Source organism: Alligator mississippiensis, chromosome 1 (assembly GCF_030867095.1).
Source record: "Alligator mississippiensis isolate rAllMis1 chromosome 1, rAllMis1, whole genome shotgun sequence".
NCBI classification, from domain to species: domain Eukaryota; kingdom Metazoa; phylum Chordata; order Crocodylia; family Alligatoridae; genus Alligator; species Alligator mississippiensis.
The window spans coordinates 162,495,492-162,553,577 of record NC_081824.1 but is presented as its reverse complement, the minus strand read 5'-3'; the positions used below and the strand labels follow the sequence as shown (position 1 = coordinate 162,553,577).

At 45.5% G+C, this 58,086-nt stretch overlaps 1 protein-coding gene across 3 annotated transcripts; it reads left to right on the top strand.

Moving 5' to 3' along the window:
• Positions 1–11,833: 11,833 nt before the first annotated feature.
• SRD5A2 (steroid 5 alpha-reductase 2) lies at positions 11,834–56,628 on the top strand. 3 transcript variants are annotated; one of them, XM_019500667.2, is made up of 5 exons: positions 11,835–12,148; positions 46,970–47,133; positions 52,939–53,040; positions 54,299–54,449; positions 55,608–56,628. In XM_019500667.2, exons 1-5 carry the CDS (start codon positions 11,850–11,852, stop codon positions 55,672–55,674), a joined length of 783 nt encoding a protein of 260 aa, XP_019356212.2. In that variant the 5' UTR covers positions 11,835–11,849; the 3' UTR covers positions 55,675–56,628. The 3 variants fall into 3 exon arrangements, with proteins under 3 accessions (XP_059572147.1, XP_019356212.2, XP_059572151.1); XM_059716168.1 differs by lacking the exon at positions 11,835–12,148 and adding an exon at positions 28,686–28,762; XM_059716164.1 differs by lacking the exon at positions 55,608–56,628 and having other exon boundaries at positions 11,834–12,148; positions 53,970–54,399.
• Positions 56,629–58,086: the final 1,458 nt, after the last annotated feature.

Sequence of the window (58,086 nt, the reverse complement as noted above, 5' to 3'; positions counted from 1 at the left end):
CACATTCCAATAAAGTTATATTTCTTTTTTTCTTTGCTCTTAAACTGAATAATATAGCCTTAGGCCCTTAGCATATTAGCAAAGCCTCTAGTTTCTTTTTATCTGAAGAAAAGTGTGTTGTGTTACATGACAACGTATCACATCATTTACACCCCCTTTTTCAAAATCCTAGATCCATCCTGAGGCATCCTGAGGCACTGAAGGAACTGACTAACATCTTTGAAAACTCACTGAGGTTGGATAAAGTCCTTAACAGCTGGAAAAAGATAACTGTAGTGCCCATTTTTACAAAAGGGAAGGAGAAGGATCCAGGGAATTAGACCAGTCAGTCTGATCTTAATACCAATAAATATAATGAAGCAGGCCATCAAGGAATCGGTTTCCAACCACCCAGAAGAACATAAGGTGATCATGAACAGCCAGCATGATTCAGCAAGAAAAAGTCATGCTTGATCAACCTGATTTCCTTTTGCTTTGCTTATTTATTAATTTACTATGCATTTATTTCATATATATGCCACCCTTCCCAACAAAGGCTTAGGGCAGCTAACAATAAGAAGACAGAATACCTTAAAAATAGGCGAATGAAAGGAACTAGAATATCAAGATAAGAGAGACCCCCCCCACACACACACAACCAATGTCTTATTCTAGCTTTATAAGATCTAGTTTTCATCTCTTCTCATCTTCATTTTTCCCAAATAGGAAGGTCTTACAGCATTTCCAAAAGATGCCCAGGCGCAGGCTCTGGTGAGCCTCAGGAGGGAGGAAGTTCTGGAGCTGAGAAGCAACTGTGGAGAATGACCTTCCACATGTTTTTGCCAAGTGGACCTAGCACATTGATGATACTTGTAAGAGGTACCTCTGGGGTGGCCCCAGGGATTGTGATGGGGCATAAGACAGAAGTCAGTCCCTTATGTACATAGGGCTCAGAATGGCTCTTATAGGTCAAAACCAGCACCTTCAAATGCACCCCAAAAGCTACTGGGAGCCAATTCAGACCCTGGTGCATTGGACTTGTGTTCATGGTCACCCATCCCCATCAGAAGGCAGGCTGCCACATTCTATACTGGCTGCAGCAACTGGTCAGTCTTTGCAGTCATGCCTATATTGCAGTAGTCTGTCAGGAGCTGGTCTCAAACACTAGACCTGGAAGCAAGGTAAGAAAGGAGCCCCTTCCAGTCAAAGGTCTCCAATCTCTGGCCCCTGATTGGCCAGGACTCCCTGGATGGGGACTGCCCCCCTTGGCCTATTTAAGGCCTGTACAAGAAGTTGTCTTGAGCAAGAGAGTTCTTCCTGCCTCCAGACTGCTCTGCTGCTTCCTGTGTTCCTGTTCTCAACCCCTGGTTCGATGCACTGTTGCTGACCTAGCTTGGACTCTGATGTCTGCCTCTGCCTAGAGACTTGCTCCATCTCAGAACCAGACTTCAGGTATTGACCTGACTTGTCTCCTGACCTCTGCCTGACCCCTCTGACTCTCTTGGTCTCTAGTATCCTGGCTATCTCCTGACCCTTGACTCCCACATTGCTCTAACCACTGGGATGAACTGCTGAACACTGTTGTGACATCCTTGAGGCTAGGAAGGCATTGGTGATGGTGGCCAGATCAGAGTGAAAGAAAGGGTTGCAGCCATCTCATCAGATGGATTTGGTAAAAAAGTGCTCCTAGTCATGGCAGCCACCTGAAGATCAAGTTGCAGCAAAAGATCCAGGAGCACCTGAAGGCTGCAAACCTGAGTGATAAAGGGAGGCTGAACCTCATCAATGATGAGTATCCATGTCTCCCCTAAGTCATGTAGCCTGATCACTGCCATCATTTCTGTCTGTCTGGATTCAGTTTCAGTTGGTTCACCCACGTCATCCCCAAATGCAGCCAGGCATTGATACTACAGGGCCAGGGTCAGAAGAGGAGAGTTAGAGCTGGGTGTCATCAGCATACTGATGGCACCTTGCTCCAAATCTCAGCACGTTCTTGCCTGGCGGCCTCATATGAGATGGGCGATCACTCACAAATGAGTAAGATTGTCTTCCAAGGATCTTAATAGTGAGTCTGCAGGTGGCTCCATAGCCCAATTCTAGATCCACGTGTCTTGTTGCAGTGAGGACAGGTGTTTTCAGGAGGGGTGGGCACTCTATTGCTGGGTTGGATGTTCTTTTTGCCTGTCCCACTTTTCCTCTTCTGCCTGTCGACGAGCTGTTTCAAAGTGTTGAGGTCCCTCCCAGAGAGCCTTCTCCATTTCAGTCAGTCCTAAGCACAAGGGTCTCCCAAGTGTTGATGTTGATGTTACACCTGTTCATGTTTGCTTTCAGGGTGTCTTTGAAGCGCTTTCTTTGTCTTCCACTACTTCACTGACCTTCTTTCAGCTGTGAGAAAAAGATTCTCTTTGGAAGGCGGGAGTCAGGCATGTGAACATCATGACCTGTCCAGTGAAGTTGGTTTTGGAAGATCATGGCTTCATATACACATTGAACAGGAGGGGTGTCAAAGTGTAGACCTTGGGGACCTCACAGGACAAGATAACAGGTTCTGTGGATGAGGGGAGAGCAGTGGATATGATATACCTTGCATTCAGCAACACTTTTGACACTGTCTCTTACAACAGTGTCATTAATAAGATAAGGAAATGCAGACTAAATTAAAGTACTGTAAGGTGGATGTATAACTAGTTGGGTAATTGTGCTTATCAAGTAGTCCTCAATAGCTCAACGTCAAGATGGGATGAGGTATTGAGTGGGGTTTCCCAGGGGTCTATCCTGGGTCTGGTATTGTTTAACATCTTCATTAACAATTTGTAGGATGGGACTGAATGCACACATAGCAAATTTATGGATGACAACAAGTTCCATACTGTGGAGGATAGGCCTAGGATTCAGAAGGATCTTGCTAAACTGGAGAAATGGTCCAAAATCAATCACATGAAATCCAACAAGGACAAATGCAAAGTCCTGAACTTAGGACGGAACAAATGCATGCACAAATACAGACTCGGGAATGACTGGCTAGGCTGCAGTACTGCAGAAAAAGGACCTAGGGGTTACAGTAAACTATAAACTGAATATGAGCCCTTGTCACAAAAAAGCCAACAGCATACTGGGTTGTATTAATGGGAGTGTCACTTGCAAATCAAAGGAAGTGATCCTTCTAGTCTATTTGGCACTGCTTAGGCCTCACCTGGAATATAATGCCTAGTTTTGGGCCCCACACTCCAAGATGAGAACAAATTAGAAAGAGTCTAGCAAAAATCAGTGACAACTATTAAAGTTCAGGGAAAGATGGCTTATGAGGAAGTATGAAAGAACTGGGATCATTTCTTCTGGAGAAGAGAAGACTGAGGGGAATTTGATAATAGTCTTCAAATACCTGCAGTAGTGTTAAAAGGGGATGAAGACAGACTATTCTCTGTGGCCACATGGGACAGGGTAAGGAGCAATGTTCCTAGATTGCAGCAGGGAAATTTTTGGTTGGTTAGGCACTGAAACAGGCTACACAGAGTTTGTGGAATGTCCATCTTTGGAAATATTCAAAATTTCAATTAGATAGACACTTGGCCATAGGTGGCAGAAAGCTGGGGCTAACAGGGCTTAGCCCCCCACAAACTAATTTTGTGGCAGCTGACAACAGCACCACAGTGCTACTGTCTCATAGTGCGCGCTGCTGCAGTGCTGTACCCAAAGCCCCCATCACCGCTGCCATGTACACCACCAGGACACACCAGCCCCACAATGGCCTTCAGTGTGTGTGCCCCCCCATAATATTTTCTCCGGCTGCTACTGCACTTGGCTTGGATGGTTTAGTCATGGATGATCTTGCCTTGGCCAGAGGGTGGGACTAGATAACTTCCTGAGGCCCCTTCTAATCCTACCTTCCTATAATTCTATGATTTTATCAATATTAGCCATCTGGTACCCAGTACAATGTTACGTTTTCTTAATTTCCTCAGATTGTAATTTCTGAGGAGTGCTTTGAGACGGTGAATTATTGTTGCCATCAAATAATTTCCTCTGAAAAAAAGCTCCTGTACCATTGAGTAATGTTCCCTTTGTAAAACAATTGTCCTTGGAGAGCTTGATACTGTCCCTATATTTTTTGTAGCTCTATTGTAGCTCATTGGCTTTGGTGCAGCAATGTAGCATTGCAGGCTTTCCTGTCGTCCTCCATTTGCTCTGATTGCTATTGGTTGATCTTTGCACTCCAGTGACTACTGGAAAGATGAGAACAGACATGATTCTCTCCTTGGAGGGCAAAACAGACCAAACAGAGCCATGTAGCATTGTTTCTATAATGGAGTCTGGCCTGTATTTTTGTAACCATAACAGGTTACAAAACAGATGCTCACAGATATGAGGCAGCAGCATTTGAACAGAGGTGGGATATCTGGTGCAGATAACCCTGAATAGCGTTTAGCACACTGGTAACCAGACAGACCAATCCAAGTGTGAACCAGTGAACAGTGGAGGACTAGCTAGCAGCATATGGTACAGTATTCTGGCATGGGAATACATTCATATGAACATAGATTCATAGATATTAGGGTTGGAAGGGACCTCAACAGATCATTGAGTCCAACCCCCTGCCTAGGCAGGAAAGAGTGCTGGGGTCAGATGACCCCAGCCAGATGCCTATCCAGCCTTCTCTTAAAGACCCCCAAGGTAGGGGAGAGCACCACTTCCCTTGGAAGCCCATTCCAAATTTTGGCCACCCTTACCATGAAGACATTTTTCCTGATGTGAAGCCTAAATCTGCTGTCAGTTTGTGACCATTGTTCCTTGGTTCTTGTCCCCAAGAGGTGCCCTGGTGAACAGATCATCTCTGATCCCTTGCTGCGCCTCCCTAATGAATTTGTAGGTGGCAACAAGATCACCTCTCAGCCTTCTCTTGTGGAGGCTGAAGAGGTCCAGGTCCCTCAGTCTCTCCTCATAGGACTTGTCCTGTAAGCCCCTAACCATATGAGCGGCCCTCCTCTGGACCCTCTAGAGTCTATCAACATCATTCTTGAAGTACGGCGCCCAAAACTGGACACAGTACTCCAACCATGGTCTGACCAATGCCACATAGAGGGGAAGTGTCACCTCCTTTGTTCTATTTGCCATGCATCTGCTGATGCATGATAAAGCACGGTTAGCTTTACTGAAGATTTCGTCACACTGACGACTCATGTTCATCTTGGAGTCCACAAAGACTCAGATCCCTTTTCTCTTCTGTGCTGTTGAGAGGGTCACTTTCCAGCCAGTAGGTGTGCTGGATATTTTTGCGCCTTAGGTGTAGCACTCTGCACTTGTCCTTGTTGTACTGCATCCTATTGTGTATTGCCCATTTTTCTAACCTGTCCAGGTCTGCCTGCAATTGTTCCCTGCCTTCCGGAGTGTACACTTCACCCCACAATTTGGTATCATCCACAAACTTCACCATTCATCGTAAAGCTGGCAAGTCAGTAAGTAATACAGAATTCGTCAACTTCAGGAAAGCTGACTTTGACAAGCTAAGGAGGCTTGTCAGTGAGGCCCTAAAGGGCCACAACCCAAAGGGGAGGGGAGTTCAGGACTAGTGGTTGCTCCACAAGAGAGCAATCCTGGATGCACAAGCAAAGTCTATCCCGTCTCAGAAGAAAGGCAGCAAAAGGGTACAGCAGCCCCCTTGGCTCTCCAGGGAACTAGTGGACCTCCTACATCTTAAAAGGAAGACCTACAAAGGATGGAAGACTGGAACCACCACCAAGAAGGAATACTCTGCTCTGGTCCAGACCTGCAGAGAGCAAACCAGGAAAGCCAAGGCTGTGATGCAACTCAAGCTAGCTACAAATATCAAGGACAATAAAAAGTCCTTTTTTAGATATGTGGGGAGCTGGAGGAAAAGCAAGGGCAACAATGGACCCCTGCTAAGCCAGATGGGACAACTGACAACAGGTGCCCAGGAAAAAGCAAACTTGCTAAATGAGTACTTTGCGTCAGTTTTTCACCAGACCCATGGGACACCCCTGCCCACTGCGGGACAGGGATGCCCGGGTGAGGGAGATTCCTTACCCTCCATCAATGCTGACCTTGTGAAGGAACACCTTGAGAGACTGGATACCTTGAAGTCAGCCGGCCCTGACAGTTTACACCCCAGGGTACTCAAGGAGCTGGTCAGCATCATAGCTCAGCCCCTGGCATGGATCTGCGAGAACTCCTGGTGCTCTGGTGAAGTGCCTGATGATTGGAAGAAGGCCAATGTGATGCCTATCTTCAAGAAAGGGAGGAAAGTAGATCCGGCAAACTACAGGCCCATCAGCCTGACCTCTATCTTGGGTAAGGTCTTGGAAAAGATTATCGAAGAGGCCATTCTTAACAGACTGACGGCAGTATCCAGAGAGATACCCAGCACGGGTTTGTTGCGGGTAGGTCTTGCTTGACCAATCTCATTTCCTTTTATGACCAGGTGATCTATCACCTGGACAAGGGGGAAGAGATTAATGTCATATATCTTGACTTTAAAAAAGCCTTCCATCTGGTATCCCATGATCACCTCTTGGCAAAACTGGCTAACTGTGGCCTCAACCTCATCATGATCTGCTGGCTGGGGAATTGGCTCTGCGGTAGGACCCAGAGGGTGGTGGTTGATGGAAGTCAATCATTGTGGTGCGCTGTGACCAGAGGGGTCCCTCAAGGCTCTTAGGGCCTATTCTTTTTAACATCCTCATCAATGATGTAGACATTGGTGTCAGAAGTGGACTGGCCAAGTTCACCGACAACACCAAACTCTGGGGCAAAGCATCCACACCTGAGGACAGGAGGGTGATCCAGGTAGATCTTGACAGGCTCAGCAAATGGGTGGATGAGAACCTGATGGTGTTTAACACGCAAAAATACAAAATTCTCCATCTCGGGAGGAAAAACCTGCAGCATGCTTATAGGCTTGGCAGTGCTACACTGGCTAGCACTACAGATGAAAGGGACTTGGGGGTCATGATTGACCACAAGATGAACATGAGCCTTCAATGTGATGCTGCGGCTAGTAAATGCGAGCAAAATGCTGGCTTGCATCCATAGATGCTTCTCAAGCAAATCCCGGGACGTCATTCTCCCCTTGTACTCAGCCTTGGTGAGGCCGCAGCTGGAGTACTGTGTCCAGTTTTGGGCTCCACAATTCAAAAAGGATGTGGAGAAGCTTGAGAGAGTCCAGAGAAAACCCACACGCATGATCAGAGGTCAGGAAAACAGACCTTATGATGAGAGGCTGACAGCCATGGGACTCTTCAGCCTGGAAAAGCGCAGGCTCAGGGGCGATCTGGTGGCCACCTATAAGTTTATCAGAGGTGTTCACCAGGATCTGGGGGAACGTCTGTTCACCAGAGCACCCCAAGGGATGACAAGATCAAACAGTCACAAACTCCTCTGCGACCAGTTCAGGCTGGACATAAGGAAGAATTTCTTTACTGTCCAAGCCCCCAAGGTTTGGAATAGACTGCCACTGGAGGTGGTTCAAGCACCCACTTTGAATGCCTTCAAGACACATTTGGATGTTTATCTTGCTGGGATCCTATGATCCCTGCAGGGGGCTGGACTCGATGATCCTCTGGGGTCCCTTCCAGCCCAAATGTCTATGAAATTTATGAAACTTGGACAGAATACACTTCACACCCACATCCAAGTCACTGATGAAGACATTGAAGAGTACAGGTCCAAGGATGAAACCCTGCGGGACCCCACTACCCACATCCTTCCAGGTTGATACCGGCCCATTTACTACCACTCTCTGGGTGCAACCGTGTCACAGGACGGGGTCCCTAAGGATGTCCATGTTACCCTTAAGGCCCCTTGACCATGCCAATTTGGCCTGCTGGGCACCCTCTATTCTCACGCGCCACGTCTTGATGGATTTATAGTACAGGGAGGCTGCCTTTAAGTCCTCTTGGACATGGTTTGATAGACTCTCTGAACCCCATGGGGTTCCTGGACCCCTTGTGGGTCCCGCTTCAAACTAGATGTCACAGGACACCCCAGCCTTATGGGCTATATGCATGGCTCCAACCACCCCTTTACCATGCCCAAGCCTCGCAGATGGCATCGACGTTGTCCTGTCTAGGCCTTGCTGTAATTGGCCCCCTTGTCCTCTCCATGGGCTCTCTGAAGCCCTGTTGCCACACCACACTGGCGCCTGGGCTCTCCACAGCCCAAAATGCCGCATCTCATTGGGGCCGGGGTCTGTGCATCCCAAATGCCATGCCTCACTGGTGCCGGGGTCCCCATGCTGCAGTGGGCCCCCCAATGAAGCCTCCTCCTTCCCCAAATAGCCTTACCCAAACCACCGGTCTTATAAACAGAAATCAACCTGCAAGCCCCAAGGCTATAACAGAAACTCAAGCCACCCTGCTATAACATAATTCGAGCCACACAGGGCGTGCTCTGTCCTTCAATAGTAACAGAAGCTGCACTTGCAGTCAGGCCTCTCCCCTTTTCTTCCTCTGGGAGAGCTCCTTCCCCCTTGGGTGCTGGCAGAGAACTGCCCTCCTGCCCTCCTAGCCTCTGGCCTGGGGTTTATATATGAGCCAGGCCCTGCCCCTTCTGGTCAACTGACCGCTGGCAGGTGTGGGCCCACTAGCTCATTCTGGCTGCCCTGGTAACCAGCAGCTGGAGCTCCCAACTCCAGTTTCAGCCCTTTAAAGGAGCAGGGCACCTAAGTGCCACTAAGACAGACTGCTAAGCCAATTTGCCACAGTCAGACCGCTAAGCCAATTTGCCACCCACCAGACCGTTTAAACATCTATGTCACAGCCTCTTAATTTATTTATGAGAATAGGATGAAATACCATATCGAAGGCCTTTCTAAAGTCCAAGAAAACGACATCCACCTCTACTCTTGTGTCTAAGCATTTTGTGACCCTGTCATAAAACAAAAACAGATTGGTCAGGCATGATCTACCTGCTACAAATCCATGCTGGTTTCCCTGGTGCATTATTTTTCCCACTGGACTCCCACAAATATGATCCTTCATAATCTTTTCAGAGACCTTTCCAAGGATGGTGGTGAGACTGACTGGGCTATAATTACTCAGATCCTCCTTCTTCCCCTTCTTGAAAATAGGGACCACACTGGCCCTTTTCCAGTCCTCTGGGACCTGACCCGAGCGCCACAAGTGCTCAAACAGCCATGCCAGTGGTTCTGCTATGACACCAGCCAATTCCTTCAGTACTCTTGGATGCTGATCCAGGCCTGCTGACTTGAATACATCCAGCCCAACCAAGTGACTCTGCACCAAGTCAGCGTTAACAGTTAGTGGGCTGGTGTCCCTCTGATGCTTGTCTAAGAACCCATTAGGAGACTTATCTTGAGCCCTGTTCAGGAACACTGAGGCTAAAAACTTATTGAATAGCTCAGCCTTGTCCCCCCTCTCTGCCAGAAATTGCTCCTCCTTGTTCAGTAGGGGGTCCTATGCTGCCCTGTGCCTTCCTTTTACTCCCTACATACCTAAAAAAAGGTATTTTTGTTGTCTTTAATTTGTGTTGCCAGCTCTATTGTTGCTCTGTAGCTTTAATTTATGTTGTTGCTCTGTAGTTGCTTTGGCCTTTCTAACTGCCTACCTGCAAGTGCGAGCCAAGTAGGTATACTCCTCCTTGGTAGCTTCCCCCTGCTTCCACCACCTATATGCCTTCCTTTTTGTCCTTAGGCTTCCCTGGATTTTCCTGTTTAGCCAAGGAAGTTTTCTGGCTCCTTTCTCCCTTTTCCCTTGTACTGGGATAGTCTCCCTCTGCGCCCAAAGGATCGCTTCCTTTAGGAATGACCACTGTTCTTGGACTCCCATATTGCCAATACTCTTATCCTGCGGTGCGTCATTGACTAGACTCCTAAACACACTGAAGTTAGCCTTCCTAAAGTCAAGCACTTCCACCCTACTCGTTATATTTCCCACCCTACGCTGTATGGTGAATTCAACTGATTGGTGACCGCTGACCCCAAGGTGGCCACAAATCTGCAGCTCCCCTACCAGACCCTCCCCCGTAGCCAACACCAAGTGCAGTAAGGCATTCCCCCTAGTGGGACTGTATACCTCCTGCGTTAGGTGAAGGTCCTGCAAGCAGGTTAAGAACCTATGCGAACGATTGGAGCAGGATCTGTTTGTATCAGATTCTGAACTCTGTGACCTAATGTGTAGAAATACTAATACTGGAATAATGAGAATCGGGGCTTGGCCTGGGGCAACCTAACATGTTGCATTTTAAACAAATACACTGCCCAAGAAAGGTACTTGACACCTTACAAGACCACAGTCATATCCATGTATATCTATACTGCTAACTTACTGCACTGGAGGGTGCTATGTTGAAACAACACAGGGCTGTGTGTGCACCCCATCAAAGTAGTATAGCCATCTTAGTATGGCATTGTGGCCAAGCTAGTTAATTGTGCTGAGAGATAGTATTTTGCTACGTATAGAAGAGACTTGCAGGAGATAGAGGATAGCACAGATCCTGTTAAGCCTGAAATAATGACAAAATGCAGACTCCCAAGAGAGATTTGTTGGGGTCAGCATGACATCTCATTGTATATTGCCCTTGATCAGCTCATGTATCACTGTGGCAACTTCCTCATAGGGTGATTCTGCTGTAGCATATCCCTGGATAAATTCAGGCTTCTTTCTGCCATTACCACACCCTTGGTGCCATTCTGTGTTCCCGCTCTGTATCCCCTACCATGGCATACTTGGCAATGTGACCAAAACCATTGGCAGATCCAGGATTTTGAAAAGGAGGGAGCAGATGGAGGGGTGCATTCTTCTTTCGTATGACAAAAACAGTGTCTGTATCTTTATTTTTGTGTGCTTTGGCGTTTTTGTTAGTTCGGGAGCTCTTGGACATCAGAGACGTTACCAGGGATCACTATGTGGAAGTAACTCTCATTGATTCCCATGGGGTGCATCATCAAATATAACATGACACACATTTTTCTCATTTCAATTGTTATGGTAGCACAAATGCAACATCGGGCAACCTCTTTTCCTGCCTGCGGGTCTGCGTGCTGTAGTGCCACTGAACAACACCTCCCCGGCCCCATGTGCTAAGTACATTGCACTGAATAAGGAACCAAGTTGGGCTGGGACTGGGGGATAAAATCTGCCCCAGATTATGCCAAGCCCCCCCCCTCTGCAATTGGGAGACTCCCCTGAAATAGTCCAAATAGGGCATGGCCCAACCCAAAGCTTGGCTTTCAAGTGGCACAGTGCCACCTTGCAGCTCCCTGAACCTGTGCATTGTGCACTTTACACTGAATAATCGGAGTTGGGCTGAGCCCCACCGTGGGTCACCTCAAATGACACATCTCTGCAATCCGGATACTTTCCTGAAGCCTCCTGGGCAGGGCGCTGCCCAGCTTGAATTCTGGTTTTTCAGTGGCACTTGGCAGCTCCCCAGGCCCGTGCGCCATGGGTACTGACCTGAATAAGGAGCTGGGGTGGCTCGTTTTCTTTGCTGGCTTTTCTTGTTGAACTCCCCTAGCCGGGTGCAGGGGCTGAGCTGGAGCCAGGCTGCAGGGCGGCGGCACACAGGAGCGCCCGGGCCCCCAGGCAGCTTCCCTGCAGGAGCGAGGCCAGCTTGCACAGGGGCACATCCGGCCCTTAGAGAAGGGGGGGGCGGGTGCGTTTTTTCTTTCGTACGACAGAAAAGCTGTCCGTATCTTCGTGCGCTCCGGCGCTTTTTCGGTTCGGGGGCTCCTGGCCACCGGAGACGTTTCCAGGCACCTCAGGGCGCAGAGAGCAGCAGGAGCCGCGAGGTGAAGCGCGTCACGGAGGCGAGGAGCCGGCCCCTAGGCGGGCTGCGGGGGCGGGGCGGGGCCGGGCGCCGCTGTGAGTGCGGCGGGAGCGGGGCGCCGCGCGACCATGCAGTGCTCGCCGGGGCTAGTGCGCGCGCTGAGCGGGGCGCTGGGCGCCGGGGCGCTGCTGCAGCTGGGCGCCGGCCTCCGCCTGCCGGCCCGCTACGGCAAGCACGAGCCGGCGGCGCCCGGGGCCGGGGCAGCCCCCCGCTGCGCCCGCCTGCCCGCCGCCGCCGCCTGGTTCGCGCTGGAGCTGCCGTCCTTCGTCCTGCCCGCCCTGCTGCTGGCGCTGCGCGGCCCGCCCCGCCTCGAGCCGCTGGGCTGCCGCCTGCTCTGCGCCACCTTCGGCGGCCACTACTTCTACAGGTACTACCGGCGCTCTCCCTTCGCTTTTCTGCTTCCCCTTCCCACTAGGTTCCTGCCTTCCCCTTCCCGCTTTCTCGTTTTCTTTCCTCTTCGCGTTCTCTTTCCCGTTTCTGCTTCCCCTTCCCGTTTGCTTCTTCCCACTTTCCCCTTCCCCCTTTCCTGCTTCCCACTTTCTCCTTCTTCCTCTTCCCACTTTCCCCCGTCCCGGCTTCCTCCTTCACACTTTCCCCATCAGATCCATCCTCGTGGTTGCCCAGGGCATCTCCTCCATGACGGCCTGCCACAGGTCTCAGCTGAGGGGCCACAACAGCCTGGGGTGCCTTGGTCTTATCAAGGGTGCTGTGAGCTCCCTTTTCCCTTCAGGTGTTGTCTCCTGCATCTACTCCTTCATGACCCCCAGCAGTGGGTCTCAGCTGGGGGGGTGCAGCACTCTGCGCTGCCTTGAGATCCTGTCAGGGTGCTGCAGGCTCCCTTCTCTCTTCAGGTCCATTCTCGTGGTGGCCTGGTGCATCTGCTTCTTTGTGACGCTCCTCCTCTGCACGTCAAGGGGGGGGGGTCGCAGCACCCCGGGGTGCCATGAGATCCCATCAAGAGTGCACCTTAAGGCAGGCACGAGACATTTTCAAATGGGAATCCACAGGTCCAAAGCATGCTGCCCCCTGGGGTTGTTCTGAGCGCGATGCACGCAGAAGAACGGTTCCAGGATTTTTCTTCAGTCAAACTTCAGTCAAAGCCCAGAGCTGGTATTTACCAAAGGGTGCCTTGACCCTAGAAAAAGGTTGAGAGCCATTGAACTGGAGGACAGAGCAGCTGGCAGGAGTATAGGCACAGCATAAAGCTGGGAGAACTCATGTGTGCTTTAGATTTTGAGGATGAAACTAGAGCATTGTTTTGGTAGCAGGAGCGGGCAGAAATCAAAATGCTGTTCAATAGGGGGAACTGGGAAACTATGTGCATGTGAAAAACTGTGTTCTGAGTCGTGTGTGCGTGTCCCTCACCCCCATATATCTACATGGCTCAATACCTTTGCGAGTGAGCTAGGATGAACTATTAGCCAAAAAAAGTTCACTTACCTGATTGCAGATTTTTAGACAGCTAGTAAGATCCTTAAAAAAAAACCTGTTGAATTTTCATTCATTTTTTTCTGTCCAAACTTTTCTTTCTAGTCAGTATTGCTTATTTTCCTTTGCTTATTATTTTACTTATTATTAGCCTTTTTGAAGCACCAAATATGAGTATTATCTGTTGGAACTACTGGCTGATATTGAAGATTAGACCATCATCCTTGATCTCTCGATAACTCTCACCTTTCAGTCCTGAGGTGACTTTCTCTTTTTCTATCATCGTAAGATCCAAAGTCAAGTTTTCTTATACTGGGTACATCAACTTTGGTGAGAGAGATTTGCCCATATCTACACAATAACACTTCCAGAGCTCTACTGATTATATGCACTGTAGTCCGTATCCTGTGGTACTGAGTTAGCAAAAATTCTGAAGCAGGTAATGATTTCCTTAGAACAAACTGCATCACTCCAGTTGCTATTAGCTACACTATCCCTCCTAAATAGACTGAAACCGGTAATGTTACTATTTCAATCATATAAATCCTATGCACTGGTGATTTTGAAATTTCTCATTGATTAATATTTCCATATTTCCTATTCCCCCCTGCTCTTAGAATTAACATGCAATTAATAACATTCTTTGTCAAATTAACCTAATATGTTCACAGCACATTGAGTTTTTGCTTCTTTAGCAACCTCCTTTGGCATTGTAAAGATACAGTTCGAAGAAAACCTCTATTTCTCGCTTTAATAATGCTCGCTTTTCTCACTTCAAGCAATTCAAAGTGTCATTGACTACTTTAAAATACCAATAAAGGTTTTTGAAAATGACTTTACTATCTATCTCTTTCCTTTTGGTATAGTTGGCATGATATTTAATAAAGCAGTGGTAGTACTACCATGTCACAGCACTCCTGAAAGGATCTCACAGGTTTCCAGTTGAGAACCACTATCTTAGCATCACATCTGCCCCCCTCACCTTAACATTGAACCTTTCTGTTTTCCTATGGAAATAAAACACTGGGCATTTATTGCTGAGTATACATACTGGGCACATCTATACTTGCACTTTAATGCTCATCCTATTTTAATGTGCATCATTTGCACAAAAATGTGCTCATTTTGCTAATGTGCATTCAGATAGGCTAATGCACATTTTCTAGTACTTCACAGTGGAGGTACTAGATTTAATGCACATTACCTAAAGTGCATTAGTGAACGTGTAGACATGCCCACTGTTTCCTAAGTGTGTAGTAAAGAGATTGCTGCATGCTGGGATTATATTGTTGTCAAACTGCATCAGAGCTCTGCACACTTTCTGCTGGTGTGAAGTATTGATTGGGAAGAATATTTTAATAAAAATGAAATGATTCCGGGAACTGGATTAGTATGCTTTCATAGTCTACATGCAAAACCTGGCTTAAACCCAGTTTTTGCATGGCTTTAACTGCTTTGGTGTACAAATGGACATAGGTACATTGATGTATCTCCCTAGTGTAGAAGAGGTATTTATATTGCTAATGCTTATTTTTGGAAATATATGGGAATAAGCTTTACTACAATATAAATGCATTTATGCCAGTATAACTATGCCTTTACAATGGGCTTGAATCACCTTATACCAGTTGGTAAACAGATTTATTTAGACTAGTCCTAAATGTGTACAGTACATACAAGTCTGTACATGTTAGCCGGTATTGTTAACAACTAACTTGAATGCTTTGCATATACCAAAATAAAAGCCACAACAGCATGTTAGCATAGTTCTAAACACAAAGTAGCTTTATCATTATGGTTTTATTCTTTTTCATTGACATGCCACAATGTGAGAACTTACAGATGATTTCCAAAGATCTTCCCGATAGTATCAGAAACTGGTGGGGAAGGAAATAGCCCTTCGGTACTATCTTTTACCATCCATACACACTCCTCTTCATAAAAGACCACCCTAAGAAAGATCCTTTGCATTTTTAGAGCAAAAGGTTTTTAACTGCCAGTGGCTGGCAGGTTTGATAACATTTTAGCTCTCTCAAGTTTTCTCTGGTGCCCAGTGCTGCCTAACTCAAGTGTTCCCCAGGGTAATTTGGTAGCATAATGGAATCCTTAGAGGGCTTCACTGAGTTGAGTTCTCATTCCTCTAGTCATAGGAAGCTCCTCTTGAAGGTAGCGTTTCCTTGGGAGTATTTGGCAATTGCAGATATTCTGAAAAACCTTGTCAAATAGGAAAACCCTTCAGGGCTGTCAAGCTCTGGATTACATTAATCTTCTTTGAAAACTTGTTTCATAGACTAAACAGTTATGTCACAAATGTTTGGTTCTGACTTCCGTGTGCTTTGTGAATTGCTAGTCCCTGAAGAATTCAGTTTTCTTAGAGCAGGAATGGGCAAAATGTGGCCCACAGGCCATATCCGGCCTGCCAATTGATTCTGTCCGGCCCGTGGGCAGTGCAGGCGACAGCTCTGGCCTCTGCTGGCTGCATAAGAAGCACTGATCCTCATTTGGGCCCCAGCGGTTCTGGATACTGCTCCAGCTCCAGCCTCTGCTGGCACCACAGTGGACGCTGGGCAGAAACAGCTTTGCCCTTCTGCCCCGCTCTGTGTGGCAGGCCCCAAGTGAACCACACTCGGATAGTACTGGAGCAGCCTGACCTGCTGCAGCGTGCTCCATGCCACCAGACCCCCACTGCTGCTGCCCTCATGCCTCTGCATTACTTTGCTGGCCCATGTGGCTGCAGCAGCAGTTCTCTCCATGGGTTATCATCAGGGAGGCTGGGGTGGGGGGACATGGTGAAAGGTTAGAAGGGGCCACCCTGTTCAATAGACTGAAGCCACAGCAGCCAGGTTAGCCCCCAGGGCTGCTGGGACTTATAATTCTCCCTGCACCATGCCCCGGCCCAGCCCAACTGCCCTGCCTGGGGGCTAGTGAGCAGGTGGAGGGAGGGAGGCAAGTGTGGGTGCTCACATGCTGGTGCCATGGTGCTATTGCCATTCTCTACCCTGTGGATGGAAGATCATCTGTCTCCTGGCCAGGGGCTCCCCTCAAGAAAGAAGTGGGGTGGAGGCAAGGCTTTCTGCAGGGAAGTCATGTGTACACCCCCCACCTCCATAACTCCCTACCCCCCACGTAAACACCCGACACATACCCACCCCTGACACATATCATATACCCACAGTATACCCTACCCTACCCCCATACCCTGCCCCCACAAACACACCTGCAATATATCATATGCATACCTACCCCCCCGCGCACAGACACCACACATGCACACACATATTCCCCCACATAGATCATCGATGAGCAATGACCACTTTGCAGCAGTGTTCTGCATTGCAACAATGGAGATGATGCCTGATCTTGATTCTCTGGTCAACACACATCGGAGGCTTCATTCTTCCCATTGAATGAGTGAGTTTATTTTACTTTAACTTAATTTTCAATATACAAGAATAAGCCTTTATTTTGAGCAATTATACAATCGCCTCTATGTACAGTACTCAAAAAAAAAAAAAAAAAAGAAAGAAATCAGGGAAAACATTTTTTTTAAATAAAGTATTTTATAGTAGATGTTTGATTTTTAGTATATGATTTGTTTTTAATTTATGTGTTAATACGATATCTTCACCATTAATTTTATGTGTACAGCTTTCAACAGCTCACCAAAACTCATTAAGTGGCCCTTCAGCTGAAATAATTGACCACCCCTATCTTAGAGGGTTACAGAGAGAGATGCAGTAACTTGAGTCCTTATTTTTAAGGCATTGAACAGGACTTTTAACTGGCAGGGACAACTGATTGGTAGCCATTGGAGGAAACAAAACACAGAAATGATACGCTTTTATTTACACAGGCAGCCTAAGCTATATAGGCAGAAGCTTTTAGATACAGTGATTTACAATAGTACAATCTGTACATTACGAATTCATGGATTAGTATGGTTAGGTGCTGCTCTTGGGAACAAAAGTAAAAATTCTAGTAAGCAGATGGAAGGAGGAGAGGATTTCTTGCTATTGAGATGAGATTTCAGACATGAACAAGATTTTCACAGCTCTGACAATGAACATGCCTGCACAAATGCAGATTGGGAAATAATTGGCTAGGCTGTAGTACTTCAGAAAAGGACCTGGAGGTTACAGTGGATCATAAACTGAACATGAGCCAGCAGTGTGCTCTTGTTCCAAAAATAGCCAATATCATCCTGTATTAACAGGAGTGTCTCTTACAAATCAAAGGAAGAGATCTTTTCACTCTGTTCAGACAAGGTTAACATCCCCTTTCACTCTGTTCAGCACTGGTGAGGCCTCCTCTGGTGTACTGTGTCCAGTTTTGGGCCCCACATTTCATGAAGGTTGTGGATAGTTTGGAAAGAGTCTAGTGCAGAGCAGCAAAAATCATTAACAAGATTTATGAAGAAAGGCTAAAAGAACAAGGGTTATATTTAGTCTGGAGAAGAGAAGATTGAGGATATGTGAATTTCCTAACAGTTCTAAAATACCTGAAGGGCAATTAGACAATGGAGAGGAGGTTTTCTCTGTGGCTGTAGGGGACAGGACTGGGAACAATAGTCTCAAGCTTCAGCAGAGAAAATTTAGGTTGGAGATTAGGAAGACCTTCCTGGGCACATCGACACAAGACATTTACTGCGCAGTTGACTAATTAACTGTACAATAAATGTCTCAGCGTCTACACATTTGCCTATTAAGGCCCACAAAACTAATAAATCCCATAGCAGGGTAGTCCCGTAAATTACAAGTACTACCCTGCTGTGGAGTTTTTTTGTGCACAGCAGTGCATGTCATGTGTAGACACTGTCCTGGCTGGCTAGGACACAGGGTTTCTGAGTGCAGGGCTAGCCCCTGTGCTGAGGCACCCCATGCCCCAAGCAGTTGCTCAGCAGCACACGAAGACAGGGGGAGCAGCTGCTGAGTGGCTGTTTGGGGCACTGGAGACAGGGCAATGTTCCCCACGAAAAATCTCAGGAGCACTAAACTCTGGAGTTTATTTGTGCACATTAATTGAATGTGTAGACGTTGGACCAGGCTATGTAGAAAAGTTGTGGAATCTCCATCCTTGGAGACTTCCAAGAGCGGGTTAGATAGATGCTTGGCTGGGATAGGATTGTCCCTGACTAAACTGTCTCGAGTAGCAAACTGGACTAAATGACCTCCTGTTGTTCCTCTCAGCTGTATTTTCCTATGAGCCTATGAATATTGAAGGGAAGAGGTCTAGGTCTTGAGAATGTTTGTTTCTCTCCAACCACATCATTTCACTTTTGTCTGAGCAGTGTTTTCAGATACTGTGACACTGATGCCATCCATGTGATGACATTAGCATTGGCTATAAAATGATCTGCAGCTGGCTGTCATTGGTGTATTGTTGGAAGAAGAACATGTGTTGTCTTCCTAACTCTACAGATGGTTTTATGTAGAAGAAGAGAGGACAGAGGCTAGATAACTACAGAATCCCACAGATGATGATGCTCTGGAAAAAAGACTACTTTCCTATCACAATTCTCTGGATCTTGTAGGGAGGAAATGATTAGAGCCACTGAACTTGTGTAGCAGTAGTTCAGGTATGTCACAGAAATGGTATAACAGCACCTTGTGGTCTCCTGTGTCTAAAGCTGAAGAGAAATGGAGGCACTGCCTATATCCATAGCATTGAGACCATCTTTTAACAGTATCAAGCCTGTCTTTGGGCTGTGCCTTAGTCTGAACCCTGACTGTGAGGGATCCGTGCTGAGGGTAGGTATCACATATCAGTATCTGGTTAATTTGTCACTCCAAGGGGCTTGGTAATGATAAGTAACTATCAATCCATGAATAATTATCAGTAGCTCACCATTTTCAGCTTACTGTGAGACATTAATTTGCTTGCCTTGTCAGCATACAGTAAAGACTGCTTTTTGACATTTATATTGGAAAAATATTACAAAAAATTCTGAGTACAAACTGTGTGCCGTCTGGCTCATTATAGAAGAACAGTATGATTACATAGATAAGCCAGCTAAAGATCAGGAGAAAATCCCATTTAGTATGTGTGTACATTTGGAAATGACTAATTCTACTTTAACAGATGATGAATTAGACAAAGTGTTTTGTGTATAACTCAATAGGTCTCTAATGGGAATTCAGTGCACCAGCTAATAAGATCACCATGGTGAGTTTTCCCAGTGATTAACCAGCAGATTTCACTGTGTTCCTGGAGCATAACAGCTACTAAACTCTAAATGATCTTACTTAGGAATGACTTGCAAAAGCCTTGTGGTTGGAGCACTGTCTTTCTGCAGACTGGGAAGACTGCTTCATTTTTTAAGACATTTGGCAAACTTGCTTTGTTGGCCAGCTTTCTTGTCATGAAGGGAGAGTTTTTTTAACAGGCCTTATCTAACACTGTCGCTGGAGCAATTGCAGGTGTTCGGCGTGGAGCTGGCTTGTCATAAGTTGACCCCAACTTTATTCCAGCTGCTACAGTGAGACAACTACAATGTAATTTTCCCATAGTATTCATTTTTTTTCATATAAACAATTCCTGTGCTTGTACAGGGATATTGTGTGTTCATAAACTGATGGACAGCATTGTAAAATCTTGATTAGCCTGTCAGTCACACTGGAGGCTTCCTATGGCAGTGGGTGCAGTAGGGATTGTAGGAAGGTGTGTATGTAGAAGGGGAGTTAATTTGTCCTGGTAAAGCTGCTTGGTTTTTTTTTCTCCCCACCCCACTCAGCTCCTTGGCAGGGTTCTGGTAGGGAGCTCTCAGCCAGGGACAATACTTGACAAGTCCCTGGCCTCACTTGACTTCTGTTCTTTGGCTGTCTGACTGTCAGCCAAGAAAGCAGGCAGGCTCTTATTTCAACATCTGCACGGTACCATGCATTCACAGTGCCAAATATGATGATGGCTAGGTGGATTCAGAGTACATCCCTGTGACTTGGCAGCTGCCAAAGTATTACCTAGCCACTTCTGAGAAGGAGCTGCTCCCAACCCCTGTCTCGCAGTGTGCAGATGTTTCCATGGAGCATCCCTGAGATGGACCTTGGCTTCATTTATAAACCCTGAGAATCAAGTCAGGTATGTGTTGGGCATGCTAACTTGTATCGTGTCAGAATCCATTGTCCTTCAGTCTTGAAAGCTATTGTAATAGGGTGGGTTAAACCTTGGTGAAACTGGTGGGTGAAACCACTGCCCTTCACACTTTAAGATAGCTGTAAAAGATAGTTAAGCATGTGTTTCTTCCCAAGGCAAAAATACATATGAATCCACTCAAGCATTTGAATTACCTGTGTGAAGGAGCTTTGTTGGGTACTGTTTGACAAAAGGGGGTCTGTGTAGAGGCACACATAAGGAGAAGAACACAGAAAGCAATGGAACAGAAAAGGCTTGTGCATATGCAAGTCCCACTAAAAAAACTATGAGCAATTTGGGTTCAGCGGGTTTGAAAATCAGGTCACTTACTGAGGTGCCTAATTTTTAGGACAGCCAAATCAGAAAGAGGTTAAAACTCACATTTTTCTACCTATCTGCCGCACAGGGATATTGAGAGGCTTAATTTGATACTGCTTGTAAGGTAATTTGCTTATCTATAACATTTTATAGTTGAAGACTTCTAAGCATTCTTATAATAATCCATAAAAAATACTTTCTTAGTACTGAATTGTACATGTCAAGAAGCTTTGGTAAGAATGACTTGGTTAAAAAAAATCTGGATTTGCTTTTATTACATACCAACTAGGCATATTGGAAAGGCAGAGCAGCCTAACTAGGGGTGAGTGACCAGAGTTCCAGGCCTGGCCGCTGATTTAGAGTGGATACCAGCAGTCTATACCGGGGGAGCCTGTGCCGCTGCAGCAGCAGCTGGTGCCCTTGATTCTCTGGGTCAGGTAAAGCTCACTCAGCACTCCTCCCCTCTGGCATCTCTGCCCAGAGCAGCAAAATAACTAGTTACACCTCTGAGAGGCATACTGGGGCTAGATGTATATATTTTTCTAAAACAGTAGCATACATAGGAGTCTAGGATAAGTTTTAATTTTTACATTTTTAAAAACAATATTGGTTCTTCCAAACAAGGACATTACATGATTTACTGATGGGGTGGGTTCAGCACTCTCCATCACTAGAAGCCAAATTCTGCTGTCTTTGCTCTGTAACTTAGACCACTCCTGAAGTAACCCATCTGGACAACAACTAGAAGTAGTCGCCTTCTTTCCCCATGGAGATGGCATTGGGAATGGCAAGTGTTCTAATCATTAGGTTAATGCTTGATTAACTATGAAACTGTTGTAGTCAAATAAGTAATATTGATAGAATTACATGTTGCAATCACACTAGTAGCATCCTCACTACATACAGGAGAAGCAGTTGTATATGATAATCTAAAAATGAAGGCAACCCATAGTGAAATGACACAAACCTATTGCTACTGCCATAAATCCAAAGATCTGAGTTCATCATAGAATAGTATTAAAACATGATTGTGTGTGACCCAGGGGCATAAAGGATGTTGGGTGGGGGGTGGGGAAGATCAATGTAATCAATTATATTACAGTATAAGGCACAATACCAGGTAAAATAAAGCTCCCATCAGATCCCAACTGCTTGCATGTTGTAACAGCATACTGTAATCCACTAGTTATATGAGAACTTAGTGTTTCTTAGCTACTCAGTCTAACTTGGGTGATTACTGTGGTGATGGTAATAATAGAAATCTAATGATGATGGTAATAACTGCTAAAAAGAAATAAGATTTTAGTCAAAATTCCTGATACTAATCTTGGCTAGATTCTGTTATCCCATCTGCTGCTGTGAGTTATCTTTCGACATAGTAGTAAAACTAATGTAATCTCTTGAAAACTACAACTAGATAAAAATACTCTACATGGGAAGGCAGAAAAAGCCAATCTGTGGGGAAAAAACCCCAAAACATTTATCTATGATTTGATATAAGGACAGATAACAAGGCCAATCTAAGGCCCTGGTGTGCAATCCCCACAATCGCACTTCATGCCATGCCACCCATGCATGGCAGGAGGCACGATTGTAAAATTGAGCACCATATCTCATCACACCATATTGCAGGTGCAGGATCCTGGGCTCCCCTGCATTAGCAAGTAGCAGACTTCTGCGGTTGGAAGCCCCAGTCAGCTGCAGGGGTACACCATGAACTGCTGAGGCTGGGAGCCCCAGTCAGCCTGGCCACACATTCAATTAATGGCACGATAGAAACTAGCCATAAAGCTATTACACATTATGTGTAATAACTGTGGCTTATTCCTTGTTTGATCACACCATTAATTGTACTAACATGTGGCCAGGTAACTACTTAAGACGTGACAGGCTGGTTAATCACATCTTAAGTGTAATGTACACCAGGGTGTAAAAGAGACTAAGTTTATCTATCTGGGTGCTTTCGTGGCCCCCATTGCTAGAGTAGCCCACTGTAAAACATCCATTTGGCCATAAAAGTTTATACCATTTCCTTAAATTAACTTCTAAATGTGGCCCATAATCTGTAAAATAAAATTAAAAAGTTGGAAAAGGGTTACTCTTTTCAAATTAAATAAGATGTTCTCAGGGCAATCTTGGTCTTCCCTCCCTTTATTTATTTATTAGAGTTTATTTATTAGTGTTGTAGCAGATCACAACAGCTATAATTAAGGTTACCCAAGACATACAATTATCAGACCCCATTTTTTACTTGTTCATAACTTTCCCAGATTTAAACAACTTGGACTGAAACTTTCCACAAAAATTTTGTAAAATATCACTGATCCAGGGTGGTGTCTGATGGCTCCATGTGGTTCTACAACAGCTGCCAAAGCAGGAAGTATACTTTGACAGGGACTCACCTATAGAATGGACTGCAGTAGTCACCAAAAATCATGGGAATACCTTTACATGCCTTCAGCTGTCTGCCAGATGGCCACAGGAGACTTACTCCATTCAACAGAGATGAAGTAACTCTGGTGACAGAATAGAGGATACTGCACACTTGAGAGTTTTGCTGCAAGACTTTGTAGAGGAACTCTGAGTGCTGTTACTAAAAGCTCATTGCTGAGTACATGGCTGACAAAAGCCCAGGAGCAAGATGGGAGACTTGTTGGCTTTTGATAATCTTGGAAAGAGTAGGTTTTAAAGTTTTGCTAAAGGCAAAATCACCTTAATCTGTATGGAAACCCTTGGGGTGGTGGGAGCCCACTGGTTTGTGTTCAGTTGTGAGACCAGGGTCAGAGAAGGAAAAACATGTTGTTTTGCCCATGTTAAAAAATAAGTAAAAGGACTGTTTTAATTTTTGCGAAGCGTTAAGGCCTCCATGCTTTAACTCTTGGCAAGGGTTGGGGATCAGTCTACTGTCAAAGATGTGTCTTTGGAGAGCTTTTCAAGGGAACAGCTAAACTCAGCCACATTGTTTGTCTCTAAAAAATCTGTTTACACATGCTCAGAGGCTCTTAAAGTATGTTAGCTAAAGTATCCAAAGGATGCTGTTTGTACTGAGTATGCTCTGGCCTTCCTTAGGTCTGAAGTGTGACTAGGCTGTACATCTCTTATCCTCACAGTGAGACTGTGTATGATGTCATCCAGGAGACCTGTGCAGCAGGATTTCCTTGCAATCACTGCTTTTAGCCAGCCTGGATGCTAGAAGCACAGACTGTCACCTGTAGGGCCAGTCTCCATTGCTGGTACTCAGGCAGCACAGAGAAAGATGACGCTGTCTTAAATGTAGAGGAATGAGATGAGGGGAGGCAGAAAAATGAAGAGCATGAGAACAGGAGTTTAGGGGCAGCAACAGAACCTAGGGAGGAGTAAAAAAAAAAAAAAAAAGAAGGGTAAAATACAGAAAGAATGCGATGGGCAGGGACTGGAGTTGTGGAAGATTGAGGTTTGGGCAGGAGCCTAAGTTTGGAGAGAAGCAGCCACAGGTGGGGCTGGGAGAGAGGGAGAAGGAAGCAGTATTTGGAAAAGGAGCTGGGGATACATTATGAAAGCAAACTTGAAACTGATACTTCCTAATTTTGGAGTGCTTGACTTTTCAGCCTTAATTTCAGTGCATCTTTTGGAAGTAAGTGTGTATATCTGAGGAAAAGGAAGATTACTGCAAAGCACAAGGAACATTTGTAAGGTAGCCTTTATTTTCTTCCAAAAAGAATCAGTGTTTAAACCCAATTGCCCTTTGTAATGAAAGTGCACAGTCAGCATCTAAGTTGCTTATGTCAAATTTTGCCTTCCTTTTCACCCATGACTTCAGTGATATCGTATGGGGGCAAATATAATTTGGACCACTGTATTTCAAATGTTTAGCCAAGATTCCCAAGAGTGGGTGCTGAAGAATTTAGAAATCTAAATTCATTTTGATGCCTAAATGTTTATTCTCCCTTTCTAAAAATCTTAAAATTTTGCTCATCACCTACAGGATTTGTAAGTATGAAATTATTGACAGAAGGGCTTTCTTCCATGTGGTATAATGGCAACATCCTGAGACTGACTAGAAAAAAATAGTAAAATACTGAATGCAAATGTTGTAAAGTTAAAACTAAATGTATTATTATTTAAGACCCACAGCTCACACATGAAAATTGGACTTGAAGTCAATACCACTCTGTAATGATTAGATTTTATAAATTTAAAGCAGAATGCCATGATTAGTGTTAGTAATATCTATAGCAAACTTGATGGTGTCTCAAAAAGTTTTTCTAACTTGGCCATGTAAAGGCAATTGGATGCTGCATTAAAAACAACACGGAGAAATGAACTGAGTTCTCTCCTGTTTTGCTAACATTTGAAATTGGTAGTGGATCTGGGGGGGGATGGAACAGTTGCACACCTCCCTTTGGTCCCACCATCTCTTCAGAATCCTACATCTGAAAAGAGGGTGATGGATCCTATAGGCTGAGACACTTATATATCCCTATTGCTTTCAGTGAGGCTTAAATGTAGTTATAACTGAAATAAGAATTTAGTCTTGCAGTTTAAATGGAGTCACTCCTTTTTATAAGACTAGTCAAACTTCTTTTTAAAGCCATGTTGGCAATGCAATGCTAGCAGGGTTAGAAAATGTTGACATATTTTACTATGATGTGACACTGAATTTTACTATGATGTGACACCTGGAGCTGGAGCAAATCTGTTAATAAGACTTGAAGAATTCCCTTGCAGTGGAAAAAACCATCTGTACAACTTGAGACTTTCTAAAATGTGCTTCTAGCTCCTGTGGCTATGGAGAGCATCTTCCTGACATGCACTCTCAGCTGCTACAGTGGCATGTTGCCGAATCTTTGCTGCGTAGAGCTCTCCACTGTGCTGCAGCTTAGCAAACTAATGAATGAACAAGATTTGCAGTTACTCTTCTGATCTCTGTGGGTAACAGTAAAACAACCAGCAGTGCTATCCCTGTTAGCCTGCTGCTTGGGGACAGCTCTTAGTAGCAGCAGAATCAGGCTCTTGAATTGTATGTGGGAGGAAGACCTGAAAAAGAAAGTAGGAGAGGACAACGTTTAAGTGGAAATGTTAACTTTTTCACTAATATTTTCTCTGTATCTAAGCACCAAGCTGCTCTGCTTATCTCGGTCTTAAACTGCTTTGTGCATCTCCTTCAGTACTCATTAGCTATCAACTTCTAGCTTCTGCCTTGGTAATATTTAGAAACGAGCGAGACTGCAGGGGTGGCTGCACCCCCTGCTCCCAACCTGCCCCCCTGCCACCAGGGCAGGCAGAACAGCCTGTGGAAGCAGCAATCAAGGACTTCAGGTCCCTCAGTGAGGTAAAAATCTTCCCTCCTCCCTCCCTCCCATGCTTAGCGGCATTTCCTTTTCCCTCCCCTCCCATTCTCTGCCTCCCCTGCCTCCTGCTGCTGCAGCTGCTTTCCCCAGCTTCCCCAGGGGCGGGGAGGGGGCGCGGAGTTGTTCCAGAGCTGCTCCTGCTCGGTTCCAGCCAGGCTGCATATGGAGCCAGGCTCAGCCAGAGATGGCAGCAGCAGCAGCGGGTGGGTTCCCTTCTCTCACACCTGCTCCCATGCTAGCAGGGCACATCGCAGTGAGACGGGGCAGAGGGGAAGAACCTGCCAGCCCCCACCACTGCTCCAGGCTGAGCCCGCTCTCCACAGAGCCCAGCTGGATGGGCAAGGCAGCTCTATAGCTTCCCCTGCACTGGGGCAGCTGAGGACTGTGGCAGCAGTAGGTGAGAGAGGGAAGGAGATGTGCCACTGAGCATAGAAGGAAAGCTTAGAGAAAGAACAGTGATCAGTGCAAGAAGACAGGGGTAAAGGAAAGGCTGAACAGGAAGGTTAATAAAGACAGAAAAGGAAAATAGAACCAAGAATGTAAGGTTAAGAATGAAGACCCTTTAAGGAATAGGAGACAATTGGACACAGTGGAAGAGGCAAAGTAAGGAGATTTTTACAACAAAGACCCTATTGGAGATACATTTCCTCAAGAGTTTCCCAAAATATAATCACTGTAGGGTAGAGTTGGACTGAGATTTGGCCTTGGATGCATCACCCAAAGTGGATCGTTTATGGAAAGTAACTGCACTTTCTCTGATAAATGGAGTTTTAAGAATAAACATTTGCTTGTATGCAGTTTCCAGTGTAGATGAGTCCTTTTGTTTGACTCCTACTTTGAGGCCTTGTGAATTCTCAACTCTGTTGGAGCAACTATATATTTTTTTGAAATTCAGTGCACTGCGTCTTGCTAAATTGTCAGACCCTGGGGTATTTTTCATGGTTTTTTTGGCAGATGCACATGTTTTAGCACTAGGTACAACATGCTCTAACTATAAATATCAAGGGTTTATTTCTGGAGAACATTAGGATGTATTTCAATAATAAATCTCATACTTGTGTTTCTGAATTAAACATGCATTTGCTGGATCACTGCTTAGATAAAGTTATGCTTAGTCTCATAACAGCATTCTAGTGCAGCTGTATTCAAATACTGAAAACACTAGGAAGCACAGGCAGGCTGGAAGTACAATGTTATCAGTGGATAAGTCTTCACTGGGTGTTATTCCAGGCTCTTCACTCAAGATCTGCCTCTAGGTCTTTTCCCATCCACATAGACTCAGCTGACCTGACCTGCTGGCCCACATCCTGGTGTACAGGCTAAAACCAAAGTGAGTCTTTCCTTGCTCCAGTTCCTTTGCCCAGCCCAACCCCACATCTCTGTCTGTACATATGGTTCCCAGACTTCCTGGTCAGCCACTTGCTATCTTGACCCCTATCCCAAGGCTTCTCATCCCAATTTTCTGCACCCAGGTCCAGTTTGTACCCCTTTGTTCAAATCTAGCAGCTTTCTGCGTGCTGGCAGGCCCTGCAGGGACAAGGCCAGTAATAGTACAGGGGAGACAGGCTGTCTGCTCTTTGTTCCACTGTCCAGCCCTGGCCTAACCTGCAGCAGCAAGTGCAGAGAAAAGTCTCATCAATCTTTTTAAACTCAAGGTACCTCTCGTTAGACTGAAAGCACCTTTCAGAAAATGCCAGCTCATAGCCTTCACTCCTTTTTTGACTACAGGAAAGAGCATGGCGATTCTGTTGCAGAGAACTCAAAAAGAGCACAACAGTTCAGAATGTTTCTGACACTACAGCTTCTTTTTTTAAGAACTTGGCTTTATCCTATGACCGTGTGTAGGTGTTTGCATATGTAACCCAGGCAGTACTCCAAGAGGTTCCCCCTCTCCAATTGAAGGGATCGAAGCAGGTGCACAAGTGCTGTGGGAGGTGTAGGGACTCTCATCCCCCTGTAGAGCAGAGCCAGACCACCAATGGGGACTTACCTATATACCTTTTAATGAAAGAACAGTACTGGGAACATAACAGGCATAAATCAGGGGGTATAGGGGACACTACAATGCCCCAAGAGGGCAGGATTCAACAAAGGTTAGACACTGACAATCATTGACAAAAGACAGGGTTAACAAAATATAAAACACAAACAGCAGAGCAAACAATACTGGTTGGTGAAGTATAAAAAGGCACAAAATACAAAATGTCAAATGACAAGGAATATAGGACCTAGATACCTGGAGGGGGAGAAAGCATAATGGCCCCTTTCCACTGCAAGAAAACTTGCTCCTTATTAGCTCACTCACCCCATCTGGGACTTGAACTCAGCGCTCCCACATGATAGGCAGAAATGCTGCCACACATCCACCACTAGTGGTGCTACTTCAAGCTGCTAGGGGTCTTGACCTTCCCAGAGCCCCACCCTCACATGAGCTGCTGGCCTCTGATTGGAGGGGCTGGAAGCAGAGCTGGGAACCTCTCAGGTCGCTGCTCAAATCCTTGCTGGAGCTGGGATCCCTAGCCCTGTTACTAAGAGACAGGGTAGCCCCTTTAAATCTAGAACCTTCGGGCCACGGCTGGCCGGTCAGGTAGGGGTTAAGGCCCAGGTCTGCCAGCCGGTCAGGTGACAGGAAGGGGAAGGCCAGAACCCTATAAACAGCGAGTGGAGAAGACCAGAGGGGCAGCAGAAAAGGGGACTCCTGATGACCATAGTACCATGGCTGCAGCCTCGTCCGGGAGAGTACACCCCGCTGTGAGTCAGAGACATGATCACCTAAAGTAAGCAGGCATGTTGCTGCTCCTATTTTTTTTTTTATTATCATTTTTAAGTTAAACTGGTGGTTTGGATGAGGCTATTTGGGGAAGGAGGAGGCCTCATTTGGGGTCCTACTGCAGCGTGGAGACCCCAGTGCCAAAGATGGTGTGGTATTCGGGGCAAGCAGACCCCAGCACCAGAGAGGGCACAGAAGTCCAAGTGGGTTTTGAGAGCTAGAGCCTTGGAGCCAAGCCCCGATTAGTGGGTTGGGTATTTTTGTAGCTGACAGGCCTAGCTAGAGAGAAGGGGAGTAAGCCCACAGCGGCTGAGACCCCAACGTAAAGTGGAATTTATAAATACCATCTGCGAGGCTTGGGCTGCGGTATAGGGGAGGAAAGGAGCCACAGATAGTGCCCCCTGGCATCGGGGCAGAAAAATGGGCAGCCTCCCGCCTAATTAAGACAATTAATTAACAACAAGGTATGGCAGGAGAGAAGGTGGGCGGCTGGCCCAGAAACAGGTGGGCGGGCCAATGGAAAATCGGCCTTCCCAGTAGTGCCTGTTACAGGGGACATAACCCACTTTGTGGTTGTTCGCTAAATTGGAAACATTTAATAACAGATATGCAAACAGAGAGAGATTACTAATGGCAACTCACTGATGGCTTCACTGATACTATTGTTCATTTAACTTTGAAAAGGCAGTAATATTGAAGCACAGGGCTTGATTCCCCCATACATAGGAGCCCATGACAAAGCTGACATAGATTCAATATTTCAGGGTCAGGCTGCTAAAGCATTGAACTTCACCTACTGGCTGGAACTAGATGACCTGATAGATAAAAAATCTTCCAGTGACTACTTCAGAAATAATCTGAGTGGGGGGGGAAATATCACTTACAGATAAACCTGAGGAAAACATTTTGAAATTTGGTTGCTATTCAGATGAATCCACAGGGCTAAAATAATTATCTTGGAATCAAGCCCATACAGTGCTACAGATCTTTCCTTTACTTATTAATGAAAAAATCTAATATTAGGCTTTCATCTGGGTACATTGCAAGAACTGGTGCATCATTGAGACTTGGGGTTAGGTAGCCTTTTATTTGAGACAGTTTGAGGTGGGAGTGGGGGCTGCTTTTAAACCAGGATAGATTTGTCCCCTATGGCTACTTAGAGAAGGTCATCTTTTTCCAGGAGGGCTTGGAGGTGATTAATGATGTGTCTCAGATGTTCAAGACAGGAACTATAGGTAACAACCAGAGACTCCGTTATCTTTGTCCCAGGGTTGGTACTGGAGCGAGGTCAAAGTGGCTACATTTTTGGGATCGTATTGTAACTACACAAATCCTTGCTCCAAATCCTTAAGGTGAGCATCCTGGTTGGTGGGATCAGAGCAGATTTGGTTGTACTGCAGAGCTTGGCTTTAGATGATGTTTGTGTACAAAGATGTAACATCCATAGTTGCTAATAGGGTATTAGCTGGAAGCTTGTCAGTGAAGGCCAGTGTCCTTAAGAAATCTGTGGCATCTTTCTAACAGCTGGAAGATCTGGGACTAGGATAAAGTTAATGTAGGCAGAATCTCCCTCCATTATGGTGCTAGTTTCCTAGGTTGCCAGGTTTGTGGATCTTGAATAATAAGTAAAAGTTGCCCAGCCTGGGCTTCCAGGAGGTAGAAGTTGTCCTCTCTTGTGTTTCCTGAGTAGATCCTGTAAGAGTTTTCTCCTGGTATTGTATCATGTACTCCTCTGCCAGGAGTTTGTAAAACATCATGTTGAAAGTTGTCTCTTGGCTTCCTGTATGTGTGTAGCTTTGTCCAAGACACCAGTAGTACCCACTTTATTAGCCTATTGCATGATAATACCTAGTTTGTTATTAAAGCTGATCATAGCTGTCCATTCTGCAGGCCTACAGCTATAGCATAAATGTTGTTGATTTTTTGAAAACTCAAGAGTGGGCACAGAGGCAGAAACAGTTTATATACAGGTTCAGAGTGGGGCTGTGGCCCTCATGTGGAGTCCAGGAGCTGTCCATCTTGTGTATGTGTCTGGTCTGCAGCAGGTTGATCATTGTATAGCCTCTTGTCATGGACATAGTCCCTCAGTTTTAGTCAGTGGAAAAAAGCCTTGAAGTCTTCATACAGCTGCACTGTATTGAATTGTGCACTAGGGCAGAAAAAAAGACCACAGAATAGCACAGACACATCAGTCAGACCGACAGCATGGTTGGATAGGTTGATGCCTTTACCATGGATTGTAGGGTTGTTGCTGGAGCATGCAAGTTTGGGGAGTTTTGCATCCTTCTTAAGGAGTGAAGTTGTTTATAAGAAACTTCATGGATGGATGCAGAGATCTTCTCCTGGTAAATGGCTGTTATCTGTTAGGTTATGTCAATCTGCTCACTTGTATGTAGCCACGTACTGCTTGACCAATGCATAGCCTACTAGGTATATGTGCATATGTTTATGCATTCACAGTGCAGGGGTAATAGAATTTCAAATGTACATCAGTGCCAAAAAGGCCACTGACATGGCTGAAAAACTGCATTTTAGGCATGGAAAGGGTAATGTTATTTTTCTCCAGATGTTTCAAAGGGTTATAGTGACCACAGGTTTATCCAGAAATCTTTGGAGGAATTTGAGAGGAGGGAAAAAAAATATTTGATTCACACTTTGTATTCACAGCCAGATCAGTTAATCTTCCTAATAAAAAACCGGTCTCTGTGCCTATCAGAATCATTAGCCAGTGATTTAGAGCATTTGCTAAGGAGAAAAATTCCATTTTTTTTACTTTCTCCAACGCCTTCCTCTCCAAGTGTTCCTCCATAGCTCAGAGTCTCTGCCCACTCTAGCATTGAAATCACCAAGAAAAAATGATCTAATTTTCTTTGGAAACAGATGACAGGACATGGTTGAGTTTAGAACAGAATTAATTTGTCTTGTCATCTGAATCAAGGGTTGCAGCGTATGTACTGAGGACTCTTGCATGTCGTCTGTTAGTTCAAAATGAAGGGTTGTGAGACACTCATTGATGCCAGCTGGACATTCCCTCATCTGAGCAATAATCTTGGTCTTGATAGCAAGACCAGGATTGGGGATGTGTCTCTCTTTCAGCTTTTCCCTTCTGTGTCAGGGCATTGTTTGTGCCTGCCACTTTAAGGGCCTGAGCCTTGCAGCCAGCAGGTGCCTGATTATGGCAGCCATTTTAGATGCAGGGCTGCCTATATAAGCAGGGCATTTTGCTGCTGGCAGGCCAGGCAACAACATTGTCTGGCTGCAAAGCTGCATGGAACATCCTAGAGGTAAGGGAGGAAGCTGTAGGGGATGGATTGGAGGCTCCGGGTTCTGGGCATGACCTAAAACTGCACTCTGCCGGGAGTGGGTGGCCTGGTGGGGCTCTCAGTGTCACGGGAGCCCCCAGGAAATGCCAGGTCAGTTACCACCCCAGTGAAAGGCAGGTCGGGGCAGGTCGGGGTGCCTTAACCCCAGCTCCCCTCTTCGGGTGGGTCGGGTGACGCCGGAGGTAGCGGGGCCAGGCATGGCTGCGGCCACCTGAGTCCACCGGGGAGAGAAGTCCTGTGGCCCCGAGTGAGGGGGCGGTGTAGAGCCCTGAGTGAGAGGGCGGTGTGGAGCTCTGAGTGAGGCAGGGAGAAGAACCAGAGGGCTGAGGGGCCCCGTACATTTATATACACCTAGTGTTGCCTCGGAAGGGGCCAGAGTAAGCTTAGACCCGGTCGGGTAATTGGCTAGCCACTACCCTGGTGAGGGTTGCAGGAGAGGCCCAACAGATGGTCTGTCTGCCACCCAAGGTATGGACTAACGAAGCCTATGGCCAAAGGGGGCCCACTCCAAGAGGGAGCAAGGCAGCATAAGTTGGCGATTCATGAAAGAGACCCTGTGAGAGAGGGTGGAGTGTGTGAGGCTCGAGTGAGAGGAGGACAGTATGAATGTGCATGTGACTGAGGCCTGAAGGCGTGGCCTAAACTTGGTCCGGCTGTAGGCTGGGAGCACTGTAACATCTGGATGCCATCTGCGAGGCATGGGCTGTGGTATAGGGCAGGTACGGAGCTGCAGATAGCACCCCCGGCATCAGGGCAGTAAGTGGGCAGCCTCCTGCCTAATTAAGATAATTAATTAATTAATAACAAGGCATGGCAGGAGAGTCGGGTGGGGGGCATGCCCAAAGGCAAGTGGGGAACGTAGCATGTTGGTTAGGTGGGGAGCCCCATCTTGCTATACCTTCCAAGAAAAGGTGTAGTCACCACCGTGAGCTGTCCCTCTCCAGCATCTCGCCTCACTGAGTCAATATCAAATTGTGCAAATTCTCTGGCCTCAAGTGCTGTCCTTCATTCCCGTCAGTCACTGTTAGAGTTGTCCATGAGGGTATGGATGTTCCAAGTTGCAAACTTCACTATTTGATCTGGACCACAGATAGAGATCCCACTGGATGTGGTTTTCCAGTCAGGTGAAATGAGACGGACACCTTTTTTAGGACATCTTTTCTATCCCCTTCCTCATACAGGGTGAGCAGAGTGGATCCTAAGTAGACCTGCTCAGTCACAACTGCAACTGCTGAATTGCACTCCTGTCTCATTTCCAAGTCCAAAGCAACCATCATACAGCCACTGAATTCCTTAATCGATCATCGCAAACTCCTTATTCCACCAAAGCAACAAATGGCAGACATCATGGATGCACCCCCTCTCAAAACACTGGTACCTGATTGACTATATCAGGGGTTGTCAACCGGAGGTACACATACCCCTGGGGTACTTTGAAAAGGCCCAGGGGGTACGCAGGGGTGGGCAGGGACGGAGTGCCACCACACTGCACCACTGACTCTCAGGAGCAGGGCCGGGGCGGGGTGAGAGCAGGGCCACACAGATGCTGCGCTGCTGCTGCTCGCCATACCCCCGCTCTGCATCCAGCTGCTTCCCCGCCCCCCCCACACACACACATTCGGTATCTGGCCACTTGCCACCACCTCCCTCCCCCCCCAGGGTACACCTTTTAAAAAGGGGGCCACTTATTTAAAAAGGTTGAAAACCCCTGGACTATATCATAGTACATGCCCAGGACTTTCACAACATCTGTATCACCAGTGCAGATGGCTGGTGGATGGATCATTGTTTGATACTGTTGCATGTTGCCATACTGTAGTCTTTCTATTTGTATCACCCCCAAATAAAGTAAACAAAAGAAACAACCAAAGAAGAGATTCAGTATCAAGTGCATGAAAGATCCTAGTAAAAGTGATCAACTCCTGCAGTGCCTCCATGAGAAATTCTGACCTCCTTGATGATCTTGCCACCATTGATCACTGGGAGAGCCTCAAAAAAGGCATCTGTGAGGTGTGCAAAGGATTCCTGGACTTTTCCACAAGGAAACAAAGACCGGTTTGATGAGACTGATAGGGAAATTCAATCTCTTGTTGACAGAAAAAAGAGCACCTTCAAAGCTTGGCAGAATGATAACTCCAAACAGAAGCAAGACATCTATTGCCACATTAAAGCTGAGACCCCAAGCAAAATTCTAGAGCAAAAGAACAAGTGGTGGGAGGACAAAGCAAAAGAGCTTTAAAAATTTGCCAACAGCCATAACAAGCATAATTTTCTTCAGCACACCCAAAGCTATGGGCTAAGATCCCTCTGAAGTCCTAGGATGGCATAGCACTGTTTAAAGACAGCTCCACCATCAGTGCAGAATGGGAGAAGCACTTTCAAGAAGTAAAACTGAGACCTATATTGAAGACTCATCATAGAGCCATTCCACAACACCCTGTTAAGGACTGCCTTGAAGATCCATCAGCTTCTCGGGAAGCCTTGAAAGCCATTAATCAGACGAAGAACAATAAAGCATGTAGTCCTGTTGGAATACCAGCTGAAATTTTGTAAGCAAGGTAGAAAAAGCTGTCTTACCAACTACGCATCCTTACTATGCAAACCTGGAAACATGAACAGATTCCCAGTGACTTGAGAAATGCCAGAATCATTACCATATTCAAGAAAGGAGACGGGTCACATTGCAGCAGTTATTCTGGTGTTGCATTCCTATCCATAGCTGGCCTGCATTCTCCTCCAGCAGACTCACTCCCCTTGCCTAGGTGATTCTTCCTGATTCCCAGTGTGGTTTCAGACCATTCAGAGGTAGACATGATCTTTGTTGCTAGATAGCTGCAGGAGAAGTTCTGCAAGCAAAGATCTTTACATTACTTTCATTGATCTGATTAAGACCTTTGGTTCTTACAAAGGCCCTATGTAAGATACTGATTTAGATGCCCAGCAAAATTTGTTACCATTATCAGACTTCTTCATAACAACATGATAATGGCAGCCATCCTAAGCAGCAGCTCAGAAACAGACCCTTTCACTATTAAAAGTGGAGTCAAGCAAAGATGCACGATTGCATCAATACTTTTCCATTGATTTTGCAGATATTCCTCATCTCATTGCTGATTAGACTTCCATCTGGAATCGGCATCTAGTATCATATGGATGGGAATCTTTAACTTCAACTGGTTTTCTTGGATTTGAACATTTCCCATACTTGGTAGCCACCTTTCCCAAAAAGGTTAACATAGACAACAATATTCAACACCAGATTAAGTCTGTAAGTGCTGCTTTTGTACATCTCCAAAACCATGTCTTTGATTATGATGTCAGGACCCAGACCAAAGTTCTCACGTACCATGCTGGGGTCACCCCTACCCTGTTGTATGGCTAAGAAACTTGAATGACATCAGAAACACCTGAAAGTGTTCTAATGTTACCATCAGCAATGTCTTTGGAAAATTCTCCACATCAGTTGGATGAACACCAACATTCTGGCTGAAGCAAATACCACCAGCATTGAAGTGAAGTTTATAAACACCAGCTCTTGACAAGGCATGTCATAAGGATACTTGACAGCTGGTTCTCAAAACAGGTCCTATACTCCCAACTCCTTGGTGGTCACTGCTCTTGAGGTGGGCAAAAGAAAAGATTCAAGATTCAAGGAAGCCAACTTGAAGAAATGCAATATTAACATCAATAGCTGGGAGACTCCAAAACTAAATCATCCCCAATGGCACCACGATGTATGACAAGACTGATCATTTCCAGTAGACTCGCCTCAGTATGGAGGCAGATAGGTGGGAGAGGCAACGGTAAGGAGCTGTGACTTGACATCACCAGGATCAGCTCCTTCCTGGAGCTATTTGCTGCACCTTCAGTCAAACATACAGACTTTGGATTGTCCTCCTCAGTCGTCTGTGGACTAACTGACTTCCCTATTTATAGAAAGACTGTCATCCTTATATTGGAGTGCCAGTGATTTAGAAGTTTGCAAGACTGGGCTTTGAACCACCAAGTTACTAAATGCACTTAACATTATTTCATAGTTCCATTGTTGATCTAAATGGAAATGCAAGACTTCATGTATTTTAAATTAAATCATGCCCTGGAAATGTTAACTTGTCATGCTATGAATGAGCACAAGAGGGTGATAGAGATTTGTTGGTTCTCTCATTGTAATGAAAAGGAGAAGGCACACAAGCAAGTTTGTTGGCTGCAATATGAAGTTTCACTTCTGAATATCATACACAAGTGTCTCCTCTTCACACCAATAAGTAAATATCCATCTTTGACCTACTTTAGAGACTGCCAGTAATTTACTGCTCAATGACTTCCATCCCGCATGCAGGATTTTTGTGCTGAGTAGGTAAATTTGCTCAAACCACTTACTGGTACTTCTGGAATAGCATCTTCACTTTGCTATCCTGAAACTAAGATAAGTGCTTGCAACCACAGGTGACAAAGGTGAAATCTGTGAAAGTTACAGGCAGAAAGCATGAGTGTTCACTGCAGGCTCTTGTGATACTTGATGGATTGCATTTGTTTGCGCCCGGGGGGGCACTTATTTTCTTTTGCCAACTTCTCAGGACTGGAGTCATGTGATTGTGTGACAATTTTAGCTTTCATTCTTTAAAATATGTGTGACTGGCTTTCATGATGATGTAAAAGAGCTTGAAAGTGTAAGCCATACAAGCTCAAAACTCAAAAGACAATAAAAAAACAAAAATATCATCATTTTCTAGTCTCATTGCTAGTCTCATAGTTTTTTTTGGGGAATCCAGTTCATTATTTCTTGAACTCTTGGAGTTGGCTTTGCTCAGGCGCCCCAGCCATGATAGTAAATGGAAATCCACCCATCTTATATCTGAAAGCGCTGTGAAGTTGAGGCTCAGCTGCCTCATATGTTGGTTCTAGCATCTTCATGAAGACCCAATGCCACAATGAGTGAGTTGATACTACTCTGATCAGCACAAACCTGTGCTGCAATTGGCTGTGGATTTTAGCCATATTCCAAGGGAAGCGAGCTGTGTGGGACAACTACTCAGTCCAGTCCATTCCTTTCTCCTGCCTTTCCTTAGGAGGGACAGAAGGTTCTGTGAAGCCTGAGAAAGAGGAGAAGTTAGCGTAGAGTTTCTTTTGCTTCCTACTTTCCATGCTCCCCGTGTCTGTCTTGCTTATGTGAGAATTTCTGGGGATACAAGGAAGCACCAGTTTCTTTGGTTACAATCCATCCTTCCCAAATCTGGGGATTTACTCTGCTCACTCTTCTTCTGGCAAGACTTGTACTGCTTTCCTTATTTTTCTATACAATAAACCCCACCTTACATTGCCAGCAAGACTGGGCCACTAAGTTTGTTTCACATATCAGAAAAAACATGTATAGCAATGCTGCTCTGCTCCAGGTTAGGGGTTAGACATTAGCCTGGCATATGGGAGACCTGGATTCAACAGCTGCTCTACCACTGGCTTCATTTGCTTTCTGGGGCACGTTGTTTAGCCCCTGTACTTCAGTTTTCAGTTTTTAAAATGGGGATAGAATCACAGGAAAGTAGGGTAGAAAAGGACACCATAAGGTCATCTAATCCATCCCTGTGCTCAAGGCAGGATTGTCCTGACTAAACCATCCCAGCTAAGTATCTATCCAATCTGCTCTTGAAAATTTCCAAGGGTGGAGATTCCACAATTTGTCTAGGTAGCCTGTTCGAGTGCTTGACCACCCTTATAGTCAGGAAGTTCCTCCTAATCTCCAATTTAAATTTCCTCTTCTGCAGTTTGAAGCCATTGTTCCTAGTTCTGTCTCCTACAGCCACAGAGAAAAGACACCCCTCCCCACCCCCCCATCTGTGTAATCATCCTTCAGGTATTTAAAGACTGTTATCATATCCCGTCTCAGGCTTCTCTTCTGCAGACTAAATAACCCTAGCTTTATCAGCCTTTCCTCATAAGTCTTGCCTCCAAGGCTCCTAATCATTAATGTCACTCTGCACTGAACTCTTTGCAATCTGTCTACATCCTTCTTGAAGCGTGAGGCCCAAAACTGGACGTTATTCTAGGGGAGGTCTCACCAGTTCTGAATAGAGAGAAGTAATCACGTACCTTGACTTACAAATGACACTGCTGTTCAAACAGCCCAGTAAACATTTGCTTTTTTTTTCGGAAAAAAGCATATTGGCTCATATTCAGCTTTATATAGCTTACTGCAGTAGTTCTCAACTGGGTGCCACAACACTATGGCATGCCATGATGCCATACCCTTAAGGGTGCCATGGTGATAGCATCCAGGTGAAACTGCCCCATGCATTCCTCCTGCGTTAGGGCTCTCTAATCAGCCTAAAGCAGGCTGAACCCCCCATACACTTCTCCCAGAAACAGGTGCAGGTGGACGTGACCTGTCCACAGAAAGGAGCAAAGATATGTAAAAAACAAACAAACAAACAAAAAAACATATATCAATTTATGCTAACTATTTGTCCTCAGTTACCATAGCATTATATTTATCTTTACTATCATGCTGTAGGGTATGAGCGATATTGTAACTGTGATGATCCTGAAATTATGCAAGAGACAAGGATTTCTTAGAATGATGTCTTTTATTGGACCAGCTATGTAGTTAGGATAAAAGTTAGACAAACTTTCAAATGAAATGGACAAAAGCTCGAAGTAAGTAAAGCGCCAAGCAAGTGGTGGGGCTATGGGTGGGGGTCGGACAGTGAAGGACATGGCCATGGCTACCAGGGCCAGGAGGGTGTTGAGGGTCTGGTGGTCAGCCTCCCCCTGATGCTGGAGCTGCTTCAGATGTTCATCCTCTAGACCTCCATGAGGGCCCAGTGTCCCACTGCGCCCAGTCCCACACCTTTGCCTGGGCAAGATCCTCCACCCACCAGGCCTGGCTCCTGCATTTCTCATGCTTGCTCCTGCTCCTGTGTCTCCTGTGCTTGCTCCTGTGCACTCCTCTGCCATCACCACCAGCTGCTGAAGCAGAAGCATCCAATCTTTGGTCCGCTGCCGGCACAGGCAGTGCATGTGTGGGCTCCAGCAGTGGGTGGTGGCAACCCTAAAGCAGCATCCCTGCTGGGGCTGGAGGACTCTGCCCCATGCCCATATATTGGCCCCGCAGAGGCAAGAAAGAAGGCTTTTGTGAGAGTCTGCAACATTTCATAGATAAGATTCTGTGCACCAGGGGCCAAGCAGTGCCTGGCCTTAGATCGGGGGTCAGCTGTGCATGGGTGCCTGGGGACTGTGGTAAGCTGGCCAGGTAGGGCTGGGCCCAGGCAACCACCAGCCAAGCCCCACATCCCTGTGCACTCCCCTGGGGCTGGCAGACTGCTGGGTGCTGGCCACAGGCAGCCTGCCTCCCCTGCCCCCTTCCCAGGGCAGGACAGACCAGGTTGCTGGCAACACCTACTGCCATGGCTCCAGACTCTGCTCCCCCACACCCTAGTAGGCCAGCTGCTGCACTGTACTGTGCTGTGCTGTGCTGCTGCCCAGTCCATAGTGCCTGGGCACGGATTTCGTGGGCTCCCAGACAACTGGGGAAAGGCGCTGGTCATTTCCCTACCCTCCCTGCAGAGGAACTCTCCGGGGGAGCACCCCAGAGCTGGCCCCCCTGTGCTGCCACTGTTCCCTGAGTGTGCCCCCACTGCATTTGCCCCAGACAGTGCACAATGACCTGTTTGTGCAGGCGGAGGGGTATGCAAGCCACTACACCCTACTGCTGCTGATCATGCTGATGCCCCAGGCACATGTGCACTCCTGGTTTGGGGCCCCTGAGCTACAATGATGTGGGGGACAAGCCTGGGATGCCCTGCAACCTCCACCACCACCTGGAGGGCTACCTGGCTCAGTGCTACATGTCCCCTGCCTTCTGCTACTGAGGAAGACATCACTGCTGGCATTGATGCCTTCCTTGGCATGTGAGAAGCCCATGCCTGCCCAGCTGCAGGGACACAGGTTGCTCAATAAAGTTCTGGACTGTGTCTTACCGAATCTGGGCCAGGGGAGTGCAGGTGGGCTGGACAGGGTCCAGGACAAGGCCAGGGCCAGGGCAGGGGTCTCCAGTTGGGGACCCAGGTCAGGGTCAAGGGCATGTGCACATGGGTGGGGCTAGTCCTCAACAGGGAGGATGGGGAGGACATGGTGGTGTGTTCTGTGCTGGCTCTCTGGGCCCCTGTGTAGCTGTCCCTGTGTGGCCAACCCTGGAGAGCTAGTTGCAGCAGCTAGCGCAGGGGCATGACCAGCAACTGTGAGCAGTGCAGTAGAGGCAAATGTGGCACAGGACCTGCAAACACAGGAGAGAGTGCTGGCAGTGAGCAGCAGCAGGAACCAAGTGCTGACTCTGCTGCCAGAGACAGCCAGGCAGCAGCCCTTGGGAAATGTCAGAGCTGGGCAGGGGGTGCAGCAGGCTGCAGCCCTTTGTGACACTCGCCTGTGGCCAAGCAGTATCTCCAGCTAGGAGACAGGACTAGCAGTAGCACCCTGGGTCCTGTCATGGGGGCACCCAGGACCTTCAGTGCTGAAAGGTCCTATGGTGTGTGCCCCAGGGCACAAAATGGCTGCTGACTTTTACAGCCTGCAGCTGGGGGCTGCCACAGAGCAGCCCAGCCAGGGGCCCTTGGGCTGGGCTCAGGCCAGCCCCCTAGTGGCTGGGCAGGCCCAGCTCTAAAGTTAGTGCCATGTCGTGTCTACACATGTGTTAATGCATCTTAACTAATTGCACCTAAATTTGATACCTGCATTTGCAGATATCAAATTTAGGCATGATTAGGTTAAATTAACCATTTTTAATGTGCATTAAGGGTGCATATGTGTAGATGCATGCCCTTAATATGCATTAAATTAGGCTAATGCACATAAACACATCCTGTGTAGATGTGCCCATTAAGTAGTATTCAGTAATGCCATCACCAATCTGCAGTCTCCCAGAGTTTTGCATGATATTTTAAGGCATTAAAGTTTACTAAGGAAGCTGATGTGGAATTTTGTTAATGGGAAGCAGCATGTTTCTCTTCCAGGTCTCTTATCCTGCAGACAGATTAGTTTTATTTCTGGCAATTCCACCAGGTCACTTTTGTTCTGGCAGAATCCCTGCTGTCTTAGTTTGGGGGCCAACTGATGTTGTCTTTGAAGGACTGCCAAGTTGTTTCCCTTCCTACATATGCTGTTTTCTCTTATGCAATATAAATTGTTAACTTGACAGTATGCAGGACTAATATTGGCTCAGTGCCATTTTTCTGTATACTAGCCTATCCTAAGCAGCTGTTTGATGCTACTCTTACAGAAACTTGTGCTGTGTCTTAGCACAGTGCCGACCTTACTTTAGTTAAAATATTCTCTGTTTTTAAAAGGTAGCATTTTTCATACAAAGACTTTTGTACCAAATAAGCCTCAGGGTGTAGGACCACTTAATATAATTAAGAACATGAAACATAACGTTCTATTGCTTTTGTCAATCTTTTGACAAGACTGGGGCCATGAGCTCTTTGTCTTTCCAGTTTTATATATGCTGCCCTACTTCTTACATGTCTCAGGAGGCTCAGAGAACTGAGACTTAATTTCCCTGGACAAAACCCAGTGGTTTCTTTTTGCTTGGAGGTTCCTGCAGATTCTTTCAAGAACCCTTTGAATTTTTCTTTGAGTTTCTGGTTCAGACATTCTCCACAACCAAAGAGTTTTGATTGCCTGAAGGTTAAGAAGGCAAAGCCAGGGAGTTCTGCACAATTTCTACCTGGAACCCTGTGTCAGTTGATATTTATGAGAAGTTTAAAGCAGAGTCATTGGAAAAGCTTATGGATCAGGGCTGCCAATACAAGACAACTTTTATTTTTTTTTACTGATAATCCAAAAACTTTTTATGGACAATTAATTTTTTTTACTGACATATATTTTAGATAATGTAAATGTATCCCTTCTGCCAATAAGGGGGGCAAGATTCAAACTGAGGCATTTAACACCAGCTTTCTAATTCTGGCTCAAGTATCCATCTAGAAACTTGGGAAAATACATTTTTACACTGGATGTTCTAAAGTAAACAAGTTTCCCCACTCCCAAGCAACATTCAACTGAAATGTTTTATTACAGGAGAAAAGGGGATGAACACAATCTTAGAGAGAAACTTCACCATTAATTAAATGAAGCCCAAACAGTTAATACTATCAGCCACCAGCAAACCAGCCCAGTCCATTGGGAAGGGAGACCCACCCAGGGCTGCTGTCCAGGGGTTTACCCTTTATGCCAGCCAAAAGTGACTCACTAAGAGTGAGACCTAGACCCATAAACAGTAAGATGGGCATGAGTAGCCTCCCAAAACTTCTGAACTTATATACTAATGAGGGTATGCAAAGAAGGAATACAAAGCTACCATAGTAGACTATAACCATAACTAGGGACCTACTTAATTCAGTTTCATGGATTTCACAAAAACCACAAAATCCAGGGTTGTCTGTAAAATCCATGGAATCAACAAAAAAAAACTTAATAAAATACTGGCTCCCCAGTGAGAGCCAGCGGTCCTTGCTACCAGGAGGGGAAAGTGCCAGCTGGCCAAGCAGCATGAAAAGCAGCAGACAAGATGGCAGCTGCCCCCTTGTCCCTCGTTCCCACCAGGTCTCTCCACCAATCAGTGCCAAGGGGCCAGGCCTCTCTGTCAGTTAGTGCCAAAGGGTGGGGCCACTGCAAAATGCCTACAATATTGTCTCTGTGCACCGCAAGGGGGCCTCAAAAAACACTTTGTCTCACCACGATTTAGGTAGGTCCCTAACCATAACTGGTCCTCCATAACACAGGCAAGATTACATCAAGGAAATGCAAAGTAGAAAAATAGACACACCTAAGAATTATATTAACTATTCTCAGAAGCTTTCTATTTGTGATCATACCTTGAAACATCAATGCTGTCAACCACTACAGTAATAACTTCCCCCTCAATCAAGCTCATGTTTTACTGGGCAAGGGGCATTTTTTTTTTTTTTTTTTTTTTTACTGACAGCTTTTTTTTTTAAACAGACAATTGACAACTGTGGAAATAGTCCTGTGAGGGGGTGGGGAGGGAGCCATGTGCCCCCAGTAGTCAGCTAGCTTGCCCCCTCTCCCTTCCTAGCTTCTCCAATCCGTCACCCTTGATGGAATCAATTAAGCGGGAAATGTCCAGAGCCTTGAAGAGCAGCGTTTCTTTGGGCCACTTGGCTTCCTCCTTTCATATTTGTCTAGGCCCTGAACTTCTCTGCCGGGTTCTGATTTACTCTATCTGCTCTTTTCAGCCCTAGGCTCATTCGGTCCAGCATCAGCTAATTTCCAAAAGTGGATATTAGATCTCTCTAGTGTTTGTTTCTCTCACTCATGGTGTGATCCCTTGCCTTCAATGTGTGACAATGAGCAGGGGACCTGCATGGCAACTCCACCTCTCCTCACAGTCGAGTCCAATTCTTCAGGTGTCCATTACAAAACAAAAAAAGAAAAAATCCCAATGGAAAGTTCTTCCCTTGCTTTGGGGTCATGGCCACAATCTTTACTCCAGGCTTTGCCCCACAGACCTGTTGCTTAAGCCACGCAGAAACAAAACGTGAAAACGACAACGATACTCGCTCCCTTTTCTGCAGCTATTCTCAGTGTCCATTTGGCCTTCTCTCCCTTTAGCAGGTACCATCCTGCCCTCATCATGATCTGGGTTCTACTGCCCCTCCAGCCTGAGGACAAACCTATTTCCCCCTCAGCCCTGCCCTTTGTGGCCAGCCTGGTCTATTAGCTGGCCTGAGCAGAGTGGCTGCTCATTGGTCCCAGGCCTACCAGCTGCCTTTGCCTAGGCCACAAACACCCTTCCCTCTCACATTCTGCTGACTTTGTAGCCTTCCCCCGGGACCAGGGTGAGGGTTCCCTGCTACAGCAACGCTGTTAGGGATCTTTGCAAATCTTCCTTGAGATTTCAGGTTTTGTAGACTCTTCTGAGTTTGATGAGGCCAGACTGGCACAGGTGTAGTTAGCTTTTACCAACTGCAACCTCTGCCTGAAGAAGGGTGTTTGTAAAAAAATGCTTGCAAAGAAGAATTTTTCCAACTATTTTGGTTGGTCTAATAAAAGATATTGGATTTACCCAAAGAGCCTTTTCTGAAATCAGGGAGCAAGTCCCAGCTGGGGAGCTCTGCGGGTGAGGCAGGGCACAGCAGCTGCAGGTTGCCAGGGTAACAGGTCAATAAGGCAATTAGTAGGCACCTGTAGGCAGGGCCCTGGGAGTATATAAGCCTGAGGCTCGGGCTGGCAAAGTAGACTCTCCTGGGCAGCCAAGGGGGAAGGAACTCCTGCCCAGGAGAGCCACCTGGGGATGATAGGCTGATTGCTTTGCTGCCTGTGAGAAAAGCGAGACTCAGGGAGCTCACAAAGAGCCCGGGCTGGGAGGTATGCTGTAGTGAGGAAAGGTTTGCTCTCCTAAAGGGGCAGAGGGATGCTTCTGCTGTTATTGTTTATGTTTATAGCCCAGGGGTTTATGTGTATGTTACAGTTATACCAGCAGTTTGGGTTGGGACTATAGGGGCGGTTTATGGAGGTCCTATTAATGCCCATGGGGCATGTGACCGCCTTGAGCCCTGCCAGTGGCATGCTTGAGCTACTGTTGAGCCCAGAGAAGGGCAGGGTGAAAGGGTACAGAGCCAGGAAGGGGCCAGCGGCCCAGTGCCCATGAGCGTGCCACCACACAGGACCCTAGGGCCCAGCAGACAGGGGCCTGGTGACCGGAAGAGACGAACCAGAGCTAGTGCCTCAAAGCCAGGTCTGACCCAGTGGGCCCAGGCTAGAAGACCTAGCTGAGAATAAAGGGGAGGAGGCCAAAGCCTTGACAGGAGAACAACAATAATGTAACACCCACAAGGCTTGGGCATAGTGTAGGGGAGAATTTGCAACCATGCACTTAGCCCTTAAGGCTTTGGATGCCCTGCAGGGCACAGTTGAGCAGAGAAGGCACGAAAGGGCCTGGGACCAGAAGGGCACAGCAAGGGGCCTGGGGAATAGTACAAACCAATAGGGTGCCAGGGAACCCTAGCAGAGGTTCAGTTAAACAAGGGCCATGTGAAGGCCCGTGGCAGCCTCCCTATTATTATTATACCATCAAGGCACGGAGGGTGAGAAGATAAGGCATCCTGGGGCAAAGCAGGGCACAGTTGTGGAGCCACCAGGGGGCATCATGGCTGCCCCCTGGGAACCCAATGTGCTGCAGTCCCGAAGACCATGACATTTTAAAAGAAAGTTTCCTTTTTATTTGCCTTCTGAATTCTGAGCTCGACTCCTGTTTTCAAACTTTTCTCTGCAACCACGAGAAGCGGAGGCTTATTTTTGTTTTAGCTGGTTTGCTTGTTTGCACAGCACTTAGGAACTAGTACTAATAAAGAAATGAAAACTGAAATTCTCTTGTGTATTGATGGCTCCAGGGGATGAGACCTCAAAGAAAACACCTACAATTCACAATAAAATAGTAAGAGTTGCTAACATTCTTGACCATGTTCAAATTATTTCTACTCAGCTATCATTACCTGATTTTGTGCCCCCTTTTTTCCCCCACAGTATCTTTATTGTACCTACCCTCCATTTTGAACACAGGCTGAAGAGGGAAGTTAATATTGGTGTGAGATCTGCTCTATTATGCTTTGTCAAAAAAAACCCAATAAAAATGTAGAAAATGCTTTTTACTGCCTCAAAAATGTTCTGGTGGGAAAAGAGGTAGGAAGGATATTCTTTTGGTGAAAGCACAAGACTGAACAGGAAGTGCTCTCAACATTCTCTCTGGCTCTGCAAGTTTTCTGGTGTGACCCAGGGATGAAACACATAGGGTGCTGACAGGTGTGCAGCTCCATGCTGTAACTCATGGTGCTTCACAGGAAGCGTTGTGAGTTACAGCATGCCCCCTGACCCAACAGATGTTCACTGTTGGGTCTGGGGAGTTGTGGGATCAAGCTCCAGACTGGAGTGGCTACATGTCTGCAGCCTCTGTCCCCCAGCCCCACTCCTCCCCCCTCCCAGCTCCAGTGCTGTCTTCAGGATGGGAGGGGGGGAAAGAGAGAGGGGAAGGAGCTCCATCTGGGGTTTACCCAGCCTGTGCTGAAGGGTGGGGTGGGTGGATTAGAGCCTTCCCAAGGTTCAAACCACCCGCCCTGCCCTCCAGTGCAGGCTGGGCAAGCTTCAGATGGAACTCCCTCCCCTCCCTTCTTCCCTTCCCATTCTGAAGGCAGCACTACTTCCAGCATGCACTGACAGATGTTAATGAAGGCATTCTGATTTGAAGAGATATGCATATAATGAGGGTTCAGATTATCGCACAATCAGGCACTTTTAAAGCTCTCTGCAGCCATGTTGTTCTGTAAGGGCACAGCTGTAGAGCACCTTCAAGGGGCTGATCGTGTGACAAATGTAACTTCTTTTGCACCCTTAGAGACATATTGTCAGTGTGTGCACAAACTGTGCCTAAATCCAACAGTAGAACCTGGGTGACTTTGTGCCTCAGCTGAGTATCTTCTGATCTTCCTAGTAGGGCTGTCTTCACATCACCCCTTGCTCAGGTCTAAGCACCATTATGCCAAGACACAGTTTAGCTTTTTTTTTTTTTAAACCATTGTACAGTGACAAAAGCTCCTCACTCTACAAAGACAGAAAAATCAAGCCAAGGAGGCCAACTGATATTTCTTTTTTTTTTTAAGGGCCAGAGGGAGTCTCAGTGGGGGGGTTTCTAGTTCTCAGCCCTCTGCTTTGCCCATGTTTCATTCCAAAATACTATATGTTCCTGTGATGCTACTTATTATTTGTATTACTTGGCTAAGTTCATCTTACTTATTTTTTTATTAGCTGTTACTGCAAATATGATGTTATGTGGAATGTCTTAACATGCTGATTTCTGATTTAACTTATTTTCTTATCTACCTCAGGACATTCATTTATCCCTTCCTCACCAGAGGCAGACCTTTCCCACTGCACATACTGTACTTTGGCATGTTATTCTGTCTCTACAACGGCTTCCTTCAAGGGTACTACCTGATTTATTGTGCTGAATATCCCACTGACTGGTGCTTTAACATCAGGTTTACCTCAGGTAATTACAGATACATACATTCCAGTATCTACTTTCCAAGCACCTTGTAAGCATTTTGAATTCTTTTGTAAGCTTCACTGAATGCATGGGTCAAATCAACAGACATGGGAATCAGCATAAACCCTGCCTGCTGGTCCAGGTACAAAGATGAAAAGAATTCTGTGGAAGCTTTGAAAGCACAAGCTACAATCTGTTCATGTACAGATTGAGATCATTAGTCTTGTTTTACAGCCTTTTTTGGCACCATATTGGCGCATTTCCATCTTAATGGCTGAGCAGCTTTCCAAGATTTACCTGAGCTGGGATTTTGCCCCAGTTCCAGCATCACATGTCCATTCAGCAACACAGCTACACTGATGCCAACAGTATAGCTTTTCTTTTTCATGTGAGGGTTTGCACTGATGCAGCTACATGGACCCTAACCACTAGTGGATGAAATTGGGGTAACTGCAGTATAAACAAGGTCTCCAAAGCCAGCTTCCTCACTTGGGACCATCAGGGGCAGTTCCTAGATATGAGTATGACAGTCTTCCAGTAAATAGGGAAGTCATCAGTGAGTCCATAAATGACTGAGGAGACCTATCCGAGATCTGCATGTTTGACTGCAGGTGTGGCAAATAGTTTCAGGAGGAAAGAGTAGATCCCAGTGGTATCAGGTCACAGATCTTTCCTTTTGCCTCTCTTGCCTATGTGCTGCCATAGGGAAGCAAGTTTGCTCAAAATGAGCAATGCCTTGTGCATCACAGCACTACTGGGGATGGTGCGGTTCTTGAGTCTCCCAAGAATTGGTGTTAATATTGCTTGTTTTTAAATTGGCTTTCTAGGTGTCCTCAAATCTTTTCTTTTGTCCACCTCACCTGGAACAAATTTTGCTGTGGCATAAGTGGGTGCAATACCCCTAAGTTCAGTACCATAATAGCCATGCTGGATTTGGCCTTGTAAATTCACTAAGCGTAAATCACAGAGTAGACAAGGCTCTTTGGGTAAAGCTGATATCTTTTATTAGACCAACTCAAATTGGTCTAATAAAAGACCATGCAAATTGAGTTGGTCTAATAAAAGATATCAGCTTTACCCAAAGAGCCTTGTCTGCCTATGTCCTTGGACCAACCACGGCTACAAGCTATACCCCAATCAGAGTAGGGGATGTCAGCTGATGTTACTCATTTGGTGCTCTTCTCAGGGGAGGGTTTTTAAATGTGACTATAGAAGCAATGGTTACCAGAGAGGTGAGAGGAGAGCCGTCTTGTGGGGTTGCCAAATACTGAACGACTTATAACCTGGATACACTGGTATTTCTTTTGCAACATGCTGTAGATTTGAATTCTGTGGAAACCCCTTGTGGCCCAACTGAAATCAGGGGCCCATTGTGCTAGACGCTGAACAAACCTAGTAAGAAATAAACAACCCTGCTTGCATTCTAAATAAACAAGACAGAGAAGGGGAACAGGGAGGTGGAGATCTGCCCAAGGTGACACCCTAGAACAGCAGCAGACCTAACTTTGGACAAGTTGGTGCAAACACTCTTGTACTCCACCTTCATTTATCTCAGCTTAGCTCTTTGATGAATCGCAGACCAGAGTGCAGTCTCTCCAGAAAGCAGCACAGAGGTTAAAAATAGTTGAATTCCAATGTTGGTAGCAGCTTCCAGTATTCTTCAAGAAAACAAATAACTGCATGATTTGCCTGATAAATCAATGTTTATATTTAATGTAAGCAAAGGAAAAGAATGTACACAGTGTTTGAAATATTAAGTTACTTTTAAGCAAAAGTTTTCAGGTGGCAGGTCCAACACTGCTTTTCCTTTACAGACTTCCAGTAGCTTTCTGCAGCTATTAAAGATGCCACATTCAGGCATTCACACTCTACATGGTATTTTTTTCCTCCCCTCTGCTCATCTTCAAACATGATTTTCTCAGTCTGTAGCATGGCATAAAATGTTGCTTATGTCATCCGCATTCTTTGAAATGGGAGTAAAGGTGCAGAGTCTCTCCAAAATCAAATCACCCTAGCTTGTCAGTTGGATGGAGGTCTGGTCAAATGATCCTTCTTGCTTACTGTTGTCAGCACTGGGTTTATAAATGACTGGCTCTCCTTAGTGTACGCGCTTGCAGCCCTGACTGCTATCCCACGGCCCAGCTGAGATGTCACACATTCAGTGGCACTCCAGAAATGACAGTAATTGTGGCTGGTAGCTACTAAAGAAACATTTGGCACATGCATTCCCACCACTCTGGTGATCTCCTCACTGTAGCCCCTTATGGATCACAGCTGGAGAGCAGAAGCAAGAGGTAATAGGGGGTACAGTGTAGTTTTAGGCTTCCTGGGCATCTTTACACGTGCTCTGGGGGGTGCTTTAATTATAGTAGCTCCAAGAGTAAAGCGCCCCTTCCCCACTCCCAGAGCCGCTCTAATTAAAGCACTCACAGCATCTCATGTAACAGCATTCCTACACTTCAAAATGGTGGCAGGGGTGCTTTAACTAAGGCTCATTCATCAAGCTTTAGTTAAAGTGCCCCCACCACCATTGGCAGGCAAGGTTCTTTGGGTAGATGTGATATCACATCTACCCAAAGAACCCTGTCTGCCTATGTCCTTAGACCAACACGGCTACAAACCGAAAGCCCTGCCCATCACCATTTTGAAGTGTGAGGATGATGATATATGAGATGTGAAGGCTGCTGGAGCACGGTAATTAGCACGCTCCAGCAGACTCAATCCTGTCTTCTCCAATGTGCTGCTCTGACCTGCATGTGTACAGGCACCCTCCCAGATTCCCACAGAAAAACAAAAAGATAGCCCTCTCTGGCCTCCAGCTACCCATCCCTGTGGAGAGTTGGCTTCTTTCCTCGCTTCCCTGCCAAAAAACCCTCTAGCTAACAGCCCCTCTCCTACCATCCTTGATTCCCACTCAGCAGTGCTCAGACACCTGTCATTAATTCTCTGTAGCACCTATCCATTAACTGCAGATACTTTGCAACATATATTCATCCATCTGCTCCCAAACACCCTGGCACTGCAGCATCCAGCTGTCTGTACAACCCAGAGATCTTCCAGCACTTGCCTGCCCACATCCCTAAGCAGTCACCCTTCCAGTTAGCAGCTGCCCAGTTCTGCACAGCCCCATGCAATGCCCTATGCAAGGAGTACAATCTGTAAAGTGCTTTTTAGGGTCATTTGCAGGTAACTCATAAATTGGAACAGAAGTATGGCAGTGCACCCAACTAGTCCTGTATCCAGCCTTCCAAAAGTCTGAGGGCTTCAAGAAACCTGATGACCAGGATCAGTAATTTACAAACCTTTGTTGTAGGTGTTTCTTGGCAATGTCCGTAGATTTTCCTAGTTTTGTTCTCTGCACAGAGACTTTGTACACATTGCCTCCACCTGACAAGTGCTCATTTAATCTCTCTGGACTTTAACTGCTGCAGTTTAGGCCAGGGCATGGAGTTTATACCAAGAATAGAACAGATCTTCTGATTCCTGGTCCACTGCCTTTTTCACTGCCTGAACCATGCATGGTTTTGAGACACAGACAAAACCAGGGCAATGGTGCAGTACGTGAGCAGTAGCACACAGAAGGGGGTAATCATTGGATGTACTTCTGATTTACAGGGATTTGAGATCAAAACCAGGCCCAAAATACAAAACAAAGGATCATATTCCATTACATCAAGAGTCCTGGAATGCAAAGTTAAGACAGTTAGTTCTAAAATCATCAATAGTATAACTAAATCAATAGGCCAGTAGAATGTGGATCTCCATTTTCAAGCTGTTTACAGCTAGCTCAAGCATCCCTACACTGTGCTACAGAGATCAATATCACAAGTGCCATTTTACAGATAGGGTAAAGAGGCAGAAAGAGAGGATACATGCTTTGTTAGCGGTTTTGAAAGTAGCTGACATTGGAAAAGTTTTACCACTTTTCTCCTCACTATTACCAATGTGATTTATAGCTTATCATTGGAATCAATATTGTATAGGTATTGTGCAGTCCTCTTCTGAGTAGCACTAAATAGCCTTTCTGCTTCCAGTTTTTAGCTATCTTTACCCATGGCTCAGTGAAAATGTTTCCTCAGCTTAGCTTTATGAGATAATGTTATTTAGTTGTGGTGGAATAGTACAATGGCATCTCCAGCAAAACACTCTTCTAATGTCATGTAACATCACTGTTTTCAGGAAGCTGTTTTCTGAGGTCTAAAAAACTCTTGGGGTGCATCCAGACGAGCCCAGCCATGTGGTATGTGGTGCAAACATGTCTGCAGTGCCACATACCGCACAGTCCGGTGCTCTTCATGCTGCAAGGTGCACCACTGCTATTTGTCCCCGAAGAACCAAATGTCTGCACTCGTCTGGATGTGCCCTTAGTACCTTTCATGGGTTTTATGTAAATGTAATGTTCAGAGTGTATGGGAATCAGCAAGAAGAAAACCCGAGCCCTTGATAATCAGGAGCACCAACTGCTGTCACCTGAGTTGAGAGATTTTCTTATGGTAACAGTGTGCTGTACAGTTGCAGGGATCAGACAGCAGAGGGAGATGTGGTTGCATGATTTAGGACAGTGAGCATAAAACTGCAGAAGGATGTAAGAGGTGGCTGCCAGAAGTTTTGAGTAGAAGCGTAGGCCTGGTTCTATTTTCACTTGCCCTAGTTTTCCACTGGTGTAACTCCACTGACTTTGCGGAGTTTGTCTCAATTTACTGTGATGTGAGAGGAGTTGGATCCAACGAGTACATTACTCTCTGAACTCAGTTTGAAATCAGTGAGCCATGTTCTGGATTCAGACAATACAGAGGCATGCCTGGAAATCTACAGCCAGAAGAGGAAGCTTGGAGCACCTTGATTCAGGTTTTCCCAAATCTGGTGCAGTTAACTGAACAAATCTGTTCAGATACTCTGCACATACATGCCAGGCTGCAGTGCAGAGGTGCATGTCAGACTGAGGGATAAGGACTGGGGTCTATATCATGGCCTAAATTCAACCTTAGCCAGCCAAGTATCACTTACATGACTAACTTAGCTTGGCAACTAAGTAGCTTTTAACCTTGTTTCCCAAGAAAGTCACAAAGCATGGGGAAAAAACTTGGCTCTTTTCCCTTCTTTAGCTTAGTGGTTAGGTCACTTAGCCATGGAGTAAAAGACCCAGGTTCTAGTCCCTGCTTCACCTGGGGGGAGAAGAAGGGGTTAAACCTACATCTTCCATTTCTTGGCAGAATAGCCTAGGTACCAGGCCACAGGCTAGGTATTCCTAAGCACCCCTTTCATCCCTCCTATTAAAGCTGACCCACTGGGCAGCCAAGAAAGGAAGGTATATAGGACCAGGAGAAGAGAGAGCCAGACGGAGTGGGCCTTAGTCATGTGGGCATAGTTCTAGAAGACAGGGCCCTTGGGTTCTAGCTCCTGTATATGTGGGGCAGCAGTTCTTCTTGCTGCTGTCTACTTGTTTTATCCATTGGCTATTAAATGCAAAATATAGCAATATCATTGGGGGAAAGAGTAATGCTGTTTACCAACCAAAAGGATAGTTGTATTTTTGTCCGTGTGTTTAGCACAGTCCCTTTTGATCCATTCATGGCCACTGGGCATTCAACCCTTTTCAGATTACTTCTGCCCCCAGAGACTATAACTTTTACTAGTGACTGTGTGGGTAACACTATGATCTCACAACTGGTACAAACTAATGCTGTTTTGTCACCATTTATACTTATTTGGGTAGGGAAATCAATCAACTGGTGGCTTTCTCACTGGAGTAGATATAATTAAATCAGAAGCCACTTCACTAATCAATTTCCCAATTTTGTTTTGTAGGTATCCTGTTGTTTTCATTGGGAATGGGAATCAATATTCACAGTGATCTACTGCTGCGCCAGCTAAGGAAGCCTGGAGAGACCACTTACAAAATACCACAGGGTATAGTTAATATGCCCCTCCCCTCACCATGAAATTTAACACTGTTTGACAAATAGTGTGATCTGATTCAAGTAGAAAACACATCAAAACAAGAGGCTAGGATACAAAAGACCAATGACAGTTCCATCTATATAGGTGCTCCCCTCTGCTGCAGATTAATTGAAAAGCCACAATAACTACATGCACTTTACCTGAATTTTGCAAATATGTGGGAGAGAATTCAATCAGTTCCTTCCCTCACTGTTAACTCTGAAGACTTTCCATGGCAACACTGCACAGTTGAGACTGGCGAGGGATCTGATCTCAGGCATAGGGAGTGAGAGTTGAGTCTCCCACCGAATCCAAAGATTTTTTTGTGTACATCTGTTCTGATCAGTACAAACTCCTGATCTCCACCTTCTAGCCCTTTTACGGGCTACAGTGGTGAATTAAGAATGATTCTACTCTGATTGATGCTAGTTTTACTCTGATGTAGAATCATAGAACCATAGAAAATGAGGGTTGGAAGGGACCTCAGGAGATCATCTAGTCCCCTGCTCAAATCAGGACCACCTCCAGCTATATCATCCCACTCAAGCCTTTGTCTAGCCGAGTCTTAAAAACCTCCAAGAATGGAGATCCTATAATCTCTCTGGGTAACCTGTTCCAGTCCTTTACTACCCTCCTAGTGAAAAAGTTGTTCCTAATATCTATCTTAAACTTCCCATGCTGCAACTTGAGATCATTGTTCCTTGTACTGTCATCTGCCACCACTGACAACAGTCTAGCTCCAACCTTTCACATAAGGACCACCCTGCAGGCAGTTGAAGGCTGCTATTAAATCCCCCTTCAGTCTTCTCTTCTCCAGATTAAATAAACCCAGTTCCCTCAGCCTCTTCTCGGGAGTCATATACCCTACCCCCGCTAACTATTTTTGTTGCCCTCCACAGGACTCTCTCCAATTTGTTTACAGACTTTCTGTTGTGGGGGGCCCAAAACTAGACACAGTACTCCAGATGTAGACTCACCAATGCCGAACAGAGGAGAAGAATCACTTCCTTTAGTCTGCTGGCAGCACTCCTGCTAATGCAATGTAGCCTCTGTGGGCTTCACTGCAGTTATTCCTTAATGTGCCTTGGTACAATATGAAGAAAATTAAGGTTTCTGGCATTGAAAAGTGTGACTTTGTAATGTCCCGTACCCTGCAATGTTTTGTTGATGACTTAAAATGAGGGTTATTGTTCCTTTCATAAACACTTGTGACTTTTTTTGAATGCAGGGGGACTGTTCACGTATGTTTCTGGAGCTAATTACTTTGGGGAGATAATGGAGTGGTTTGGCTATGCCATAGCAACCTGGTCCTTACCAGCCTTTGCATTTGCATTTTTTACACTCTGCGTCATCGGGCCTCGTGCTATTCACCATCACAGGTATCGAGACCAAGATTGCTTTGTGCTTGCATACACTTTTTCTTGGAGTGCACTTGCATAACAACATGGGCAGGGGTGGAATTCAAAATGAAATTGAAATCCATAATACTGAAACAAAAAACAAATAATATTATTTGATATAAATAACACCAAAGGTCTAGACACACTGGGCATTAACACCAGTATGACATGTCTCTACACCAGTGTAACCTGCCTCTATACCAGTGTAAAACTACAACAGTATATGTTGTATCATTGTAGGTATTGTGTATCCACAATTGTTGGTGAACAAAACTCTTCAAAACCAAACAAAAATACATCGGCCTTAGTGTGGTGTGTGTCCAGGCCCTTACTCTGGAGACACCAGGAAAAAGAATGCTGTGATAGTATTTAGCAGTGTAGTTTTCAGTAGAGTCCATCATTCTCTTTTTCTTGAACTTGATAGTAAAAGACAGAAGTTGACTTTCTTCTAATTATTATAGGCTCTACAGTTTGATCTTGAGAGATGCTGAGTGCCTGCAGCACTATAGGAATCTATGGGAGTTGTAGGTGTTCTGAAAAATTAGACCCATTTCTTAATTATCTCAGTGTAGGTATAGGTGTTTCTCGAAATGGAATCTAGGACTTACTTTTGCTAAAGTGACTAGTGATTTTGGATGCCTTGATTTTTTGTGGGCCCAAACTGCACAACAAAGGGGTAAAATCAGGACTGCACTAAACTGTAAGTCCAGTAAAGTCAAGGGGCCTGGTTGTCATTCATATCAAACCCCCTTATGTGACGGACAGTGAAAAAAAGGGATGCAAGCAAGTTTAAGTTATATTACCATTGCACCCATGTTAAAGTATCTGTGTGCTGCTGGAGCCAGGGATATGTGAATAAGATGTATCTAGATTAACTGTGCTGTGAGCAATAACTGAATAGGGTCCTTAAATGTGAATTCCATTAATACCTTCTTTGGCTTTAAGTAACACATTTAGCATAAAAATCAGTTTTTACACTGCACGTGTATTTCTGTGTAATTTTCTTGCCAAGTTACTGAAAATGGTTACGAAGTAAGGCCATTTGGAGGAATTTTAAGGAACCGTGGTTTACTGAAGGTATATATGCAATTTTCTGGTATAAAATCAATTTTATTGATTCTTCACTTATTTTTTCAGGTTCTATCTCAGGACATTTACGGACTATCCAAAATCCAGAAAAGCCCTGATTCCTTTTATTTTTTAAAGGCTGAAAATTCTGACTTCAATTTTTAAGGATTTTTTTTATCCTGCCTAATTTTAAAACAACTGTTAACTGCAGATAGCTTGGCTAAATTGAAAATGTAGACTTTAAGGACAAATAATGTAATTCAGAACTACAGTTTCTGTTTTTAATTGCAGTAGGTATTGCAGATCATTGGAGACCCTAAGGAAGCTGGAGCCCTGCTAGGCAATGGGCCTGATCATCAGTGGAGTTTTACTCCTGTAAAACTAATGCAACTCAGTTGACATAAGTAGAGTTGCACTGAAATAAAACTGATGTAAGACTAGGAAAGCACTGGGTATAAAATCTGTGTCACTTCTGTAAATAATACCATTCTTCCTACCTGACAAGTAATCTTTCACTAACACAACTCATTCTATTGCAGTTTTTTAAAGCAGACGCAGCTACCTCACAATTTTTTTTTCTGAAACCAGATGCTCTTCAGATATATAGAAATTATTCACTGAAGCACCCTCCAACATTGTTTTTACAGAGACTTGGGATGCTTATGCAAGAAAAAATAAGTATAAATTAAGACCTCTTCCAGTTGTAGAAATGCTGTCTGATAGTGAAACTTCATTTTGCTTTGGGAGAATATTATCAGATACTCTCCATTTTCTGACGTGACACAGGATTGCTGACTTTTCCCAGAGGCACACAATGCCTCGCTTCCTAATTGCAAAGAGTTAGGATTCATTTTTTCCAATAGTTTCACCAATTTCAGTAGGAACACAATTCCCAAAAGATGCTGATGGTGTCAGTTACTCATTAGAGCATGGAATCCTGCTAATAATTATACTTAGTAGACAGTAAAGAAAAGATTCAGACTCCGAATATTAAATATATTACAGGACACTGAAATATTAAATAATTACAGGCCTTTGATTATATGTAGTTTTATTTAGAACAATAAAGTTTATGTAAAAAAACCCAAAAGCCTAAAGCTGTGCCAGTCTCTAATTATTTATAAGAAATAATCTTGGTCATGTTATGCACAATTTCCTGTTTTCACTGACTTTATGGTCTTCAATTGTTTTGTTAATGTTATTAGTCATCATAGTCAGACACAGAGGCCAGCTGTGAATGGGGCTGGTAGTAGGAGGCACCGTCCAAGCATACAAGGAGAGAAAGTCCTTGTCCTGAAAAATATTCAAGCTACATGGACAAAATGGAACAGGATTGGGGTGAGGTGGGACAAGCAGTGTGATCATGACATGGCAAAAACACCTATTAGCCCATCTAAACTATCCCTCCTGCCAGGGATTGTTCCCTAAAATATATTTCTCTTCCTCAGTCCATCTTGATTAAAATGTCTTAGCTTTCCTGCCTTTCCTATGGATTGTATTCCCACAGCCATAGGTCCAACTAATAGCCATAAGTCCAACTAATAGCTATAGCATTTCATTCTGCCAAGCCCAGACTTTCTTTTTATTTTCATAATTTTATTTTATTTCCTTAGTTATGCCAACTTTTCCCATCAATAACAGTCTTAGATAGATAGACAAGAACATGGCTGTTAACCATTGTCTCCCAAATATTAACCAGCAATACTGCTACTGTCACTGTCATGCCTATGTCTGAAAAATTTCCTGATGGGAATTTGAGAGGAAGAAAAAAAATAGGCAAGTGAGCTGGTACAGGAGTTAGCCAGTCTGAAACTTTCCGCAGAATGGGAGGCTAGGAAAGTTAGACGGTGAGTAATACTTGGTGAGACTGTTTTTGTCAAGCCCTGACTTCCTGACCAAACAACAGACCACAACACATAAAAGGGTGAATGGCAGCCAGTATTAGCAATTCCTCCCTAACCAAAATGGTCCTGGCAACAGAACACAGAAATGGGAGAAGGAAGTGGAGAGGGAAGGTCTCTCCTACTTCCCTACACACACAACTACCCACAGCCACAGCAACTTTAAGTCAGGCAGTTAGACAGGCCAAAGCTACCGTGGAGCTGAGGATGGCATCCCAAGTAAAAGACAACAAGAAATTGTTTTTTAGATATATAGGGAGTAAAAGGAAGGCCCAGGGAGGAATAGGACCCCTACTAAATGGGCAGAAGCAATTGGTGACGGACAGGGGGGACAAGGCGGAACTCCTCAATGAGTTCTTTGCCTCAGTGTTCCTAAGTGAGGGGCAAGACAAGTCTCTCACTGGGGTTGTAGAGAGGCAGCAGCAAGGCGCCAGACTACCATGCGTAGACCCTGAGATGGTGCAGAGTCACTTGGAAGAACTGGATGCCTTTAAGTCGGCAGGCCCGGATGAGCTCCATCCGAGGGTGCTGAAGGCACTGGCTGACATTGCACAGCCACTGGCAGGAATATTTGAATGCTCGTGGCGCATGGGCCAAGTCCCGGAGGACTGGAAAAGGGCCAATGTGGTCCCCATTTTCAAGAAGGG

Bases quoted from the DNA above. Each gene is read 5' to 3' on its own strand.
- SRD5A2 (XM_019500667.2), top strand. From the start codon at position 11,850: ATGCAGTGCTCGCCGGGGCTAGTGCGCGCGCTGAGCGGGGCGCTGGGC. The intron at 47,134-52,938 runs GTAATTACAGAT...TTTGTTTTGTAG, and splicing joins TAACATCAGGTTTACCTCAG to GTATCCTGTTGTTTTCATTG. The intron at 53,041-54,298 runs GTATAGTTAATA...TTTTGAATGCAG, and splicing joins CACTTACAAAATACCACAGG to GGGGACTGTTCACGTATGTT.